Source organism: Panicum virgatum, chromosome 6K (genome assembly GCF_016808335.1).
Source record: "Panicum virgatum strain AP13 chromosome 6K, P.virgatum_v5, whole genome shotgun sequence".
NCBI lineage: Eukaryota > Viridiplantae > Streptophyta > Magnoliopsida > Poales > Poaceae > Panicum > Panicum virgatum.
The window spans coordinates 45322711-45394799 of NC_053141.1; the positions used below are offsets into that span (position 1 = coordinate 45322711).

At 49.4% G+C, this 72089-nt stretch overlaps 3 long non-coding RNA genes across 5 annotated transcripts; all 3 read left to right on the forward strand.

Annotated features, from left to right (window-relative positions):
* The first annotated feature begins 20080 nt into the window (after nucleotides 1-20080).
* On the forward strand, nucleotides 20081-21894 carry LOC120712990. Its single transcript, XR_005691127.1, has 3 exons — nucleotides 20081-20151; nucleotides 21174-21249; nucleotides 21376-21894. It is a non-coding gene; the product is annotated as an uncharacterized LOC120712990 (long non-coding RNA).
* A 20912-nt stretch (nucleotides 21895-42806) lies between these two features.
* On the forward strand, nucleotides 42807-43642 carry LOC120712991. 3 transcript variants are annotated; one of them, XR_005691129.1, is made up of 4 exons: nucleotides 42807-42846; nucleotides 42964-43094; nucleotides 43218-43424; nucleotides 43519-43642. It is a non-coding gene; the product is annotated as an uncharacterized LOC120712991 (long non-coding RNA). The 3 variants fall into 3 exon arrangements; XR_005691128.1 differs by having other exon boundaries at nucleotides 43218-43351; XR_005691130.1 differs by having other exon boundaries at nucleotides 42808-42846; nucleotides 42969-43094; nucleotides 43218-43351.
* A 2-nt stretch (nucleotides 43643-43644) lies between these two features.
* LOC120712993 lies at nucleotides 43645-44455 on the forward strand. The gene is made up of 4 exons (XR_005691131.1): nucleotides 43645-43708; nucleotides 43851-44009; nucleotides 44132-44205; nucleotides 44312-44455. It is a non-coding gene; the product is annotated as an uncharacterized LOC120712993 (long non-coding RNA).
* Nucleotides 44456-72089: the final 27634 nt, after the last annotated feature.

The window sequence follows — 72089 nt, forward strand, 5'->3', positions numbered from 1 at the left end:
ATATGTAAAGAGGGCATACCAGTAAACTGAGGGGCAACAATATCAAGTGTCATTTTGAGAAATGGAAGGAAGCTGCTTTCCTCGTTTTCTGAGACCAAGTCTCTAACTGAACAACGACCCTTGTTTGGCATTCAGCATTCAGGTCCTCAATGCAAAGATGCCATCACCTATTGCTTGTTAAAATAGTGTTGCAATCGAGCAAAATTCACACCAGCCTGTAAATCCTGTTCAGTTATTTCATTTCAGATGTTGTAATCAGGACAGCCGATTACCTCTTGAATCACCAAATATCATTGCTGAATCAGCCAGTCCACAGTCAATTTGTCCAATGGAAACATGAGGTGGTGCTAGGCATCAGTATCAAGCTCAGTATTCTGTAGAAGCAAGGATCAGTATGAGGTTGTGCCAGCGGTGTCCTCACCTGATTCATGCAAACAGGGTCTTTTGTAGCCAAAATCAATTACGGGTTGTCCAGCAATTTTCCAAATCCTATAGTGATTGTGTGTTAATAACTGTTATAAGGTTCAGAAAATGGACACTGAAATTACGCCCTTGCTACAAAAAGAACCAGATCAAGTTGGTGAATGTGCAAAGCTTAAGGGAATGGTGCGACAATCTTTAGCCTCACAGTATCCCTCTGATCAAATACAGATTTAAAAATTTTGTGCTAAAAGTGTTCTTTTTCCTAGTGTCACTGTGCACTGTACTGATATTCAGACAGCCACCAATGTGCCAGAGGAGGACGCCTTCACGGCAGCGCGGTTCGGGGCGAGCGCCAGGTCGGCCAGTGCCGCCAGCACGTGCACCGGCCAGAGGAGGACGTGCTTGTTTCCCGTCCTCATGAGTTGCCACAGCAGCTTCGCATGTTCAGGGCAAGGCCCAGACCCCACAGGCAGCAGGGGCAAGGACAGGGTTTCAAAAACCGGACGGAACCGCCGGTTTCTGGATTTTTTTCCGTTTCCGGTCTGGTTCGGGACGGTAAACCGGGTCCGATTTTTTATATTTTATGTTTCTAAATCCAAAAATACAAAAGTCATTTTTTGTGCTACTGTTCCGGTTTTGAACAGTAGCACTGGTTTTTGAAACCCTGGGCAAGGAGGTGGTGGCGTCGAGGGCGAGGACGCCGCCGCTCTTGGGGTCGGAGGCATGTCGTAGCCTCGCGCCGCGGAGGGGGCCCGGAGTTGGCGCCGGCAACGGACATCCTTCTTGGCGAACGGCGATCGGAAGCGCGTTCCTGCCCGTGGAGCACGGCAGCGGGCGAGGATACTGATGCGGCCAAAGCGCGGCTGCGGAGCACTCTAAAGGAAGCGCCGGAGCCGATGGCCCTGATGGACGGGCGGCGGCACTAGCAAGACAACGATCTCCGGCCTATCTCCATGTCAAGCTTCCTGTCCCTGTGATACATGGGCGGCGGCGATTCTTGCCGGCTCCGCTTCCGCCGCGGCGCACGAGAGCTCAGTCAGTCGTGGAGGGGACCCGCAGGAGAACAGTCGCGATGGGACGGGGAAGACGGAGAGGGCCTCTGTGCCTTTCAACTATTCGCGACGATCTCGGCCGTAGAAGCCCGATCCAACGTCCGATATAGGCCCAGGGGTGGACGGTATTTCATTTACCGTCCACCCTGGACGGTAGATGAAATACCGACCGGAGCCTGGCTGGACGACACCGTCGCCGGCAGCCACCGCCGACTCTCCCATGAACAAGATGGTCCGCAACATGTTCCAGGCTTCCAGATTCCCAAGGAGAGGATCCCGGCCATCGACTGACTGATGTCCTCGTCGACGTGGTGGTCGCCGTCACGGCGGCGAGGTTTGACGCCAAAACACGGGCGGCGACGGCGTGGTTCAGCGCTTGACGGCGGAGCTACGTGCTCGCGCCCAGATGGATGGGCTCGATTTCAGCTCCTCGCCGGCGTGAGGCCGTACTTCCTAGGCTGCGCGCAAGCACGACCAGCGTCGCCGTGGGCAACGAGGTCTTTACGCGGCCGGGCGCCGGTGCAGCTCGATATGGACGCGTACGTGCGCGTGTCCACTCCGTCGCCGTGCTCGCCACCTCGTTCCTGCCGGCGGCTAGGACGGCGAGGTCGACCCGGCGGTCCCGTGTTCGGTTGGCCAAAGACCAGTCCAGTCCGTCCAATCAACGGTTGCCCAGACCAGAGCACGGGGGCTGAAGCAGCGAAGGCGTTCCCCGTGCCCTCAGCCGACGAGCCCGCGGGGGTGCGACCTAGGCCTCCGTCCTCCCCTCGGCCATGGCGCCGGTGGCATCCAGCTCCCGCACGGCCTCGCCTGCCTCACAAGTGACAAGGTCGTCGCCCGATCTGGACCACAGGAAACCAATCCAACAGCTAATAGGTACTAGGGGTGGACGGTATTTCGATTACCGTCCTCCCCGGGTCGTTGCGTGGACGCCGCCGTGGTTCGCCGGAGAGCCGCCGCGCGGCCCGGGATTCATCCACCTACCTCTCGGCGAGCACCCTGACGGCGTACAACGCCGGCTCGGCAGGCCGCCATCGGTGATGTGCTCGATCAGGCACGCCGAGTCCTCGGCGCCGTCTGGCAGGACCAGTGCGCCACTGGGCATGGCATGCGCCCTGATGCCCGCGCGCACCCGCCGCGGACGAGCCAGGCCCGCGCCGGCGCCGGCGCCCATGTGGAAGCGGAACTGCCACACGCGTTCGCGTAGAGCAAGCTTGCCGTTTGCGGCTGGCCAGGACTAGGCCGACCTGCGCCGGCGTCGCGCGCTCGACGCTGGGGCGGACTGGCTCGTTGCTTGTCCTGAGTACGGCTGAAATCCAGATAGACGCCACCTCTCTTTAGCTTTGTGCGGTTGGGACCTGAATCACTCTTCCGACCCGATCAGGATCCTCTTAACTGTTCCATTTGTAGCTGAGTTCGTTAGCTAGGACTCAGAAGTCACAGAACAGCCCTGACCCTGATGCATCTCAAACTTCAGATCTCCTCCTGTCTAAACGAGTAGTCCAACATCCTAACTAGTTCAATAAACACTTGATTCCAATATAGCGAGACAAAATTACAGAGCTTGAAGTAGCATCACTGCTGTGAGCCTGTGACAATGACACAGCCGCATCAGCCTCTTGTGTGCTAAATCTGAGGAATCGACAACTGAAACAGACAGAACAGTGTATTTGTTGTCTTATTATGCGGGATCAGACTCACATTCAGACATCATCAGTGCAGTAACAGTTTGAATCTGAAGTTGCAACTTGCAAGGATGGGTCGTTTGAGCAACAGTTACAAACCGCACAATGTTTACTAGGATTAGCATGCGCAGATCACAAACACGATCTTCCATTAGGGACTTAATACAATCATCAACCTACCATAAATTCTTTTCCCTGTACTGCTAAAGCATGGCCGGGAAACTATGATGCTCTGCTGGTGTCCTACAGGCAGCACCTCAAAAGAAGTAGAACCCCAACTCCCGGTGAGAGCGAATTTTAGGTTGAGGTTAAAAAAATCTCCTTGCCTATCTACACGCCAAAGCACATGGAAATAGGTCCCGGCTCACCCCGGCCCGCTCTCACACGGGTTACGGTACGGGTTACGGTGCCCCTTGTAAGGGTGGGGCAGGAGTTAGGGAGGTTTTCTTGACCTACGTGAGAGGTTTTTTTCTTACATTAATGCCCGGGGGGCGGCTTGCCCCTCGCAGATCGAGTTTTTTTTTAAAAAAAGAAGCAGAACACCACTGCATCCCGTGGGCATCGCAGCACTAGGAATCCTATTGTCTTGAAATTGCTCATGATCAATTCACTGATTCGAGACCGAGCGTTAGCTCGGGTGGTTGGCTCCCTAGGTGCAGGTGCGGAAGCCAACCCGCCCGCGTTCGAGCGCCTGCTAGAGTGTGCGGTGCTCACGGGGGATTTTCCCCAGAGAGGGTACCGGGTGCGTGGGTGTGTGTGTGGGGTGGGGTGGGGTGTGTGTGCGCGTGTGTGCATTCCGGTAGGGGTGGGGTCGGATTTCCCGGCAGCCCATCTGCGTTGAGCGTGCGATCAGCTCGGACGTCCGACTGAGTTCTTATATGATTCCTTGGTGCTCCTGGGTGCTTTCAAAAAAAAAATCACTGATTCTCCTCGCCTCCTCCTCAAAGTTGCGGTCCGTTGGCCATTGCCATGTCTGGTGAAGCCTGCGCTGGCGGCGGCGACAAGGTACAATCATGGTTCACCAAACCGGTGGGGCTCGGTCCGGTTTGACCGGTTACCGGCTAAACCGGTCCGGCCCGGTTTCGGTTTGGATCGGTATCAAACTAGCCCAAATTCAAAATTCAAATTTGAATTAAAAAAATAAAAAAATTCCCAAAAAAATTCCTAAAATTACTTCAAGGTGCGACGAATCTAATGGTGTCAAATTTTATCAAAAATTCGTTTATTTAGTATAGTTTGCGGGAATTTGAAGTTAAACAAAGAAAAGCGTGCATACAAAAATATACAAATACAATATAACAGTAGTATAAAAGAGGGTTGGAGGGTTCATTTAGGCTAAAATATGTTATACAAATATTTATTTAGTATACTTTGCGGGCATTTGAATTTAAACCAAAAAAAGAAGAAAAAAATTGAATTTGGCCGGTTACCAGTCAAACCGACCGGTAAACCGGTCAAATCGATCGGTAAGCCGGTCGGAACCGGTTGAATATGCGATTTTGAATTTGACCGGTTTCCGGTCAAAACAGTCTGGTAAATCGCTACCGGACCGCGTCGGTTTGACCGGACCGGTCGGTTTATTTAACCCCTGCTACAATACGAGCCGGCGGCCCCTACGGTCTGCGGACGCTTGCCCAGACCAGAGCATGGGAGGGCTGTCCGCCAAGGAAGCGGCGATGGCGTTCCCCGCGGCCTCGGCCGACGAGCCCGCAGAGTGCTCCACCCTTTCCAGAGACTGACGCCATGGCGCTGGCGAGGAATCCAGCTCCTGCCCGGGCGCGCCTGCATGACAAAAACGAAGACGACTGATGACCGAGTCAACGATCGATCTGGACCACACGAGGCCGATCCAACGGCTGACGGGTACCAGGGGTGGACACCCCGGACGGTATTCCGAGCACCGTCCTCCCCGTCCCCGGGTCGCCGCGGGGACGCCACCTTGGCTCGCCGGAGAGCCGCCGCGCGCCCGGGATTCGTTCGCCTCCCTCTCCGCGAGCACCCTGAGGTCGTCCTCGGCGCCGTTCGCCTGTCCGACGCGACGTCGTCGTAGAGATGAACTTCCTCGACGCGACGCGGCGCTGCTGGGTTTGGGCGGCTGCCGGCCGGCGCTGGACCCGGAGCCTGCGCAGGGTGCTCTCGCTGCGCGACAGGCGGCAGAAGCGGGTCGTTTTGCCGGCGTGCGCGGAGGCAATGAGCAGGGAGGACCTGGAGAGGCCGGCGGTGCCTTACCGCGGCGCGGTGCGTGCTCCGATCCGAGGCCGCCTCGGATATTTGGAGATCGCCGGATATTTGGACCGGATGCCGGTGAGCAGCGTCACAACGTGAAGGTGCAGCGGATTGGAGGTCATCGCCTCATCGGTGGGGGCGGCGGCGCCCGTGTTGGACTCGGGACGCGCAGCAATCACTGGGTTGCAGTTGCAGGGTCGGCGTCATCCTCCGTTCGAGTTCTTTGGGAAAAAAAAATCATGCAATGTTTGCTTGAAAGCTTAAATCAATTCGTCCCAGATACGAAAGAGTTTCATTGTAACTACTTGAATATAATTTCTTTTTAAATATGTTTACACTTTGAAACCCTTGATCAATACAAAAATAAATAGGCAAAGGGAAGTACAAAGCTAGTATATGTGTAAACTGAAAAAACGAGCTCCCACATAAGCTCATCCTGAATCCTGATCTATTGCGTCGTGGAGCGCCGGCTGTCGTGAAGAAGGCACCGGTGATATCCTTGGCCGAGGCGCGTCCCACATGGACTTCTTGTCAAACATGGCCGGCAACTCGTCCACGACCGTCACCGTGCCGTCCTCGAAGCTGTACCTGCACACGCCATGGACGACCTCCTCGCTTCCCGTCGTCGCCCACCTCGGATCCCTGCCACGAAGTAGGCGCACCCGCCGGCCACCTCCGCACCAGCGAACTCCCCAGCGTCGACGGCGAAGCTTCTCTCCCAGCCGAGGCACAGGCAGAGGCGCGCTCGGTGGTGCCGCGGCCGCGCTCCCCTCTCCACCCACCGGGGAGGAGCCGCCCCGTCGTCGTCGTCGTCGTCCGCTTCCAGCGCGTGGACGGACACCAAAGCCTCCGCCGGCGGGTCCGCATCCATGAGACGGACCTGCAGGGCCTCCGGCCTCCCCTCCGCCATGGCGCTAGCAGGGCACCCATCCGGCTCCTGCCCGGCCGGCTGCCCGCCTGGCCCTGCAGGACAAGGACGGGGACGACCGAGTCGTCGCTCGATCTGGGCCACACGAGACGAATCCAACGGCTGGTGGTTACCAGGGGTGGACGGTATTTGGGCGGTATTCCGAGCACCGTCCTCCCCGGGTCGCCGCGGGGACGCCGCCTTGGCTCGCCGGAGAGCCGCCGCGCGCCCGGGATTCGTTCGCCTCCCCCTCCGAGATCACCCTGATGCCGTACATCTCCGGCGCGGCTGGCCGGTATCGTCGGCGATGTGGCCGACTGGGTACGCCGCGTTCTCGGCGCCGTCCGCCTGTCTGACATGACCAGCGCGCCGCGCCGCGGGCGTGCGTCCTGATGCGGTATTGCGGTGGGATGTTCGCCCGCGCGCGCACTCGCCGCGGGTCGGGCATGCCGGCGCCGGCGCGCCCAGGTGGAACCACCCCGCCCTGCAGGGCCAGCTCGCCGTCGCCGCGCTGTCCAGGGCCAGGCCGACATCGCGCGCTCGACGCTGGCGCGGACGAGCTCGTAGTCGTAGCTGTGTCCTCTAGCGTGTGGGGGAATAGGAATGTGGCCTTCTCCATATCGGAAACGGACTGGCCTTTCTTCAATAGCTCACATGTGGACCATACAGAAGTCTCCTCACATCCCGTGTCGGACTCGAATCTCGATCGGGGCCAAATTTTCCGTCTACAAAGGCACACCAACAGGCCGGGGTCCTCCAGCCGACCAATCGACGGACAACGGTAGTGTCCGGCGACAGCAAGAGGTTGCCATCGATCATGGGCTCCACCGCCGACGAAAACAGCAGCGCGCTCTCGCCAGCGGCGCGCCAGAGGAAGCCTGCCGCCGGCGCCCCCGTCAGGTGCGGCGGCGTGACGTTCACGGTGACGGAGGGAAACGAGGTGGCGGAGGTGGCGAGGGGCGGCGCGGTGCGCGTGCTGGAGAGCGAGAGCTTCCTCGACGCGGGCACCGCACGCGGCACCACTTCGTGGACGTGCAGGGGGAGGCCGAGGCCATGCTGTTCCTGGTGTCCGTGCGCGAGGACCAGCTCCGCATCGTCGCCATCCGGAGGGTTTCTTAATTCTTAGGGCTTAGTTACGTAGCTGCCTGCTGGTTTGGCGCAAGACCCCACTACACCAAAACGTGTGGAAAGACACGTGTCATGCTCTAATGGCACCGACCCTCAAATCGAACCTGTATGTAATTCGGCTAACGACGCGATAAATGTTCTGCGTCTTTTGGTTGAATCTCATCGTAATGGAACAATATAGGGTATAATCATCATTTTTTTGAGGGGTCAACCGGGGGGGGGGGGGGATCCCCCACCTGGTTTTATTCATTTTTCAGTTGGCCCTAAAAGGCCTGATAAGAGAAAGTTTTTTTTACATCCTTTTTAGGTTTATATTGCCAAAGAAAAAAGATTACACCATTGATCACTAGGGGGCGATCCGTGATCGGAAGCCTGCAGCTCCAGGTTCTTGCCGCCGACCTGCGCGCATGCAGAGTCTGACGAAGGCCCATTGTCTCACCTCGGAAAACAAATCCATTCCTTCTTTTCCACAGCTGCCAGCAACATAGCAATGTAAAAGTGTCGAAGTGGTTCGCTGGCACACTCTCTGGCCGCGGCATGCGGTGTGCATCGGCTACCGTCAGCTCAGGGGCGAGCTCATAGCCCAGGGATCACCAGAAGGATGTGTAAGGATCGGGTGCTCTAGGCTAAGGGGGGAGGGGGTGAATTAGGCACTAATAAAAATTTAGACCTATGGCTCCAACTAGTTTGCACAAAATTTAAACTAAAACATGCTATCTAGATGTGCAACTAGGTTGTTCTAGTGTGAAACTATTCTATAAAAGTAAAGACACATAAATTGCTAGTATGAAATGCGGAAGCTTAAAGAGCGGGATAGGAGATAGCAAACTCTTGACGCGTGTGTTTATCCCGTTGTTCGGTTAGCCACAAAGGCACACCTACATCCACATTGTTGTAGCACTCACTAAGAGTATTGGTACTCGGCCACCAAGTCTCTTCCGTGAACACAATCACGGTCAGCTTGGCCCCGGGTTCCACTAAGGAGCTTCTCCACAAAGGATGGGGTCTCCACGTCCGCCGCACAAAGTGTCGTCGCCGCTCCACACCAAGTCGGAGGGTCGATGACGTTGCCGGTGAGCTTCACGCTCCAAGGTGCCGGCGCACCAAGCTCTTATTTTGGTTCACTATAGAACCACAGCACAAAGGCTCAAGGCCTTGCAATCACACTCACTAAGAGCTAATCCTTTACACAACACTCTCAAAGTGTGCTAAAGGCTAAGGATATGATCTTGATGCTTTTGTATGGCTTGGAGATGTTCTTGGGTGTGTGTGGGATGTCCAGCAACTCCAGCAATCTTCAAATGGCCGGGGTGAGGCATATATATAGGCCACCAAGTCTTGTAGCCGTTGCTCCAACGGTCAGCAGAAAATCTGCGTATCACCGGAAGAACCGATGCCTCTGGCAGGGGTAGTGTCGGTTCATCCGGTCACTCATAACCCGAAGTAGCCGTTGAACTCCTGACAGCTGACACAGTGACCACCGGTTGAACCGATGCTTTGTTCCGATGCATCACCGGTTCATCCGGTGCTCAAGGATCTTCTCCTGGGCGCTGACGTCATTGCACCGACGCAATGCTCCGATGCACCGTCGGTTGAACCGGTGCTGAAGAATCTTCTCCTGGGCTCTTGACATCGTCTCTGGAACATAGGACGCCCAATGCACCGATGCCCCTTTTTGACCCGTCGGTTCATCCGGTGCCCATAAGCTGACTTGGCTTTGATTCCCTTCTGCCATGGCGTCGGTTCTTCCGACAACCATCGGATGCACCGATGCTTCATGCGTCGGTTCTTCCGGTGCTCTAGACCGAAGAGCTTTCAGGGCGCTGCCCTGAGACCCGCGAGGGGCGGCTCCCCCTCGACCCCCGTCCGCCTATCTTTTCTTTCTCTTTGTCATCACTTGAACCTAAAAGCCTGAGAATGGTCATCTTAACAATCATATTAGTCCAAGTGTTGTCATTCGATCACCAAAATCACTTGAAATGGCATAAATGGTGCCATATTCCTTACAGGATGAAGCAAATTCACAGTGGAAGAGTAGGTGCGAAGCAATTTCAGGTTCAGTGCCACACAAGTCGCAGGTGTCATCTCCCAAAATATGGCGGCGGTGCAGGTTAACCTTGCATTGGATTCGGTCATTCTGGAGCAGCCAAGCAAAGAATTGGACACTGGGCGGTGCGCAGCTCTTCCAGAAGTTTGTGGTGACACTCCCAGACGGGTCATGCATCGACTTGATCAGAGCATACAAGGCAGACGTTTGGAGATTCCCGTCCACACCAGAGAATGGAGAAAGCCTCTTGTCGTCATGATGTGCAAGTGTAACTGCAGAAAGGATTCCGCCCAAAAGAGTCAGTTCATCAGTCGCCTCCAGCGTGAGTCTGTTCACGAGCCATGGTTGCAGGCCACAGCCAACCACGTCCGAGACGGTTTGTTTGTCAGAGGTGCAGTGACTTAACAGTGCCTGGAACCGCTCAGAGAAGCTCTCATCACCACACCAGACATCATACCAGAATGAGGTGGATCGGCCGTCCCCAATCGCAACCATTGTTATTGCCTGATAAAGCGGAAGCAGCTCTCTCAGGGCAGCCCAGTGCACACCACCTATATCACCTTCCATTGTTGCAAGACAGACGTTCTGGCGTACCCAACGAGCCCAGGAGGTGAGCTCTCCCACATAAAGCTTGTGCAGCAATTTTAGCAGTAGACACGTATTCTGCACAGCTAGGTCCTTGATCCCAAGCCCAACCTGTTCGCGCAGGCGGCGAACATTATCCCAAGCAATAAGGCTGCTTGACCCGCTAGCACAATCAGTACCGGTCCAGAGGAAGCTCCTACATCGCTTATCAATTTTGGTTATCACCCCCGGCGGCAATGGCACATCACACATGATGTATGAGAGTTGTCCACCCAGCACAGAGTTGATGAGGACCGTCCTGCCCATTGGACTCAGAAGTGAAGTTTGCCATCCAGCTAGGTACCGACCAGCCTTGCTAATGTAAGGATCAAAGGCAGACAATCTCAGCTTGTCGCAGGATAGAGGCAAGCCTAGATAGCTTTGCAGAAACCCATCTTGCTTGCAACCAAGTTCAGAAATGCACTGCGGTATCACAGGCTGCTCCATGTGCATGGGGACAGCCGTGCTCTTGTGGTAGTTGATATGGAGACCAGTTGCAGCTGAGAACTGGTCAAGCACATTCTTCAGGTTCCGCACATCAGGGAGTTCACCTCTCATCAGAATGAGAGTGTCGTCAGCATATTGCAACACGGGACAAGTGGAGGATAGGTCGAGGGGGTTGCGAACAGAGCCATCACGCCGGATGAGCACCTGCAACAAATCTGCCACAAGGAGAAACAGGTACGGGGACATTGTATCCCCTTGCCGGAGCCCCCGGTTGCATGTGATCCACGGACCGGGGCATCCATTCACTAACACAGCAGTGCGTGATGTTTGTAGTAGACTCCGCACCCAGGAGCACCAGCGAGCGTCAAAGCCGCGAACCTCCATGATCTCAGAGAGACAGTTCCAGTTGACAGTATCAAAAGCTTTTGCGAAGTCGAGCTTAAGAACCAATGTGGGCACTTTCCGCTTGTGGCACACCTGCAGCAGCTCCGCGGCATAAACAAAATTCTCAGCGATCGTCCGGCCTTTGAGGAAACCAGTCTGGTCTAGGTCAATCAGCCCCGTGATTTCCCGCTGCAGGCGTGTTGTGAGGATCTTCGCTCCAATCTTGACACTGCAATTCTGCAAACAGATTGGCCTGAATGCATCCACAGTAACTGCTCCGGGTTTCTTGGGAAGCAGGACCATGTAGGAGCGGTTTACTCGGCCAAGATCAATTGTCCCCGCATAAAAACCCCAAAGGAACTGCATCACTCCCCCTTTGATCGTTGCCCAAGCAGCCTTGTAGAAGCTTGGCCCGAAGCCGTCAGGCCCAGGCGCACTGCAGCTGTTCATGGAGTGGACAGCATGGAGAGCTTCCGCTTCAGTGAACGGTTCAGATAAGCGGGAACTTGCCAATCGGTGCCCGGCATAAATGGTCCAGAGGTCGAAGCTGAAATTGTTGTGCCCAGGATCCCCAAGTGTCTTTTTGTAGTGAGTTGTAAGAGCAGCGATCTTCCCCTCGTGAGCAGTGAGTTGAACACCGTCCACCTCAACAATTTTGATTGCATTCCGGTGCATGCGCTGGGTAGCATGGGCATGAAAGAACTGAGTGTTTGAGTCCCCCTCCCGCAGTGCTTTTTGCTTCCCTCTTTGCTTCCAATAAGCAGCCCGTTCCTTCACAGCCTGGTTTAGCTTGTCATGACACATGGTGCGTGCGCAGATCTGCTTCCTGTGGGGACAAGCAACGAGATTCTTCCAGAAAGTCGAACAGCATTATGAGAAACTTGTAATTGGGAATGAGAGAGGGTGGCGCCCGCATACGCTTAGCCCAAACCTTTGCCGCGGTACGGGTCGTCTTGAGGCAAGCAGCAAGGCTGCCAGCAGCATCCGCATGAGCTGGAGCGTCGAGCCATGCAGGGAGCACCTCAGGGAGGAAGGAGGGGTTTCATAGCCAGGAATTTTCGAAACGGAAGAGGTTTGTTTTGGGGATGGTGCTGGCTATGGAAAGAAGCAGGGGCGCGTGGTCGGACGTGGGACGAACTAGGGAGGTGAGGGTGGTGTTGGGGTAGGCGCTGCACTGAGTGGTGTTGACAAAAGCACGGTCAAGGCGTGCCATGACCGGGGAGGAGCGTTTGTTGCTCCAGGTGTAGAGGCGATCCAGGAGCGGGAGTTCCACGACCCCAAGGCTGTCGAGTGTATCATTGAAAAGGGTGCATAGAGTGGGATTGAGGTTTCCGGTGTTTTTCTCAGAAGCACAGCGAATAAGGTTGAAATCCCCGACTAAGATCCAAGGGCCAGAGATGAGAGGCTGCAATTCGAGCAGGTCCTCAAGGAAGTGCTTGGAGTCACAATGATCCGAGGGAGCATAGACGTTGGTCACAGTGAGCAGGTGTTCGGAGGCAATGGAAACAAGCGTGGTGGTCAGGGTGTGATGCCTGGATATGAAGCCCTCAAGAGCGAAGGCGTCAGCATTCTAGGCGGAGAGGATACCGCCGTGAGTGCCAGCAGCACGAACAAACTGCAAGGAGCGCGCAAATCGTGGGGGGAGGAAACTGTGTGCTTGAAATTGATCAATGTGGTGCAGCTTGGTCTCTTGGAGACAGATCACGGCAGGGGCTGCAGAAACTAGAGCATCTTTAACAATTGCACACTTGTCCGGGTCGCCTAACCCACGCACATTCTACGACACAACATTGAAATTTTTAAAGCGGTTACACATAGAGAAAGCACAGACACCAGCAGCATCCACTCCCAAGGGGAAACCAAGGATGCTGGACACCCAACCGACAGACTAAACCAAAGCTGAGGTCACAAGGCGAAATGGCACCGAGACGACCACAGGTAAACAAAGACACAACGACAAGATGACAACACTGAGAAACAAGACGAACTAAACAGCGAAGGACACAACGAACAACAACACTGATAGGAACCGGACGGACAGCAACAAGGCAGCCGCCGTCACGGTGAGGCGGAAAGAGTCTGCGCATCACGCAGGCGGCCCAGGCACCGATGGCTTCACGCCAAGTCCGGCAGAGGACACCATCTTGCGGAGGTCAGCCGCTCCAATTGGCAGCTTGGAGCGGGTGAGCAGGTTCCTCTTCTCCACAGCCTGCTTGAGCTTGCTAGAGCAAGGCGCGAGCGCATTCTTGAGAGCTTTGAGCTGACAAGCTTTGTCCGCGACAGGCACGAACTTACCATCAGCTTTCTCGGCCAGACGGCTGCTCCGACGCTTGGGTTTGGGAGCGCTCAGCTGCAGGCCAACACGGGGGCGACGCCCGCAGCGCACCGTGGGCCTGGAGCACACAGGAGAGCCAGCAGGGGAGGGTGGCGGCGCGGTTTGGGCCATCTGAGCAGAGCCGATGGGAGGGCGAGGCGGGGTCTGCAGGGCGCGCTTTGTAGCAGACAGGATAGCAGCAAGCTGAAGCAGGCTAGCAGCAGGGTTGAACCGCGCCGGCATGCCAATAAGGCCACCCGACAGGTTAGCAGCAGGAGGCAGCCCGTGGGCAGGAGCAGCAGCATCAGCGTTGTGGGCTGGCGGGGTGTTTGTGTGGGGGGGGGGTGGCAAGTCAGGCGCAGCATCTGGGCCCAAGAACAAAGGCCCAGCAGGGTGGTTGGGTGGGATGAAGGGGTTTGGTGGGCGCTTTTTTTATTTTTATATTAAAAAAACAAAATTTTAAAAATATATGCCGAATAGGGAAATTTTCAAAAATGGGTACCTGTCGCCCCCCTAATGGGCGACAGAGTGCCTGTCGCCCATCCAGTGGGCGACAGGACCTAAACGTAAAAAAAATTTCATTTAGGTCCTGGCGCCCAGGGCGCATTAAACTATGAACTTGTAAAATTGATATAAAATCATAGAAAAATAAAAAAAATAAAAACTCAACTGTTCTGGATTCTATGAAATAAGATTTACAACTTTTGTTACATAAAGTTTTTCATTTGAACAATGTATATTGCTCTATTTTAAATACCAGTTTAATGCACTTTTATTTAAATCTCAAGATCCATCCTTTGGATGCATGTCATCTTTGGCCAGAGTGTTTCATATGGTGAGCATAGGCTTGTACAAAATTGGTAGCCCCAGAAAATATTTCTAAAATAAGTTTTTAAATTAGATCTTGAAATATGTCTAGTTTAAATGGGTTATTTATCCATGCTGCTATACTAAGTATTAGAAGCCATAACTTTTACAGTACCATTATTTTGTTTCCTAAGAGCTATAAAAAAGTTTAGTAAATTTTAGATAAGTACAACTAGAACAAATGAATTATTTCAGATTTTTCTAGGTAAAAGAACTATTTTTCTTGATTTAGATACATTGATCAAATGAAAAACTTTATGTAACAAAAGTTGTAGATATTATTTCATAGAATCCAGAACAGTTGAGTTTGTATTTTTACGATTTTTCTAAGATTTTATATCGATTTTACAAGTTCACTGTTTAATGCGCCCTGGGCGCCAGGACCTAAATGTAATTTTTTTTATATTTAGGTAATGTCGCCACTGGATGGGCGATAGGCACCCTGTCGCCCATTAGGGGGGCGACAGGCACCCATTTTTGAAAATTTCCCTATTCGACATATATTTTTGAAATTTTGTTTTTTTTAAATATAAAAATGAAAAAAGGCGTTTGGTGGTGGGGGCTCAAAGAAGGGGATGAGGCCTCCAAGCTGGTTGAGCTGCAGGTGGCGTGGCCAAACACGGATAGGCAGGATCTGTGCTATGCTCCCTCCCAGGTTTCCATCATCAGCATCAACCCACAGCTCGAACGGGATGTCCAAGCGGCTGTGAACGGCAACGACTAAGCACAGCGGGGAGAAATCATACCCAGTGAGGTAGTCCGGGTCAATCTCCACCACCGTTCCGAAGCCGGCCATGCTGCGCCTAATGTGCGCCGGCTGCCAGTGCTCGGCCGGGTAGTCGACGACCGCAAAGTAGGCCAGCCACTCGGGCTCCCTGAAGAACCTGTTGGAGGTTTCTTCTGGGCGCTCGAGCTCCAGGGTAGCACCATCATGCATGATGGGGCTCATCCCACGCACCAGATCCTGATCCGCCGCCGTAGCAAAGAGCAACAGCATGACCCCCTGGAGGACGGAAGGAGCTCCACTCGAACCATGGGGGCCACCGCGGCCAGGGCAGCACGGAGGAACAGGGCAACGCTGGTGCTCACCTCGGAGGGCGCGACGTAGGCGAACGCAAGACGCGCAGCCATGTCCTCGTCCCCCCGGGGGAGCCAAACCTCCAGCGAGTGCACACGCCCATCCCAGTAGGCGGGATCCTCCGGGTCGGTGTCGATGTCGCCGCTCTCCACCGTCTCCTCATCATCAGAGGCAGAGCCTGCCTCAGATGGCAACCGGGGTTCGCTTGCAGGGGCCCCGCGCAGACGAGGGCCCTGCAACATGGACCGTCGAGGCAGGTGAGGGAGGCGAGTGGCGGCCGGGGGACGGTGGGGGGGGCGAGGCAGGGAAGGACGATGGCTCCATCGGCTCCTTCCCACGACGCGAGACCACGTGGAGATCCACGGATCTAGGGTAGTCCGTGGCCGGGGGCATGTTGCCTGCGTCCCCAGTTGCAGCCTCAGCCCGGTCCCCAGCAGCTGGGCGGCGCAGAAGAGAAGTGCCAGCCCGGAGCGTCTCGACCGCGTTCGCCAGGCTGCGTGGCAGCTCGAAGTCCGGCTCATCGGAGCTGGAGGAGGCGATCATCCCCAGGGGATCGAAAGCGATGGTGGCAGCACAGGAGTGGGCAAGAGTGGGCGGCGGCGGAGCGGTGGGAGGTGGCGGAGCGGCGGAGTTGGGGCGGGGCGAGAAGGGCACGGCATGGACAGGCGCGCGTTTGCCGGGTTTGGGGATGGTTGGCGCAGGATTGCGGCGGCGGGGAACGGCGTCAGAACCCTGGCGAGCAGCATCTTGCACTCGCGGGCGCGGTGGCCACAATCGCTGCAGTTGCGGCAGCGAACGGGGTCGCGGCAGGCGCTCACCAGATGGTCCGCCGCAAGGCAGCGGAAGCAGGTCGCGATGGAGGTGATGGGGATGGGGTGTTTGGTTAGGGTTTTCGGAGTCTTTGCTAGGGTGAGGAAGGCGGCCATGTAAGGCATGTTAGAGGGGGCTGGTGGTTGGGGTGCATTCAGTGCTGGGATGTGACTATGGCAGCTGGCCACCACCCCAGGGGCACGTTCCACCATGTCGCCATGGGCCGGGCACGTTTCCCGTCGAGGGGACAAGACCTCACGGCAGGGGGGGTACTAGGAGGATCCATGGAGATCGCCGAGAGTGAAGGCCCTGTTTGGTTATTCCCTAGAATGGACTAGCACGTACTTTGACTGCTAATTACGGTTTCAAACAAAGCCAGTTTACAAAACCAACTTCAGAACCACCGCGCTAGGAATCCTGAAGAATCTAATGAGGCCTTTGACCGCGCGATCAGGCGATAGTACTGCAGCATCACTGTATCAAATCATTGATTAATTACCGTCATTAGATTCGTCGCAAAAAGTTACACCCATCTCTGAAAAGGTTTTGCAAATAGACTTCATTTAGGCCACCATGTATGCGAGATTCTCTTCTCGGGAAACATGCGTGCTAGAAGAGAGGGAAAACCAAACATGGCCAATGCAAAGGCACAGGAGTTAGCACAGCAGAGCCTTGAGCCACGGGCCGCAGAAAGGAACTGTTCCTCACAGTGTCATTAACAACACTCTTGCCTGGTTGTTGAGAATTCAAGTCAAGCCCTTCATTGGGCGCCACCCCGTCGGCTCCAACCCGTTTAGCAGCTTGAGCAGCAGCAGCAATGGAGGCGTGGAGATGAAGAAACGAGGAGCCAAGACACAACGTACCCCGGACAACAAGGACGTTAGCAATGTTTAGGCAAGAGACCGAGAACTGGAACACCCTAGGACGTAAACGAACCACACGCAGGCGACCCGGACTAGCCGTGAGCAAGTAGTTAAGCATGTTCGTGACAAAGGCAAGGTTATAGCGAGCATCCCTCGAGCCCGGAGTGGCCCAGAGAGGGAGGGGGTGAGGAAAGCGAGGGGGCAATGGCACCTGGGATGACAGCGGCGTGGAAATCGCGGAGTAGGCGATCCTCTAAGATGCTCCCAGGATGGCTCGAAGCTCCAACCTTCAGCGGCGCGCCGTCGTAGTGCCGGCCATCAAGACGAGACCGAGCTCGCGGCGCTGGCTGCGGGTTGGCGAGGGGGGGCGGTGGGGTGAGGTGGTGGTGGTGGTGGCGGGGGCGGTGGCGGCGGCGGGGGTGGTGGGGGTTTGGCCGGTGTCGGCAGCGAGCCGGTCGCGGGGTGCGGCCGCGTCGCCCCTGTCGCCAGCAGAGCGCTTGCCAGGAACGAGCGTCATCGCTTTTTCGACACTGGAGTTGAATTCTGTGTATTCATAATCATCTTTTTTTTTATGTTTTTTGAAATACATATGATCCATATTATTCAAAGACTATTGCTGCTAAAAAAAAGACAATTACCCGTGCTGAGAGTTACCGTCCTCCCCGGGTCGTCGCGGGGACGCCGCCGTGGCTCGCCGGAGAGCCGCCGCGCGCCCGGGATTCGGCCGCCTCCCTCCCCGCGAGCACCCTGAGGTCGTCCTCAGGCCGTCTGCCTGTCCGACATGACCAGCGCGCCGCGCGCCCAAATGGATGCTGCCGACGACGCGCCTGTCCGGCCGGTGCTGCGGCACCAACCGGGGGCACGGCGTGCTCCTGCGATGCCCGCCCAGGACTAGCATGGCGATGCTCGCCGAGGATGTCGTGATTCGACGAGGTGCGCCTCCACTCTCCATGTCCGGCGCTTCCTTCTCGCTGGCACTGGAAGCATCTGGACATGCTCCGCCTTCGCCGGCGATCCTTGGTGCAGGCTGGCAGCTGCCTGCTTTCTCGGCCGCGCCGTCGCGGGGGACAGGACGCGTGCAGCCCGTCGCGAGAGGAAGACGAAGAGGACGTTCGCTGCCTGCAGGTATCCTTGTCGATCTCGACCCCACGACTTTGATCCGACGGCTGAAAGAGGCCAAAGGGGTGGACGGTATTTCATTTACCGTCCACCCCCTGGATGGTAAATTGAATCCCGTCCGGTCCCTGGCTCAGGCCGCCGGCGCCATTGACGGCAGCCACGGCGTCATGACCCCCACCGCCTACTCTCCTATGCTCTAGACGGTTCGAGGACGTGTTCCAGAGCGCCAGGGAGGAGGCCGCCGCCGCCATCGGCCTTCTTCGTCACGGACAGGAAGGCGCCATAGAGACGAACTTCCTCGACATGCCGGCGACCGGCGCTGGACTGGAGCCTGGAGTGGTCTCGCTGCCCGAAAGGCGGCAGAAGTGGGTCGTGTTGCCGGAGTGCGCGGAGGCAGTGAGCCTGGAGGACCTGGAGAGGCCGGCGGCGCCTTACCGCGGCGCGGTGCGTGCTCCGAGGCCGGCACGCGAGCAGAGCGCGGCAACAGGTGCGCGAGAACTTGGAGATCGTCGTGGATATTTTTGGACCGGACGCCAGGGAGCAGCGTTTACAACGTGAAGATGCAGCGGACTGGAGTCTGGAGGTCATAGGTGGGGGTGGGGGTGGCGGCGACGGAGGCCGCGCCCATGTTGGGCTCTGGCCGCGGAGCAATCACTGGGTTGCAGTTGCAGGGGCGGCGTCATCCTCCCTTCGAGTTCTTTGAAAAAAAAATTCAGGCAATGTTTACTTGAAAGCTGAAATCATTTCGTCCAAATACGAAGGAGTTTCATTATTTTAATTTGAATATAATTTCTTCTAAATATGTTTACACTTTGAAACCCTCGATCAATTACAAAAATACATAGGCAAAGGGACGTACAAAGCTAGTAGTATGTGCAAACTAAAAAAACAAGCTCAAGTGCACAGCCTAAGTACACGGCCTCTGAATGGCTGAGAACATCCAGAACCAGTAATATGGTCTTCGGCAACAGGAGGCCCAAGTACACAGCCCATCTTTCGGCCTATGGATGGCAACGGGCACACTACCCGCGGGTAGAGGATGTTCAAACCCGCACCCGTCAGGTCATTCTCAGACCCGCACCCGCGCCCGCGACCCGCCACGGGTAACGAACTGCGCCCGCGCCCGTGACCCGCGGGTGCCGTATACCCGCGGGCACGCCCGCCTGCTCGCCAAGATCTGCTGGGAGCAAATCCGGCGAGGGGCAAATCGCAGGCGGATTGCACGGGCTTCAGGAGGTGGGAGGCGGCGAGCCGGCGACCGCTCGAGCTCCGGTGCGAGCAGCGCGGCGGCCCCTCGGGCTCCAGGCGGGGCACCGCGGCCAGCCGCAGGCGGAAGGCCGCGGATTGGCGGGAGCTCGAGCTCCAGGTGCGGCACGGTGGACGGCCCCTCGGGCTCCAGGCGAGGCGCGACGGCGGCGGGAGGCTGCGGGTCGATGGCCGCTCGAGCTCCGGGCGAGGCGCGGCGGCCGACGGGAGGTCACGGACGGCGGCCGCTAGGTCTCCTAGCGGGCGGCCCCTCGGGCTCCAAGCGGGGTGCGGCGATGGCGGGAGGCCACGGCGCGACGGCCGCCGGGAGGCCGCGACGAGGTGGCCCCTCGGGCTCTAGCGGTCGGCCGCCGCTCCGGCTCCAAGATTTGGGCGGCCGCCAGTCGGGCCTCTTGGGTGGGGTGGCGGCGGCTGTGAAAGAGAGACAGGTAGGGGAACGGGGATGGAAGGAATGAATGGAAACGCTAGAACAAATTATATAGTTGTATACGGGGTCCACGTGTCAGTTGATTTTGTGGGTTCGCGGGTAGGCGGGCATGAGTACAGCCTTTTTAAACCCGCAAAATTTTACCCGTCGGGTTCAAATGCAAACCCGTACCCGTACCCATGGGTACAAATTCAAACCCGGATCCTCGCCCTAGCGGGTTTTTACCCGCGGGCATGCGGGTAATTTGTACCGTTGCCATCCATATTTCGGCCTGCCTGCTGGAATGATGCTCCGGATTTGCCCCCACAGTCCATCTATTGCCTGAGCCTTTCGACTTCCTTGTGAACAATTCCTTCCTCCAGTCCAAGCGCTTCGTCCCTACACAGCGAGCCGGCCGACCGGGGCACGGAGCTCGACCACCCAAGGTCGAGATGTCTGCTGCCGCTTCGAGCCCGAGGCCTTCCTCCAGATGGGACTTCGAATGGTGACTCCTGTTTGCTCCTCTTTCCTCTCTCTTTTGCCAGTTGAGTGGCGACGTCCTATCGTTGTGGCCGTGGCACGAGTAGCCAATCATTAGTATGTTCGTGTGCTTCGTTAGCTTTCCCCTCCAGCATTCAGCGGCAACGCTCTCTCGTCTAGCTGATGGCCTCGGTGCTACACTGGTACATTGCTCACGGCGCATCGTGCCACTGCCACCTAGTGCTATTTCCATATGCATACTATTTGTTCGACGGATTGCCTTTATAAAGCAAGCATTGTTTTTTTGGCATAACGTTTCTGCCTAAACCCTAAACTGCGTCTAAGTGTAAAGAAAGCGTGTTGTTAGTGTACTAAATCAAATTCTTTTTGCACAAAAAACTTGAAGGCTTGAAGCCCAGTACCAGAAGCATCATCTAATCATGGCACATATTGGGTTCTATGACAAAGGAACATGTATATAAGTATATCGAATCACTTGAGGTCAACCGGTGATAGTTTGGATTCATGATATTCAAATCTTCAGCAATCAATCACGGTGCTAATGAAACAGAACATAAACCAATGTATACAACATTTATTTGGGACCTAATGATGGTGCACTTGGCTTTTTTCCGATTCCTGGTCAAGCTGGAATGCATTATTTCTTTCACAATACAAGCTGCCAAATATTGGATGTTCCTTTTGGAAGATCCGGTGAAATATTGATTTAGTTGTTCCACTTTATGTTTTGAACTCATGTGTTTTAATTTTTATGAATAAATTGCTGAAATCATGTGGCAGTTGGTTGTCAATCGCTCTAGTTTGGCAAGCTCAGTCTAGCAAGAAATCTGTTACTTTCATGCCTTCACTACTGTTGCGCGTAAAATTGCAATGATTTGATGTAAATGCTATCCTTCTAGCTCCCTTTATGTTTTTTTAATTTAATTTTATTTTTTGAAAGGAGCCCCCTTGGAGTTTTGCTTGCGCTGTTAAGAATTCCTGGGCAGAGTGCAGAACTGACCTTTCATTTTTTTGGTTTTTTTGCAGTAACTTCGAGGTTGATTATGGGTTTGAGGAACAGGCATCCATTGTCTATAAAACATTAGCCGCCGTTGACAAGGAGGTAAATAAGCTCGACAACTTGTTGACAGAAAGTCATCTATCTGCCTTCATGAACTCACCGATTTCTTTTCCATTTGTTACATCTTAGTTCTCTGTTTTGCCTACAACGTTTAGCTTTGTATTGCAGTTACAACCTGACAAGGTCAAGAGAGAGGACTGTTTCTGACGGCAAGATTTTCGTGTTAGTGTATTTCCATTCTGAAATTTGTAACAGCTATCTCTGCATCGCTGCATGATGTTTTAATATTGAACTCTGAATGATTTAGACACTTTGAAGCGGTAGAGGCCCAGTTTCTGCGAGCATCGTTTGGCGCATTTGTAGATCTTATGGTGCTCATGACCAAGCTTGTCGAGGAATATGGCGTGGCCGACTCTTCATGAACAACCATGTGATGCAGAACTCGCCAGCATTCAGATTCTATTTCTGTGATTTGCTCTGTAAGGCATAACGTACGACGAATGCTGATACCAAAAGCCTATGACGCTGAAGCCCTACTTGTAATGCTGCATACTGATAGATATGAAGATCCAACATTATACTGTAAAAAGCATATGCAAAGTTCACCTGAAATCCATGTAGCATAATGCAAAACCATAACCATGCACTTGCACAGACTCATGCAAATATATGTGCTGTGAAATTTATACAAAGTTCACACGGAATCAGTGTGCTCCTCGGCTCCTCGCCCTGCCAAGCAGGCGCAGCCGCCGGACACTTCCGCAGGCGAACTCCGGCGAGGTAGCCCATCAGGCAGGGCACGGGCACGTACGGCTACTTCGTCCCGGTTGGTCTCGTTCTCGTTGAGCCGCAGGATGTTCACCGGCCGAGAAAGGTGGAAGACGACAGCGTGGTGGATTTGGGAGGACGAGTTGGCTCCCCGCTTTTGTTCTGCTACCGCAGGGTGGCCGGTGTGGCGGAACCACCCAAAACTACTGGGCCCGGGTGCACTGATCTTTATTGCTAAGCAACTCTGACCCAAATTGGCACTCACCGGTAGTTCCTCGAGTGAAGCCTCGATAAAAGCCACGCTATTCCAGGATCAGCAGACAACACTCACACGAAGGTGAGCCCAGAGATTACAACACAGAACATTTCATACATCTCAGAGTAATTGCAGCGGAAAAGAAATTTATTACAAACCATGTTCCGAGTAGTGAAGTACTACAGAGTTCCATCTACTCAATTATTCAAGTCTCATTGTTCAGCAGAAGCATTAAAAGATAACTAGCGAAATAACGTGACGCATCGATAAAGCCCGTACGGATGCGTCACTCAGCGGGAGGGTGATTAGCACCAGCTGAAGGGCCATCCCACTCAACAGACCAACCCGGAGGCAAGGTACACGGCCAAGTAAGACTTGCAAACAGATCCTCAAAGTTAGTACCTGAAAACAATGCCACAAGCAAGGCTGAGTATACTAATACTCAGCAAGACTGACCCGTCACCGGATATAACATGGTCCGATAACTAGACATGTAAGGCTTTTGGTTGGTGGGGTTTGTTTTGCCAAAAACACCACTAAATGTTGATCCTTATTTTCGTATTTTATTTTGCCATATTCCAGTGGGATTAACCATTCTAAGTTTGCATCTAACTCTACACAAACATGGTAGAACAACCATTTAATCAACCAGCAGTATTATCATCATTAGGTTCCACTTGTTACTCTATGTGACCGAAATCATTAAGCAATCTCATGCCGTGAGAGGCGGACGATTACGAATCGAATTTCAACCTGGCCAGGGAAACCTAGACCACACGCATGGGGATCGACTTCGCTCCCGCCCACGCTACTCTTCCCCTTTCTTTCCAGTCCGTGGATCCGGAACACCCTCCCCGACTACAGAGTCCGACCACTCTGCACCCGTACGTCGCGACAAAAATATAAACCCTACTTCTATCAGGAGGGTGCGAGATCGTTCCACTCGCCGGTCCAATCAGGTACTTAAGCTTACCAATTACCATATTTCTCGGTATGTGGCTAGTACTTTCAAACGCTTAACGAAATGAGCCACACACCGCGACCTTAGCCATTTTTGACTACACCAGCGGGGTATCACCACTACACAACCCCGCCCGTTGTCCTTATATTTCAGCAGGAATTAAAGCAAGTACAAAACCTATTTGCTCGCGAGAGGCAGGAAACCACTCGACTTCTACCGTACCTATTTAGCATGGCAACTAGTCGATAAAAAGATCCGGTAGCATACATATGTTCTTAGGGATCATGCATCTAAGGTTTTCGATCAACTCCTAGAAAACTTAAATGCAGAAAACAAAATATTACGAAACATTAATAAATAGATAGCTGAAAGATAATTCGGAAAATATTGGGATTATGCTCCGGGGCTTGCCTTCGTGGGCACTGTCAGGCAGAAAAGCTTCTGGGGCTTGGCCCAGGTCTTGAGACAAGTTAGCACAATTCAGATTGACCTCCTGATCCACACGAGAGTCCGCGGGCACCAGCTCGTAGTCACCGTCCGCGAGATTAACCGTCTCTATATGCAATGCAAGATTATGAGTTACTCATGGATAACGATTTCTTTCCTTCACGATAAAGTTGTGTTTCAACAAGTTAAATTTAGTGATGATTGCACTTTTTATTTCATGGGCAGTCGTTTATAGAGTAGTCAACATAACTACGTTTCTTCATGAATGAGTGGGGGTTTTGGTTTCCATTTTTAATTTCAACACATCGCATGCTTTCATTATTTCTTAACAACACATCTACTAAAGAGCTAGTGATGAAACACTAAAGTAACTCAGATCCAAACTTGAACATTCATGGTAGAAATTCAGCATCTATCATAGAGCACAAACTATAACTATTCATGCAAAAGGATTACTCTAGTTGCTTCATCTTTTTATACAGAATGTTCAACATGGGTTCTAGTGCTACAAATTTTATGGGAGCAACTTCAAAGCATATAATCAGCACTGAAATTTTTCCAGATTTTATACGCTTATACAGCAGAGGTGATAAAAAGAATAAAAACAGCAAGCCATTAACAAAGATTAATTCTACAGAAAGTTTTACTAAGGATTTGGTTCTAAAATTTTTACCAGAGACTACTAATGAGCTAAACATACTCCAGAAAAATTGTCAAGATTTAACTCAGGATGATAAATTAGTTATGCAGTTAACTTAGCATGAGTTAGCATAAATTTCTTAAGGTGAATTTGATCAGAACTGCATATGAACTTTTTATTACAGATAGAACATACTCTAAACAAGATAATGCCCAAAAATCATGATCAGAAACATTGTAGATTACTCAGAACAAAAATAGTAAATCTAGCCCTAAGATGCTAAACATGATTATTCAGCAAAGCAAAACGCAGTAACTGTAGCTCAAAATTTTTAAACAGGAACACAGGTCTAAAAAGAGACTCCAGAAATAAATATAGATTTTTCTGAGCATAAGAACTATATATGAAGAATTAAGTTGATAAAACAAGCATAAATCATGGTATATAGCAATTGAACTCTAATAAATCTGAAATTTAGGAATTATCAGGGATTTAGTGGCACACGCATTCAGTAAAAATTTCAGAGCAAGTTCATGTGCATATTTTCCAGAATTAAATCGAGAAAGTTAACAACAGATTAGAGAATCTTGATTGTTCCAATATGATAACTGTATTGGTTGGGTGCTGTATTTTTACTGTGACCTTAAAATTCCATTAGTGATAGCATATCCAAAAATCAAGGTCATTTGATGAGCAGAACTTCATGAACATGCATAAGGTGGTTTTCTTATTTTTTTTCCCGATTAAAATTGGTTGGGTTTCTGCAGATGTGAATGTTACAAAATTTGTAGATTTTGTCACAAGGATTCCAAATCAGTTGAGTTTACATTTTTCTGATTTTTCTGTGATTTGTTTCATATTTTAGAAATTCACTGATATACACTGAAATACTTGCAGAAACACCCTTGAACGAAAAAAGAATTTACAACCGGGTCCTTCGCGGCCTTCTCCGCCGTGGCATCTTGCCGGTGGTGTTCTGCGATGCAGGGCTTACCGGGGCTGCCACGGGGAGGCGCGTGGGAGAGGAGGGATCGAGGAACACCTACTCTGGTCGACGTTCGAGTGTTTGGTGCACGGGTTCGAGCTCGTCGGCGTCAATGGCGGGGTGGTTGTTCGGTCCGCCGGCGCTGGAGGTGAAGGAGAGCTCGGGGTAGGGGAACAAGGCGCGCACGAGCACCGCGTGAGCTTGTGGATGCTTCTGGGGTAGCTGTCATACTCGATTTCCCTCGGAGCTGGCCGGTCCGTGGTGAGCCTGAGCTCGCCGGCGGCGGCGCAAAAGGGGAACGGCGTCGGGAGTAGGTTTGGGTTCGATTCCGCGTGCGTGGAGCTTAACTAGGAGGTGGCGAAGCTACTGCGGTGGTCGGAGGGGGCAATGTAGGGCTGGGTTAGCCGGTCCGCGCGAGCTGGATCTCGGCGGCCGTGGCGGAGTGGCGGGAGGAGGAAGAAGGAGGAGAAGGCGCGCAATGGCGGGGCTCTGGGGGTTCTTATAGGCCAAGAAGCTCCTGGGCGAGGGGAGTAGCGACTGGGGGCGGTCGATTTGGCCCTGGGCGAGTCGACGGCGAGCGGGCGGAGGAGGCAGCGGTGCTGCGCCGGCCGGGGTGTCGTGGCGGTTCGGGGAGGGGTCTGGGACGCGTGTGCGCGCGAGGAGGTGCCAAGGGGCGGACCAGGTGGCGCTGAGAGGTTTCCCCGGGTCCATTTGGCCGCGGGCGCGCGGTGGACGAAGTCCACCGGCGGCGTACGGCGGGCGGCGGGAAAACAGAGCACCAGGAGAGAGAGAGGTGAAGGTGAGGGCCTAATTGGGATTTCTAAAATTCCAGGGACCTTTTGGTAAACAAAAATTTTCTCCTACTTGGAGGGCTCAAATGGAAAAGTGTTGAATACCACTTTTGCATAACTTTTCAAGATCTACAACTTTCGTGTTATGCAATTTTTCATTTGAAACTCACATTTTGAACTATTGGTACAGTTGCATATTTGCACAAAAGGACTTTAGTTTTATTCAGTTTTTGACTTGATTTTGGCTGAAGTTCAATTGAGCACATGTCAATTGAAACACCTCTCATGAGCCAACTAAAATTTTGTGCACATTTTTGAATTAAATTTTGAGTAGCTTTTCACTTCTTTTTTTTTCCTTTAATTTCCTTTGTATGATTTGTCTTTTATTTGACCCTTTCTCTTTGAATTAACTTCTCAAATTTTTCTTTTAACTTTAACTAAGGTACATTGATTGTATTTAAATGTACTGACACATGAGGTGTCACAACCTACCCCCCTTAAAAGAATCTCGTCCCGAGATTGGATGATTGAATTGAGGTAGGGAAAATGATATACCTGAGGTGGAGCTAAGAAAACCCGGATAATGTTGATTAAGATAATCTTCCGTCTCCCAGGTGGCTTCTTCTTCAGTGTGATGAGACCACTGAATTTTATACATTTTGACCACCTTTCGACGAGTACCTCTCTCTTTTTGATCTAGAATTTTGAGTGGATATTCGGAATAAGAGAGATCGGGCTCCACTAAAATTTCTTGTTGATCGATAATTTCCGTAGGAACTCGAACACACTTCTTGAGTTGAGATATGTGGAAAACATTATGGACGGCCGCGAGTCAGGAAGGAAGTCGCAAACGATAAGCCACGGGTCCACATTCTTCAATGATTTCATATGGCCCGACATAGCGAGGTGCTAGCTTACCCCTGACTCTGAAATGTTGAACGCCTCGAGTTGGGGACACTCGTAAATAGACGTGGTTACCAACCATGAACTTCAAAGGATCCCTTCTTTTATCGAAATAACCCTTTTGCCGAGACCGGGCTGCTCGGAGATTTGCTTGTACTATTTTTACTTTCTCTTCAACCTCGACCACTAATTCAGGTCCAAAGATTTGACGTTCTCCAGTCTGGGACCAACTCAAAGGGGTTCGACACCGTCGACCATACAAGACCTCAAATGGTGCCATCTTCAGACTAGCCTGATAGCTGTTGTTATAAGAAAACTCAGCCAAGGATAAACATTTGTCCCAGTTCTTGTCATAATGGATGACACATGCTCGAAGCATATCCTCAAGAATTTGATTCACCCTTTCGGTCTGTCCGTCAGTCTGTGGATGGTAAGCTGAGCTTCGAATTAATTTAGTTTCGAGAGCCTCTTGGAGTTGCTCCCAAAACCTTGCCACAAACTGAGGACCACGATCCGATATAATGGTTTTGGGTATACCGTGTAGGCAGACAATCCGATCAATATAAATTTCAGCATATTTCTTGGCTCGATATTCAGTACGCACTGGAATAAAATGAGCGGTCTTTGTGAGCCTATCAACAATGACCCATATGGAATCATGATGCTGAGAAGTATTTGGTAAGCCCACTATGAAGTCCATGCTAATATCTTCCCATTTCCAAGACGGAATTGGCAGCGGTTGGAGAGTTCCAGCAACCTTCAAGTGACTAGCTTTCACTCTCTGACAGGTGTCACACTCTGCGACATATTTGGCAATCTCTCTCTTCATGCGAGTCCACCAAAAATTTTGTTTTAGATCTTGGTACATCTTGGTGCTACCCGGATGAATAGAGAATTTAGAGAGATGTGCTTCGTCCAGGATTTGTTTCCGCAGCTCATGATTCTTGGGAACGACTAGGCGATCCTCGAACCACAAAATTCCTTTATGGTCCACTCGGAAACACTTGTATTTATGTTCACCTTCTGCTACTTGCTGCTTGATGATACCAACACTTTTGTCATGTAATTGTGCCATGATGACCTTGTCATAAAATGTCGGTTCCACTGAAATATGATTCAAAGAGCCCTGAGGGATGATTTCCAATTTCAGCTTTTGCATTTCAGCACACAATGTGTCATTATACGACTCCACTGAAAGGCAATTGCAGTGAACCTTGCGACTGAGTGCATCGGCTACAACATTAGCCTTGCCCGGATGATAATGAACTTCCAGGTCATAATCTTTGATTAATTCCAGCCATCTTCGTTGCCTCATATTCAGCTCACTTTGAGTGAAAATGTATTTGAGACTCTTATGGTCGGTATAGATATTGCAATGAGTGCCCATAAGATAATGTCTCCAAAGCTTGAGAGCATGAATAACCGCGGCTAGCTCAAGATCATGAGTGGGATAATTTAGCTCGTGTGGCCGAAGAGCGCGGGAAGCATAGGCTATAACCCGATTGTCTTGCATTAGAACACAACCAAGACCAGTACCTGAAGCATCACAATAAACGTCGTAGGGTTTATTATTGTCAGGTTGAGCCAAGACTGGTGCAGTAGTTAGATGTGCTCTCAATGTATGGAATGCTTCATCGCACTTCGCATTCCATTTAAACTTGACATCCTTCCTTAGTAGCTCTGTCATGGGCTTAGCAATTCTGGAGAAGTCCGGAATAAATCTGCGGTAATACCCCGCTAAGCCGAGAAAACTGCGGATCTGATGAACTGAAGTAGGAGGTTTCCAGTCCATCACTTCTTGCACTTTGCTGGGATCAACTGACATGCCTTCACTAGAAATAGTGTGACCCAGAAATTTGACTGTGTCTAGCCAGAACTCACACTTGGAGAATTTTGCATACAGCTTATGATCTCTGAGACGTTGAAGAACAATGCGCAGATGTTGCTCATGTTCTGCCTCATTCTTGGAATAGATCAGAATGTCGTCAATAAAAACTACGACAAACTTGTCAAGTTCCGGCATGAATACCGAGTTCATGAGATACATAAAATAAGCTGGCGCATTGGTGAGACCGAAAGACATAACCAAGTACTCATAGAGACCATATCTGGTTGAGAAGGCGGTCTTGGGAATATCACAAGGCCGGATTTTAATTTGATGATACCCCGAACGAAGATCAATCTTGGAGAAAATCTTTGCTCCAGCCAACTGATCAAACAGTACATCAATGCGGGGAAGTGGATATTTATTTTTGATGGTCACCGCATTGAGAGGCCGGTAGTCAACACACAACCTCAGACTGTCATCCTTCTTCTTTACGAACAATGCTGGACAACCCCAAGGTGAAGCACTTGGGCGAATATAACCCTTGTCCAAAAGTTCTTGCAGCTGGATCTTTAATTCAGCTAATTCTTTAGGCGGCATTCGGTACGGCCTTTTTGAAATGGGTGCTGTACCAGGCTGAAGTTCAATGACAAATTCGATATCCCGGTCTGGCGGCATACCAGGTAAATCGTCCGGAAACACATCTGCATATTCACGGACTACCGGAATATCTTCGAGACGAATATCTTTCATGGTATAGGCACAAGAGTTGTTGCATTGGTGATGAGGTAAATATAGAACCGAATGACCATGAGTGGGAGAATTTATTTCAACGGCTCGGGAAGAGATATCTAACATTACCCCATGTCTTTTCATCCAATCCATCCCCAGAATAATGTCCATACCTTCTAGTGGCAACAAGATTAAAGTGGTAGGAACAGTTTTACTACCCAAACTAAGTGGCGCATTATGAACGATTTGGTTTGATGCGACTTTACCACCCAGAGTAGATATCATGAATGACCCTTTCGTGTGACAGAAATCTAACCCAACCCTTGCTCCAAACTTAGAACTAATGAAGCTATGAGATGCACCAGAATCGAATAAGATAACAGTGGGGTGTTGGTTTATAGAGAATGTACCCGACATGATTGGTGCTCCTTCAGGGAGCTCAGCAAGGTTGGTGAAGTTAAGTCGGCCCTGCCTGACTTGAATGGTTTGCCTCTTGCCCTTGTTCTGATCATTTCTGCAAGAAGCCTGCCATTGAGTTTGTCCCGCCTGGGGGCACATCTTGGCAAAGTGATCCGGACTCCCGCATCTGAAACAGCGGTTATTATTATCGGGGCGAGCGGCTGGCTGAGCATTCGGCCTAGGGTCGTTCTACTGCTGCTGTCACACCCGGTTTTAAGGACAAAACCGAATGCATAGCTATATGTATGCCAGGATCAAGTTTCATACATATAGAGACATCATAAGTGAATAATCAGTAATAGTATCACGAAAAAGAGAAATACAACAAATAAAAGACTATCAGAGTTATACAGCTTATCCTGCAAACGAAGGCTTCAAACTTCACAGGCAATCGGCTGGGGGTTGCGTACGCCTAGAACTCAGCATCATCTTCAAAAATCTTTATACACCTTCTCCTTCTGAGCAGCAGTAAGCAAGGGTGAGTACACTTATGGTTGGTACTCAGCAAGGCCACGAGAAATAACCAGAAAATGATTTATATCCATCTTTAAATTTATTAATCATGTGAGGGTCCAAGCCGCTCTTGACCGTGAGCACGGCTAACCGGTTAGTTTTAACTCTGCAGAGGTTGTACACTTTCACCACAATTCGCGTAAAAGTTCCGAAGAACTTTGAACCCAACCACGCATATGTGCTGATCAGGCACAATACCACACTTCCGAGGTGTGATTGCATAGGGACGCTACGAGGCCTTTACAAAGATTCCCTAACACATGACAATCCGCTAAGGTTTCAAGCCAAAGCGGTCATAACACTGTCCTAATGAGGTGGTACCTTGCCAAAGGACCATTAAACAATACCAATTGCCCCAAGAGGACCGAGCTATATCCCGTCGATGCAACCCCTCTTGCCCTTTCGGTAAGATTGTCACAAGCTAGAGTCTCTAATTAATCAGCCAAGACTAGAGCCATATAGTATTGTGGTTGTACTGTTTTCTTGGGTGGTTTTCCATGTTCCAATTAAATCATATCATCTTGTAAATAAAGCATAGACAGAAAGATGGTTAGGGTCACTTGCCTTTTTCCAATGAAAAACTACTCTTACTGCTCTTCAGCTTTTACTCGCTTGCAACTCTTGATCTTCGATCTTCGAACAATGATCCTTCTACTCGGAACAATCATCGGGCAAACATACAAAGCAACAAGAAGATACATCTAAGAACAATACACCAAACAAAAGAAAAGCTTTAAAAAGAACGTACAGAAAGATAGGGCTCGTTGGTAAGGTTACGAGAGCTCAAGAAACGCGGAAAACGGAACTAAAACTGCGATTCTATGGGATAAACGATGCTTCAGGGATTTAGTCGCGATTAAATAAAAGGTTAAGGACTAACAGAAAAGATTCGTAAGACACAACAAAGTGTGCTCACAGAGGATAAAAATGTTATAAAGCTATTGCACAGGTCACAAGGATCACGTGAGCGCAAGAATCGCTGAAAACGGAGTTAAAACAAAGAAGTTATGGCCAAAACTGGGTTCTAGGGGCTCATCTGTGAAGAAACAGAGCTTCCAGGGGCTAGATCTGAAGAAACCAGGGACTAAAACCTAATTTACTATAGACTTCAGGGACTAGCACGTAAAAAGGCCGGCCGCGGGCTAAAAAGGACTGTGGGTTCTATTTTCAAAAAGGTCAGGGGCTTGGGCGAAAGATTTTTGGACCTAACTCTAATTATTTTTAGGGTCAGTTGGATCCATGCCACTCCAATTTCTTGAAATTGGATCTCATGTTGAAAATCATGCCATTGAGTGGCATGATTTTCAACATGACACCCAATTTCACGGAGTTGTGGTGGCATGAATCGAATTTTCCCTTTTATATAGGGCTGGACCGCGGGTCGAAACTAGCAAAGCTTGGGGTCTCTTTTGCAAACTGTGCATGGTTGACCGGTATTGGGTCATTTGACTCCGGTTAGATCTAATCTGGATCGTCGGATTCAGATCCGACGGCTCTGAGCGGATCGGGCGGTGCGGCGGCGGCGCTGGCGACGGCTGGCAGCAGCGCACGGCGGTGAGCGGCGGCGGGGTCGCCGGCGTCAGCCGAAAACGGCCTCCAGGGCACGGATTCGAGCGCGGGTTGGCCTGGGAGTGAGAGCGCGCGACGGGGAACTCAGCTACGGATCCTGGGAGGCGGTTTGGAGACCGTGCATAGGAGCGCGGCGGCGAGAGGCGGCTCGGGTGGTCGGAGCTCGCTCCGATGAGCTATCTGCGCACAAACGAAGGGGGAAACAGAGGGAAAAGGGGTTGGCGAGCATCCTCACCACGATGCGAAGCTCCTGCGGGGGTCAAACTCGACGAGGAAGCGGCGGAGCGGCGGATCGGTGGCGGCACCGAGTTCTCGGGCTCCAATGGCGGCAGCTAGGGTTTCGCGGGATTAAAGCGGCGCGGGTCAGAGGGGGGGGGTCCAAGGGAGGTCGCGGCGCTTAAATAGGGGCGGCTGGGGTTGCCTTGGCGTGCGGGCCAAGCGGCAGGGCGGCGCGGGGCGTGCGGCGGCCGGACTCCGCGGGAGCCGTTCGTCGCGGGGGAGACGACCCCGACAGGCGGGCCCCGCCTGTCGGTGGGCTGCGGGAGGGGCGGCGTCGGGTTGGGCCGGGACGAAGAGATGGGCCGGCGGCGTTGGTTTCCTGGGCCGCGGGAGAAAAAAAGAAAAGAAAAGAGGGAGAAAGGGAGCTGGGCCGGGCTGAGATCTTGGGCCGAAAAAGGTTTTTTTGCAAGAGATTCAAACAAATTCAATTTGAATTCAAATTTGAAGAATTCAAATTCAAATTGAACCACAACATTAAAACAATGCAAGGGTAGCATGAGTGCAACACGCAAACAATTTCATTTAAATTTTTTTAAAAAAAAATTCAAACAAACTTTATTTATTTTTACTAAATTCCCTGTGAACAAAAGAAAATGTTGCAAAATTTTAAAACTATGAGAAAATTATTTATTTATTTTTAATTTTAATCACTTCCTGAAATCCAAAAATTTCAGGGTCTGCCGGGTCAGGTGCAGGGAACAACCCGAACGCGGTCAGAACCACCTCCAGAGGGTGCGAAGAACAGAGTTCTCTGAAGCTGCATGCTCTCTGAAGTCTGAACCGAGGAACAGGCAGATTGGATACATGATTAGTACAAATATAACATGATGAATGGACTCAATCGAGCCATTCCGTCCAAACTGCCATGATGTTGTTCCATCTACCAAATACTTCGGCGAAGTGTATTAGTGAATTGCTCATCGAATTGGCTTAGCATGAGCCGAGAAGAAAGCATCATCATCTTGCTCAATCTACTGCTGCACACCTGCACTACTGCCATGACTCTCATCCCGTCTTCGCCACAAGAAGCTGATCAAGGTGTAGCTCTTCTTATACCTTATTACTGATCTTTGAATTAAATCCACCTGTTATAAGGTGTAGCTCTTCTTATACCTTACTACTTCGTCCCGGTTGGTCTCGTTCTCGTTGAGCCTACGGATGTTCCCCGACCGAGAGAGGTGGAAGACAACAGCGCTGTGGATTTGGGAGGACGACGAGGCTCCCTGGCCATTCAGAACTGGTTGGCGGTATTGATCGAGGGGCGGTGGCATGGGTCATCGTGGAAGACTCCGATGGATTAGAAAACTAGTCAATTTTAGGTATATTTTAATTTTAAATATTACTAGCAATTTCATGGCATAAAAGAGTGATAATGTGTGAATAAAATATGTGATTATGTTTATGTTATTCTCACTAATAAGCATGAACAAAATGTTAAACCAAAATAGATTTAGAATGTACCCCAAGGCGGGACCAGTGCCGGAGGCACCGGTTGCGCCGTTACCAGCTGGAATAGACATTCTATTCGACTGGCCTTGCCTGATGTAGCCGAACGACGTCGATGCAGGAAGAGGTTCGCAGTGCAGTCCCACGAACGGTCACCAGGAAGTAGACGAAGTAGTCGTTCACGCCGGGATGTAGACGAAGTAGTCGTTCAGGGAGGGAGCGGTCGCGTCAAAGTGCTCCCCAAAAACCTGATTGCCCGCGCCCCGTGCAGGACCTTCAGTGAGCAGAGGTTCTGGAGGCCTGCTCTCGCTATAGCTGTGCGCGCAATGCTACCGATGGGAATGGCAGAAAGCAGCAGAGGGAGAAGGGAGAAGTCTCCTAAACAGGAATACCTGAAGCAAGAGTGCTTGTGGTGTGAGTATGAGTGGAGGACCTGGTTTATATAGGCGTGGAGGTGCCTCAGATTCAACGAACCTGGACGTCATAATGAGCTTTAATGAGCAGCAATTACTGGTGCAATTGAGTCACAAGAATCTCATTAACCACAAAGGTTTTATTCTGTGTCATCATTCACCTGTTAATGCTAATGTTTTTTTGTCTCTGTTTTAATGCTTTCAACAACAAAACATTCTCTCATCTCAGTGCATCAAGTCGCACCGCACCGCATCTGCACGTCACGTCATGTCCGGCCGTGCCACGCACCGCTCGTACGGCTGGCCTCACCGCGCCTCACCACACCACGCCACGCCCACGCCCTCGGCCTCGGCTTCACAAGTGGTATATACGAGGTCCACCCTTTAAGTCGGTTGAGATCCTCCTCAAATCCCGGTACGGAATTAAGCAATTGATTCCCTAGCATTTAATGGTGGGCTTTAAATTCTTTTATTACATTGATTAGAATAAATGGGCCAAGCCCATAATTCCAAAAAATTCAAGCCACACTAGAAATGCTCTCATTCCCTCATTGATATACCAGTATTTGACAGAGACTGTTAAGTTGAACTTACATCTAGGACAAAGGCTACACTTATTCACAACTGTACAATGGACTATACCTTGAATTGCCAGTCTTGTGCAAACAAATTTGACCAGAGCCCTACACTGGTACTAGACTGCATAAGCATCCCCGCGGTTTGGAGCTTATAAGTCATACTCCATGCCCTTCATGAGTTTCTAGAGACTACCCAGTTCTCATAGACTATGACCAGTAGTCAGACTCATATAGGTGTGTTCCTTTCAGATGTTTTGTAGGACAACATCTTTGTTTCAAAAAAACAACTCATTTGTTTTTTTAAAAAAACCACCTGGAACACATTAAGATATAGACCAACCTACCATACAGATTAGAAGAGATATGCACCTTATACACGGAATGAGCTTTTTTCACAAAGGTTTTCTTCTCTCAGTCAGACTTTAGTTTGTTTCACCATCATACTTCACGGGATCTCCGATCACATAGGACATGTTTACACTATAGAATGACTCATGTGGGTCTCAAGCCCAATTCCATAGATCCATTGTCTATCACATTCTGTGAAAGAACCTTTGTAAATTGATCTGCTAGATTTTTAGCCGTCTGAACATAGTCCAAGGCTATAACACCGGAGTTTCTCAATTTTCTGACAGATTTCAACCACCTTTTCATATGTCTAAATGACTTCATGTTATCCTTTAAACTGTTTACCTTGACAATCACCGTTTGATTGTCACAGTTCATTAGAATTGCCGGTATCGGTTTTTCAACTATCGACAAGTCCATAAGGAGCTCACGAAGCCACTCAGCCTCAACAGTGGCGGTATCTAATGCTGTGAGTTCTGCTTCCATAGTTGACCTTGTTAAGATGGTCTGCTTGCAAAACTTCCAGGAAACAGCTCCACCACTAAGTGTAAACACATATCCACTTGTAGCCTTTATCTCATCAGCATCAGAAATCCAGTTTGAATCACTATACCCTTCTAGTACCCTTGGGTACCCGGTGTAGTGAATTCCATAGTTCATTGTCTCCTTTAGATAGCGCATTACTCTTGAAAGTGCATCTTGGCCCCTAGTGTGTTTTGATGGATTGATTGACACCACGATTAAAGGGCTAACTATCTAGTTGAGTATATCAGCAGGAATTGATTATCACAATTGTAATCTATGTGATGAAATGAATCAAGATTCAAGACACATGCTCATATGACAAGATGAATGACATGTTCTAGTATGAGAATATTAACAAGCAACAGCTACCATGGAAATTGGGATATGTATCAACGATAATGAATTTATTAGTATATCCAAATGAAGCTTGTTGACGTAAGTGGAATTCAAAATGACAAGCCAAGGTATTGTGAATGAGACAAAGGTGTATGCTTAGGCATAGTATCACAATTAGAGAAACTTGTCATAAGGAATGTATGAGATAGTTGATGATCAAGCTAGCATGAAAGAAATGATGTTCATTGTAATGGCAAAATCAATGTGAGTTCAAGAGGGCTCTTGAGGATAAATGGATGGGATCGAAAGGCGTGTTTCTAGAGGCTATGTAAGTAAAGACTTGTCATGAGCAAAGAAACCGATAATGATCAAGTCCAAGAATTCTAAGAGACATGGAGAATTTCATATTGACAAGTGTCATTTATTAGAGAAGAAAAATTGCTTGTGGATCAAAATAGATTTCATTGTAAGTTAAAAGTGATACAAGCATACATGAAGCTATATGTGATGCAAGGATGAAGAGTTGGAATTCGGGAATGGGTTTCTAGGTACTAAGCTTGGAGAAGGGCAATTGTGGTTGTGCCGAGAAACCAATGCTAGGGTGACGGAACGTTCTTTGGGTTCAACTTGAAGAATCTTGGTCATGTGTGGTGTTTATGTTGGAAAGTATCAATCTTTCTAGAATCTTATTGTGAAGACGGTGACTTGAACTAGAGGTGGATTTCATTTCAAAGATAAAGGTTCAAGGTCACTAGCTCAAGGAAGATGTGCTCAAAGTAAAGAAGCCAAGTTGGATGCACACCTCAGATTGTGATTGATCAACACACGGCATAGGATGAAAAAGAGAAGCTCAAGAAGTTGAAATGTAATTTATCTTTGATCTTGAGTTTAGATATGACGTACTATCAAGAGGGATGCATCACAATGGTCTTTGGTTTAGTCTCAGTGCTCAAGTAACCCATATGAGTTGAGAGAGACACAAAAGCCTCACGTACACATTTTAACATTGCTGCCAGGGCAAATCCGGAAGTTCCGGATTTGTAATCCGGAAGTTCCGGATTTGGCACACGTGGCACTAATGGCTAGTAGGTTTGAAAACCCGGAGGTTCCGGGTTGTAGAATCCGGAAGTTCCGGATTCTAACTGTCACATAACTGCTAGTTTTGTTGGGACCAGCTATTTATACCCCTTAGCCCCCTCTTTGATGGGCTGCTATTCCAGGCTCTATTCTGTTCATTGCTGGTCGTCCCAAGAAGCTTGGTAGCCATAGTTGAGCTCTCCCCAACCTCTCTTTGTGAGATTGTGTGATTAGTGTATATCCTTGAGTTGGGTTGAGAGAGTGATTGCTTGAGAGCACTAGAGAGCACAGCAAACCTTGAGCACTTGAGATTAGCCGTGATTTGTGTGATTCGCATTTGTTACTCTTGGAGGTGAAGCCTCCTAGATGGCTAGGCGTCACCGGCTAGCTCCCAAGGATTGTGGTGAGCAGCGGCAAGTTTGTTGCAGCACCGATCTTGTGCCACGAGGGCGCATGGTCATATAGTGGAAGGAGGAGATAGCTTGACCTTGCGGTCGATATAAGCTTCCTCAACGGAGACTAGGATTCACACGTGGGTGCACGGGGTGAATCTGAACTTCGGTAAAACAAATCTTTGTGTTCATTGCATTTACATTTATTTGAGGATTTGAGGAGCTCTCCATTAGACACTTGTGTCTTGGAGATATTGTTGTTTCGTATGTGCAGGATCTGCGTGAATCTGCTCAAGGAACTTCTCTGAGCAGACTCTACAATTGGGGTTTGAATTTACATTCATTTATTAGCACTACTCTTATTGTGTTCACTCTGTTCTGAATGAACTCGGAAGTTCCGGATTGACAAACCCGGAAGTTCCGAGTTCACCTACTGTCTAGTCCAAATCCGGAAGTTCTGGATTTGAAACCTGGAAGTTCCGAGTTTGGTAGACAGTGAATTTTATCCGCTGCGTTTGAGTGAAAATTTGTAGGTTCGCCTATTCACCCCCCTCTAGGCGACATCACAGTCCTTTCAACTCTTTCAAGAGCCTTCCAATGATCATCTCACGAGTTTGAAACAAACTGGTTCAGTTTGCTTACAGCAAACGAGATGTCAGGTCTTGTAGCACTAGCTAAATACATCAATGAACCAATGATATGAGAATATCTCAGCTGATCTCGCATCATATGGTGTTGAGACAGGTTTATAGTCGCTATAACCAAAGCGACTTAACACCTTCTCCACTTAGTGAGACTGTGTAAGAATCACCCCGTGATTACTCTCTTTTACCAGCTTTATATTAAGGATAACATCAGTGAGTCTGGCCTTATACTTTTCAATAGTACCATCTGGCCTAAGCTTTTTCTTGAACAACCACTTACATCCAACAGGTTTACATCCATAAGGACATTCAACGACCTCCCAGGTTCCATTAGACATAATAGAATTCATCCCACTCCTCACTGGTTCCTTCCAATAGTCAGCATCAGGAGATGAATATGCTTCTTCAATGGTTCTGGGTGTATCATCCATGAGGTATACAATGAAATCATCACCAAAAGACTTTACAGTCCTTTGTCTCTTGCTCTTTTTAGGAGCATCATTGTTATCCTCCTCAGAATTTTCCACAAGTGTAGGTTCATTGTGTTCTATCGGCTCAGCAGAGCTATCATCCTCGATGAACTCTTACCTAGATGAACTTGTTCCATCTCTCATGGGAAAAATGTTTTTAAAAAAATGTAGCATCTCTGGACTCCATTATAGTACCAACATGCATGTCAGGTACTCCAAATTTTACTATTAAAAATCTATACCCAACGCTGTGAATAACATAATCTAGAAAGACACAATCCACAGTTTTATATCCAAACTTACATTTTTTGGTTATTGGCACACTTATTTTTACCAAACAACCCCATGTATGTAGGTATGAAAGTGTTGGCTTTTTCTTCTCCCATTCCTCGAATGGTGTTATCTCTTTATTCTTTGTAGGGACACGGTTTAGAACATGACATGCAGTCAATATAGTCTCACCCCACCATTCCTTGGAAAGTCCCGCTGTATCTGACATGGCGTTAACCAAATCCATTAGAGTGCGGTTCTTTCTTTCGGCAACCCCATTTGACTGAGGTGAATAGGGAGGCGTCCTCTTATGAATAATGTCATGTTCCTCGCAGAATAAAGTGAATAAATTTGAGAAGTACTCGCCACCACGATCTGACCTAACTCTTTTGATCTTTTTCTGAAGTTGGTTTTCTACTTCAGCTTTATAGATTTTAAAGTAGTGTAAAGTTTCATCTTTTGACTTCAACAAATAGATGTAATAAAATCTAGTGAAGTCATCGATCAAAGTCATGAAATATCTTTTACCACCTTTTGTCAACACTCCACTAATTTCGCACAAATCGGAATGAATTAATTCTAAGGGTGCCAAGCTGCTTGCCTCAGCGGCCTTATGAGGTTTGCGAGTTTGTTTTGATTCAACACATACATAGCACTTAGAATTTTTGACAAAAATAAACTTTGGAATTAAACTCAAATTAGCTAAGCGTATCATACAACCAAAATTAACGTGACAAAGCCTCGAATGCCAAACATTTGTTTCATCAACGTTAATAATATTGTAAGCAATTTTATTACAGACATCTGTAAAAGAAAGACGGAACAAGCCTCCGCTTTCATAACTTTTTCCAACAAAAGTACCAAACTTAGACAAGATATATTTATTGGACTCAAAGACTAATTTAAACCATCTCTACACAGTAGAGAGCCACTGACTAGATTTTTTATTATGGTGGGGACATGCTGCACGTTCTTCAGCTGCACGGTCTTCCCCGAAGTAAACTTCAAATTTACCGTACCAACACCAAGAACACATGCATGCGATCTGTTCTCCATCAGCAAGGAGGAAGTCCTGCCATCCTGGTAAGAAGAAAACAAAGAAGCATCAGCACAAACATGAATATTAGCACCAGTGTCAACCCACCACTCGTGTGAACAAAAAACTGAAAGAACTGTAGGTAATAAATTACCGTATCCCGATGTTCCTCTAGGCTCTCTAATGACCATGTTGGCGGAGTCGTTGCCTTTGCGGTTTGGACACTTTGCAGCAAAGTGTTCCGTACTAGCGCACACATAGCAAGCTCCCTTCTTCTTCTTCTTGAAGGTGGTTGTCTGCTTAGTCTTTGGTTGGCTCTGCGGTGGTTTTTTTTTGTTCTTGTGGGAGTTGTTCTTCTGAACAAGAATGGCGCTAAAAGCAGCAACAACTCCTTTCCCACGTATGTCCTTTGCTCACGCCTTTTCCTCAACATCAAGAGTCCCAATGAGTCTATCTATGGTGAACTCCTGTCTCTTGTGTTTTAGAGAAGTAGCAAAGTCCCTCCAAGAAGGTGGCAGCTTAGAGATAATACCTCCGGCCACAAACTTATCGGGTAACACACATGGGGACTCTTTGCTGCAATTTTTTGGATCTTTTGCCAGAGTATGTATTTCATGAGCCTGTTCTACTACAGAACGGTCTTCGACTATCCTATAGTCAAGAAACTGCTCCATCACATACAACTCACTGCCGGCATCAGACACTTCATATTGAGCCTCAAGAGCATCCTACAATTCTTTGCCAGTTGGCAGTAGGACATAAAAATCCACTAGGTTTTCAGGGAGAACACTAATGATGCAATCTCAAAAGAGGGTATCAGCCTCATCGAACGCACTCCCTTCCTCTGGAGTGAACTGTTCAGGATTAGCCTCTTTTACATGCATCACTCTCAGCACTGTCAACCATAGTATAAGCCGCTCTTGCCAACGTTTGTAATTGGAACCATCAAAAGGTGGCAAAGCTAGATACCGAAAGCCTATTAACAAGTTCAGGTTTTTGGATTGTTAGAAAACTAGGTAATTTTTGATATATTTTAATTCCAAATATTACTAGCAATTTCATGACATAAAAGAGTGATAATGTGTGAACAAAATATGTACTTGTGTTCATGTTATTCTCACTAATAAGCATGAATAAAATGTTAAACCAGAATAGGTTTAGAATGTACCCCAAGTCGGGACCAGTGCCGGAGGCACCGGTTGCGTCGTTACCGGCTGGAATAGACATTCTATTCGACTGGCCTTACCTGATGTAGCCGAACGACGTCGATGCAGGAAGAGATTCGCAGTGCAGTCCCACGAACGGTCACCAGGAAGTAGATGAAGTAGTCGTTCACGCCAGACGAAGTAGTCGTTTAGGGAGCGAGCAATCGCGTCAAGACGCTCCCCAAAAACCTGATTGCCCGCGCCCCGTGCAGAACCTTCAGCGAGAAGAGGTTCCGGAGGCCTCATCTTGCTAGAGCTGTGCGCGCAACGCTAGCGATGGAAATGGCAGAAAGCAGCAGAGGGAGAAGGGAGAGGTCTCCTAATCAGGAGTACCTGAAGCAAGAGTGCTTGAGGTGTGAGGATGAGTGGAGGAGGGCCTGATTTATATAGGCGTGGAGATACCTCAGATTCAACAAACCTGAACGTCATAATGGGCTTTGATGAGTAGCAATTACTAGTGCAATTGAGTAACCGCAAATGTTTTATTATGTGTCATCATTTACCTGTTAATGTCAATATTTTATTGTCTCTGTTTTAATGCTTTCAACAGCAAAATGTTCTCTCATCTCACGTCGCACTGCACGTCCGGCTTGGCGAGGCGAGCGAGCGCGCGCGTGTGGTTCACCGACCTCCTCAAACCGACTTCACAAGTGGTGTACACGAGATCCACCCTTTAAGTTAGTTGAGATCCTCCTCAAATCCCGATACGAAATTAAGCAATTGATTCCCTATCATTTAATGGTGGGCTTTAAATTCTTTTATTGTATTGATTAGAATAAATGTGTCAAATCCATAATTCCAACACGGCCGGACGGTGAGGATACTGGTGCGGCCATTGTGCGGCGTCTGAGCACTCTAAAGGAAGAGCCGGAGCCGATGGCGGGCGCGGTACCAGCAAAACAATGTTCACGTCGTTGAACTGCGCCAATGTCCACGCCGCGGCCGCCGCTCGCTGGCACAGAGTAGAAAACTCTTCCTTCCCCTGGCATACACGGGCGTCGATTCTCGCCGGCGCCAGCGCCACCGCGGCGCAGAGAGGGAGGAGAATCGCATGAGAAGCATCGCGCGGGGGACGGGGGAAGGCGGAGAGGGCCTCGGTGCCTTTCAGCTATTCCTCACGATCTCAGCTGTAGAAGCCCGATCCAATATGGGCCCAGGGGGTGGACGGTATTTCATTCACCGTCCACCCCGGACGGTAGACGAAATACCGACCGCCCCTCGAGCCCGGCTGGACGGCACCGTCGCCGGCGGCCACGCCGCCGAGGCCTACACAGCCGGCTCTCCCACGAACGATATGGCCCGCAAGGTGTTCCAGGATTCCAGATTCCTAGGAGAATCTCTTGGCCATCGATTGATGTACCTTCGTCGACGTGGTGGTCGCCGTCGCGGCGGCGAGGTTTGACGGCCAAAACACGGGCGGCGACGGCGTGGTTCAGCGCTTGCCGGTGGATCCATGAGCACCGCCGGAGCGCCACCTTCGGTGTGCTTATGGTGGCCGCCCGGCGCGCTGCACGCTGCGCGGCGACTGGCCGGCGGTGGCCGCCCAGCGCGCTGCACGCTGCGCGAGGACTTCCTCTGGAAATCAGCTCGTTCCAAATAAGAACAGGTTGTAGCGACGCAAAGTACTCAAGCTTTGCTTGTTCTCCCTCTCATTGCGTCGTGAAGCGCCCGGCTGTCTCACCACTGATGCGCCGCCTGCGAACTCCCATGCGTCAGTACTCAATTGCCGCAAGCTGTGGCCACACGCCAGTATGACTGGACGCGAAAGCAGGTATGCTCCAATGGGTATGGGTTCATGGTTTCTTTCAAGTTATCTTATTTACTTACCAAATCACCAGAATTTCTAGCTCGTTTTCTTCTGCTGGCGATAAATTTTATTGGAGTTAAGCTCAGTTTTGGAGCTGGCTGGATACTTGCTGGTCTGTAAGGTGTAAGCTGACCCATGGAAGCACGCATTGGTTTATTGAACAATTATATAGTTACTCTGTGACCTTTTACGGTTCCTGTTGCTTATGTGCTGTAAGTTCTAAAACTCCAAAGATCATTTCAATTAATTGTTTCTTTTGGGCAGCATTCCTATGCTTGGAAAAGTCAGATATTGCATTGTTCTGCTCTACACTCACTGTTGCCTATAATGTGCAGTGCAGTGCAGTGCAGTTGGGCACAGAACGCGACACATCGATATTGCTGGTTTAGTTAAGACTCTAAGTTGCTGCTGGACATGCTAGAAATTGAGGTTCTGTTTGTGCATGGTGTTTATTGCAGAGAATACGGAGGTAGGGTGGTGTATCTCGTAGATATTCAAAAATTGTGTCCTATTACGGGCTCACAACTCCGCCATATAAAGTGGTGTGTACTGTGAGCTTTGTAAACATATTTGGGTGCTGTCATTATGTGTGTCAAAATTTTAACATTTGGGTTGCTTTTGTTGTTTGATGTTCAGGATGCTCTGGAACCTTATATGAGCAGGAGAACAGTTGCACTTCATTGGGGTAAACACCATCGGGATTATGTGGAGGGCTTAAATAAGCAGCTTGCTAGCAGCCCCCTGTATGGATACACTCTGGTAGGACCTGATAAAAGAAGCACACAACAATGGCAATCCATTACCAGAATATAATAATGCAGCACAGGTATATTTATTGAAATTTGTTAACATATCCCATTTGCTCCATGTCACTTGTTTTCTTTTCGGGGGCAAAAAAACTGCATGTCATGCTTTCACCAATAGAGGAGAGTTTTTAGAGCTTCAACCTTGTGTCTTCTGACATGCAGGTCTGGAATGAACCATCACTTCTTCTGGGAATCAATGCAACCAGAAGGTGGCGGCTTACCATCAGATAGAAAAGGATTTTGGCCCGTTTACTAATTTCAGGGAAGACTTTATTTCCTAAGCCTTACAACTATTGGGGTCTGGTTGGGTTTGGCTTGTCTGTAAGTTTCCTTCCATTATCTTTCATGTAAAGGCAGTATGGATTAACTTGCTGATTTTCTGGTGTGCTATTTCTAAAGCTAATTTCTAAGTTAGGTTATAATCTGCTGAATGTTTGTTGCAGTGAGGAGAAATGAGAGAAAGCTTTCAGTAGTTCATACACGAAATGCCATCTCCCCTCTTGCTTTTGGCGATATTGTATGTTTACTAGACTGCTTTTTCCCTTGGATGTATACGTTGAAATATTTAGAGTAACATTTTCAGTACATACTTTGCAATGACATCCCATATTCTCTTCTTGCAGCCAATTGCCAGCCTAGACTTATGGGAGGTAAGGACATTGACTCCAAGTTTTTAGATCCTACTTTGTGCCATATACTGACATTTGTCCTTTTCTGTTCACCTCTCTTTTTGTGTACTTGTTCGGCAAATTAGTTCTAAAAAATTTAGCAGAAAACATCTGTGGTTCTTCCTTTGCAACTTTGCAGGATGATAAGCTAATATATATTACAAAGTTTATGGACCATCTCATCTCTTGGGACACTGTCACTCTGCGCATGATGCGTGCTGAGTCTTTTGTGAACCATGGTGAGCCAAATATCCCAGTGGCATAAGGTACAAATACACCATGGTTATCAGGTAAGGATTCAGGACTTTGGAGCAGCCTGGTAATTGTGCAGCTTAATCATGTAACTGGACACATGAAATGAGGGTGTCATTAGTTTCTGCAGTGACGGAAACACTCAACCCAGAACATCCATAGATTATGTAATGCTCTTTCTCATGGAACAACAAGGCTTCATTCAAACATTTGTCTTTTTTTCTACTTTTAATTAAGGTTTGGTGGTGAGTCATCACAGGGCATAAGCTGCTACTGAACTGAGAACTTGGCAGTCTGAGGCTGTCCTTCTCACATGAGAAACACCAGATTGATATTTATTGACAAGGAACACTTCTATAAAGCACCCTGCTTTGTCATAATAAAACAATAAAACGCCCTACCTTAAGGTAGTTGATGGCTTGATGCGATGTTCTTGCGTCCACTGTATGTCACCATAAATTATTCAGGATACAGCTAGCCTACTTGAGGATTGCGGATGGTCCATTTATTTTCCCTTATGTCACCTCATATAAAAGAAACTACTGTATTTAATATCCCCTATCAAGTTGTTTGGTGTTCAGCTGTTTAAAAGTTTGATCCCTTTGTTTTGATCCACTAAACAGGTATCCTGCGAAGATGTCAGTTCAAATCCTGTAGGAGGAAGCAGAGAGTTGGAAAAGTTGCATAAGAGTTGGTTATCTCCCTATTGCCATATCACGATGAACTTAAAGATAAGCTTCTGGGTTTTCACCATTGCCCTTGGGCAGTTGGGCCTTGGCTGCTGCTACAAGGAAGTCAGCGTCCAATTTCAAGACATGCAACAAAGCAGCCTTACACACTTGGGAGCATGTAGATTATGGTGTTGGGCTATGGCCAACTTGGGCTTTGAAGCAATGGCACATTCTCTAGGTGGCTATTCTTCGGAACGAGCGCCCAGACTGCTGTTTAAATAGATTCAGCTCTAAGTTGTCAGGACTTAATTGTGACAGCGTTTTGTTGTAGCAGAATGGAACTATGTTCTTGTTTTACTGGTTGAGGAATAGTTTTGGATTGTAAGGAAATCTTTGTGTGTGTTAAACACTGCAAGTGTGAATTTTAGCAGAATGAAGTTGACTTTGTGGATTGGAATTTTTTATTATCCTTGCTGCTTCGCACGAGACAGTAAACATTGCAAAACTACAGAAATTTTAACAACACAGTAAAGATTCTGTTGGAAATTCCTAACAAATGGGAAATTTTAACAACATAGTAAGCCAATACAGAAAGAAATGTATCAAAACCATTGACATTCTCGACAAATTCGGTGCTAATAAAGTGTAATTGAGATTATCCAGCTGACAAAAGCATCTATACTCTTTCCCAGTTGCTCTGTTTCCCTGATGTTAACATTCAGATTGCTCGTCCGGTACCAAACCAATTGGTGGATGCTGTGTTATGTTCTCACATTGATCATAAAAGGCGAGGTCCACTGTTCAAGCTTAGTAGCCTTTCACCAGATTCTCAAATGATGCCTTTGTTAAGTTGCGGAACTACTTTTGACACTTGAAAGCAGATACACCGGGGGGGGGGACGATGAGTCCCCACCTGAATCAACTTCCATAGATGCCGGAGAACCGGTGATGGAGAGTGCCGTGCATGGCGCGTTTACATTGCCTTGGTAGGCTGTTCGTGGAGTAAAGTACAACAGAACTTGGGGTAAGTTACATGAAAAAAAAAACATTTCTCCAGTAGTCGAAATCGCAGTGCAGAGCAGCCGGTAAGCGCCAGCGCCACAGTTCAGTCGCTTCACGGCAAGCGGTGAGCAGCCGGTGGAGGTTCGGAGGCATGCCTCGGAAGACCACGTCATGGCAATGATTCCAGAGATGCCAGCAACAAAGGAGAATCATAGTATGCAGCGACTGAGTGGGAGCACCGGCTTGCGCTTCAATTCGCCAAAGGTCATCGACGGGTAGGATGTGGGCTGGGTTCCAGCCAATGTGACGCCAGAAGCATTGGGCAAAAGGGCAGCCTGTTATCAGGTGGTCGGCGATTTCAGTGGAGCGGGTACAGAGCTCACAAGTGTCAGTATCCAGGACGTGTTTCTTCTTCAAGTTGTGGCTGCATTGGATGCGGTTTTGGAGGAGAAGCCAGGCAAATAACTTGACCTTTGGTGGAGTGTGGTTTTGCCAAACAAAGTTGTAGGAATCACAGACGTTCGGCGAGGAGGTTGCGAGTTTGTAAATCTTGTTGGTGACCAAACGGTTGTCTGAAGATTGCAGGCTGCTCCGGCGAACATCCTCACCATCCTCTGGCTCCCAATCATTCATGGCTAGTTGGACAGTAGCGAGCTCGGAACGCGCCTGGCAGTTGAGCCGTGGCACAAGGTACTGGAGGATCCCGTGGTTAACAGTGTCGCGGACAGAAGCACCGTATTTGGCCACATGACTGTATAGCACAGGGAACCTGGAACATAGGGGCTCCGCACCAAGCCATCGATCTTCCCAGAACGCAGTTGTTGCGCCACATTTGACTGAGACTGAAGTTAGTTGGCGGTAAGCGGGGAGCAGAGTGTGGAGGCCATCCCAGTGAGCGCCTTCAACCTCTCCCTGTAGGGTGTGAAGGTCCACGCGTTGGCGCACCCATGCAGCCCACGAAGAGTCACCTGGATGATGGAGGTGGTGTAGGAGCTTCAAGAGTAGGCAAGCATTTTGTATCGAGATCTGCTTCACACCGAGCCCACCGTCTTGTTTGGGGAGACAAACTTTGTCCCAAGCCACAAGGCATTGCGCACCAGTTGCAGTAGCCTGTCCAGACCAGAGGAAAGCTCTCCTGCGTTTATCAAGAGCTTCAATTGTGCCGGCAGGGAGAAGCAGGGCAGACATGAGGTGTGCTGGCATGCCGTCGAGAACCGAGTTGATTAGGACCAGGCGGCCAGCATGGTTGAGCAGCAGGGCCTTCCAGCCGGAAAGCTGTCGATCAACTTTGGCGATCAGTGGGGCAAAAGCTTGCAGGTTCAGTTTCACATTGGAGAGAGGGAGGCCCAGATACACTTGCGGGAAGGTGGCTTGTTTTCACTGCAAAACTTTCATCAGCCGGCGCAGCTTTGATTCTGGAACATGCATGGGGACTGCTGTGCTCTTGTGGTAGTTGATTTTCAGGCCGGTAGCATCTAAGAAGGAATCAAGTATACTCCTTAGGTTGATGACATCTTCAGATGTCCCACGAATCAGGATGAGCGTATCGTCAGCATACTGGAGGACTGGGCATGGGGCATCGATCAGCGGGTGCCAGACAGAGCCACAATCTTTGATCAAGCATTGCATCAAGTCAGCGACGAGTATGAAGAGGTAGGGCGACAATGCATCGCCCTGCCTAAGCCCACGCTTGCAGTTGATCCATGGCCCCGGGGAGCCGTTGACGAGGACGGCTGAGCGCGACGTTTGGAGGATCTCCAGCATCTAGTGTAGCCAGAGTGGGGGGAATCCTCTTGCTTGCATGATCTTCATCAGACTGCACCAATTGACCGAGTCGAAAGCTTTGGCAAAATCTAGCTTGAGCACAATAGTTGGTCGGCGACGGCGGTGGCAACACTGAATAAGCTCGGTGGCGTAGATGAAGTTTTCTAAAATGGACCGTCCACGGATGAAACCTGTTTGGTCCGTATCAACCAGAGCCTGAATTTGATGTTGAAGCCGAGTAGTTAGGATCTTGGTGAGTATCTTGACAGGGCAGTTCTGTAGAGATATTGGGCGGAAGTCTCCAGGGGCCGTGGCGCCCTCTTTCTTTGGCAGGAGCACAATGTGAGCCCGATTGATGCTCTCCAGTTGAGTGGTGCCATCATGGAAAGCCTCCAGGAACCTCATGATGTCGGATTTCACCGTGCAAGCAGCTTTGTAGAAACCTGGGCCCAAGCCATCAGGACCCGAGGCGCTGTTTGGATTCATAGCAGCAACAGCAGTCTTGGCTTCCTCTTCGGTGAAAGGGGCAATCAGGGGCGGACCAAGAGCAGCAGGTCGACTGGCATATATTTGTCCGATATCAAAACTCCAGGAAGCATCATTCGTTTCGCCCAGCAAATGGGTGTAATGAGCCGTCAGGGCGGCCATTTTGGCTGCTTGTGTGACATGCCTCGCGCCGTCCATGTCAATGACTTGGATGTTGTTCCTGCGCATCCGCTGGGAGGCGCGTGCATGAAAGAAGCTGGTGTTGGCATCTCCCTCTTTGATTGCCCTGAATTTACCCCGCTGCTTCCAGTGAGCGGCACGCTGCTGAACAAACAAGGAGAGGCGATCTTGACATAGAGAGCGAAGCAGCCGCTCGCCTGCACACATTGAACGGTTTTCTTCCAGTAGATCGATTAGCAGAATGAGAAAACAACAGTTATGGTAGATGGAGGGGGGTTTGTGTTGTTTTTTCCAAACCTTCGCTACCTGCCGAAAATCTTTGGCCCGGGCAACCAGGCTGCAAGCGGCATCGTTCCTTGGTTGAGAAGATGACCAGGCCGGCAAGGTTGTGGCAAGGAAGAGAGGGTGTTTAAGCCAGGCATTCTCGAAGCGAGATATATTTGGTTTGGGGATGTCAGTGGAGAGTGTAGAAAGAAGCGGCACGTGATCAGACATGGAGCGGATGCGTGAGGTCAACATGCTATTGGGGAACATGGAGCTGAACTCAGTGTTGAAGAGAGCATGATCCAGGCGGGCGAGGGTGGGGATTTGGCGCTTGTTGCTCCATGTGAACAGGCGATCTAGGAGCGGGAGCTCAAGCAGGGCCAGGGAGTTGATGCAGGCGTTGAAGGAGTCAGCAAGTGTTTGGCTGAAGAGGGTGTTGTTCTTGTCGGAAGTAGCTCGCAACAGATTGAAGTCGCCGATGAGGAGCCAGGCTCCGGTTACATTTGAAGATAGATCACGGAGTTCATGAAGGAAAGCATCTGTGAATGCGTGGTCAGCAGGGGCGTAGACATTGGTTAGGGAAAAGGATAGTTCTGAGGAGGTGGAGGTGAGGGAGATGGTGAGGGAGTACTGGCGGGCGATGTAGCTCTGTTGTTTGAAGAGGTTGGCGTTCCACGCAGTGATGAGACCACCGCGCGAGCCGACTGCAGGGATGGCCATGTGAGCGTCGAGGTAGCTGGGGAGGAAAGGTGGATGACGCAGGGGAGGGAGGTCGCGAATTTTAGTCTCTTGTAGACAAACGATGTGAGGAGAGGAGAAGGAGATTGCATCTCGAATGTCAATGCATTTGGGGGAGGAACCAAGGCCACGGACATTCCAGCAGAAAATCAGATAATTAAGGCGTTTAACATTCATTGAAAGAGAGATTACAACATGACAAAGAGAAGAAACAGGGGTGGGTACAGACTGAAGGAAAAAAAGAGACAACAACAGACACGGACACAGACTTATGCCAGGGACACCTCAAGCTAGGGGAACAGCAACTGATAACTCGCGGCCGGCCCATCCGGCACGCAGGGGAGGCGAGGATGACGTCGTTCATGGGGGTGGCACAGCTCCACCGACCGCGGCGATAGCAGACTGGTCAGCGCAGCTCAGTCCAGCCGCCTTGGCGAGACGGCGGAGGTCGAGAGCGCTGAGGGGGTTCTTGTGTTTGAGGATCTTGCGGCCGGTCACGTGCTTCTGCAGAGCTGGGGAGCAGGCGGCAAGGCACTCACGGAGAGCCTTGCGTTGCACGGCTTTACTGGTGACATCGACGAACAAACCTTTGTCAAGGTTTGCCAGGCGAGAGCTGTTGCGAGTGGGTAGGGCAGTGGTCGAGGAGCGCGGGCGGCGACCACGGCCGCGGCGTTTCAGGGCAGACACGGGAGAGGGGGCGGCGGGTGTAGCAGGGGAGGGTGGCGGCGGCGGTGGGGTGTGGTCGGGCGAAGGTGGGTGCCATGGCAGAGCGAGAGGGGTGGGGAGTGGTGGGCTGTGGATGGCGGCGAGGCGTGCAGGCGGGGTAGGAGGGTGATACCGTGAGTGAATAACGGTAGTGAATGTTAGATGGTGAAACAAGGTGGACAGATACAGAGTGAACGATCAGCCAGCTGAAGTTTCAGGCCATGTAACTGAAACTGAACTCTGAAACTGAATCGGATTCTACCAATGCGTAGATGCATCCCTTCTCCTCATGGCCCCTCTGCACATGGTCCGTGCATGGTGCGCCGCCGCCGCATCACCACGGCGTGCTTCCTCGACGTCATTCGAGCGCCGTGTGGAGGCGCACGCGTTCAAGACGAGGCATGGGAGGAAGCTACTGCCCGGCGGCGGCGGCGCTCGCGAGGGGATGCCCGCGCCCGGCGCCAGCGGCCTGCCCACGGCGTGGAATCGAACGGTGTCACTGGCGGCGCCGCGCAGGTGCCGGTGCCGGCGTGGTGCTCGCGGATGCCGCTGGCAGCGCTTCGTCGAAGGGGACGGTGGCAGGCAGCACCCGCGCCAGGCAAAGCAGAGAGGGCCTCGCTCCCTTTCCGCCCCGATCTCGGCCGCACATACTCGATCCAACGTTCGTGAGAGGCCAGGGGTAGATGGTATTTCTTTTACCGTCCAGGGCTGGACGGTAAATGAAATACCGTCCACCCTGCGGCCCGACCCGGCCGCGCCATAGGCAACAGGGCCGCCCCGCGCCACCGTCCAGGTCTCCGCCGCCCTGTTTCCGAGTCCAGAATTGTTGGCGACGTGTTCCAGCTTGCCACAGACAAGGTGCCGTCGTCGGCTGTCTTCATCGTATCGATCACTGGGTCGGTGGCGGACTAGGTTCGCTGAGGGCGCGCCGGCGCGGCGGCTGGACGGCCATGCCCAGCGTGGTGGCGTGCGGTGGATCTTGAGAGCGCGGCGGCACGGCACGGCAGGAATAGAGCCACGCCTCCACGGAGAACACGGCATCGCTGTCTGTCGACGAACCAAGCTCGGTGCCTCCTCTCCGCCCACGGATGAGGTCCAGCCGTCCAGGCCGTAGACGGCGGCGGCGCAGCCAGAGCGTCTCCGCCGGCGAGGTACCTAACCTGCCTGCTATCGATGATCGATCACACTTCGTGCAAGCTGCGGCCGCGCGATTGACCGGCAAGCTTGTTGTTGTTGGATTCAATTAGTCGTTCGCGTCGCCGTTATTTGTTCAGGCCGCGGACGCTTTGCTGGATTCAGAATTCTGATGAACATGTGCTGAACTACTGGCTCTCGATCAGAACCCCTGCAGTTCCCTAGCTCTGAAATCCGGTAGCCAAACTGACTGCACGGCTGAACAAAACGGCGAAAGGAGAAGGGTGTCGTCTAGCTCACCAGGCGTAGAGGCAGCCCTTCTCCTCGCGGCGCTTCTGGCAGTGGTCGTAGTAGGACATGTTCTGCGGCGGCGGCGCGTTGTACATTCTCGCTCGCTTCTTGCCGTCGTCCTCCTCTCTGCGGCCGCAGGCGAACCACTAGCTAGCTAACCGATCTCTCTTCTGCTGCTGCTACTTCTACTTGGGCTCTCTTCTACCTTGTGCAGAGCAATGGATGCAGATGGGCTCGTATTTATAGAACAAACGAAGGAGAGGGCACAATTTGTCAATGCCAAGGGTCTCACCTAGGAAGCACCCTTGCATCGATCACATGTACTAGACCAGAAAAAAAACGGAAAATGGTGGAGGTGGTTTAATTTCTGCATGCATCCATGACTTTTTTTTTTCTTTGGAGCAGGATGCATCCATGACTTAGTTTCCTTCGCATCCAAGGTTTGTACCCCACGGCCATTGGAACCAGATCCTCTAACATAGTTGAAACTACCTCTTTTTTTGAGACGAAAGAAGAAATATATTAGATCATAGCCGAGTACATCATCATCATGTTACAAGCACGCTGGAATACAACCTGATCATCTAAAAGTCTTGTATAGTCTAAAAACTCAACTCCAGACCTATATGACGCTTCGTATAGAAGGCTGCACAGGCAAACACTCAGCGTGTACAGGCAAACACTCGGCAACAAACTCGAGAACAGAAGCCCAACGAATGGCGGCCAACACTCCTGCAGGCGAAGTGGAGAAACTTCTTCTTTCTTGTGTCTTCCGTCTTCTTCTTTCTGCCACCGAAGAAAAAGAAAGACTGATCTGCATATTCTCCCTAGTCCTTCATTGTGGTTAGATCTAACCACAACAAAACGGAGAAGAGACCCGAGAAAATTATTCCATGACGGCGGCATCATCTCCACCTTGATGTCACCACCCGGAAAACCAAATCTCCATGTCGTTAAATCGATAAAGTTGTTGACGTCGGTGTCGCCCTCATCTTCAACAGATCCGCCATGGAGAAGACGAATCCACCCTGCCCCCTTGCCGTCACCGGAGAGGAGGAGGAGGAAATAAATATCCAATACCAAAAGATTTGGCATGGAGAGACTCTAAACCTAGAAGATTTTAACTTTAGATGACTTGATCTACTGGAGAAACTAGAAAAAAACGATGGATCCCCACTCCCTTCGGCCTCCGGCGAGACGCCGAAGGGGAAGGGAGGGGGACCAAGCGGTGTTGGAGGCGGGAGACGCCGGCGCCGGCGCTAGGGCTCCGAGCGTGGGGAGAGGCGGGGGCTGATGCGTCGCGGCTTTTTAGTTGAAACTACCTCCGAGGGACGTAAAACACACATCTCCGTTCATTTCACATCCGACGGCAACATCCATGAAGAGTAGAATCTGTGGCATGGCCCAATAGGTGAGGTTCAGAGTACTTGGTTTGGCTCATTTGCAGACCTCTCGCCCCATCGCCATGGCTGTCAGCTGCCTGCGCCGGCGCCGGTGCTGGTGGAGCAGATCCCCTAGAAAGACCCCCTTCATCGTCGCTCTCATCCTCCCCATCTCTCGTCCCTTCTTCCTCCCCCCAAAGCCCAAGCAGCAGCCCCGCTAGCTCAAGCATGGAGGTCGAGGTTGACGATGATGGCTTCCACAACTCTTGTATTGAGGCCATCGTCGTCGACTTCATTCGTGGTCGCGCTCAGCCCTGGTGACCGCTGCTGCCGAGTACGCTTCAAACCAGAATTTCAGAAGTGTCTGCATCCAAACAAAGACTTTCAGATAGAAAGATAAATTTTCATCAATTCTTTGGTGCTTTGATGCTTGTGTTGGTGTACAATCACACATTACAATTCCAATTCACATCAGTTACAGACCGAATTTAACATGCAGTCACATGATTCACTTAAATGCACTATAAATTCACATCAATTACAATATCCAATGTGGCATTCGGCATGAGTTACAGCTGGTTTCTGTTGGTGATATGCCCAAGAGCCCATCATCACAATACAGTTTAAAGCCCCAAGAGGATATTGATCCAAGAGGAATTAGGGTTACTAATGGGCCTATGAGATAGAAGCCCATTAGTACGCCCTATATATACGAGGGAGGGGCTAGGGGGGCGACGACCAGAGAGCTGCGCCACCTCCTAGCCGCCGCCCCTCCCTCTCTCTCTCGGCCGCCGCCCATGCCATGCGTGCGGTGCTAGCACACCGACGCCCGGCGTTTCATCCCCGTACGTGTGGACTCCGTGGAGGCGCTGCGGCGACTGCTGCGCTGATCGGCTACTGGGATCAAGTAAGAGGAGCTCGGTTCGTGGGACGTGATCGACTACTTCCTCTACATCGACGCGCGACTTCTTCCGCTGCGCTGCGCGTCTAGTGGTAACGATCTATGATCTTCTACTCGCAAGTATCTTAGGTATATGCGGTAGTGATGCTAGCGTAGCCTACCCGATTCCCTTCAGTGGTACCAGAGCCATCTTGCGTAGTTTTTGGTCTGGATCATTTGCATATATGTGATATGTTGTTGTAGTAGATTGGATCTATTACTTTTGCACGGTTTGATTAGATCAATTGGTCATAAGGGGTTAAAACTGGAGCGAATTGATTGCGCGGCATGTGGCAAAAGATTAGTTTGTGTTCTTTCTCTGTTATGCATACGACATGTCCCTACCGGCTGGAATCACCATCGGGACTAACTGTGTGCATAAGTCAGCAGATTGGACCAACAGATCGAGGTCATGTGCAGATGCAGTCTTCTCAAGTGCAAAGTTTGCACGGTCAATGTGATTGACCTAGTGAAAATTGAGGCATTATGAATGGCTCGGATTTGAGGTGATGCGATCACTCTGATGAGATTTTCATAGGGTATACTATGGTAGAACACGTCGTACGCCTAACTTGTTTTTGCAGTGTGTGATGTGAATGGTATGGCCTCAATGTCATGTGATGATCTATGTGATGATTTGTGCGGCCTGCGTGTCGCAAGTTAACACAACCGGGTTGAGGTTGCACCATTATTGTATAACGACCTGCGTGTCGACTTGTGATGTTTGAATCCTCATGTAATTATTTCACTAGCTATTAGATGTAGTAGCTTAGTATCTTTTCATTGAGGCTTCAATCATGATGGCGATGATGATCACCACAAGACAAGACGGATGGCAATGGAGGTCACCTTGGAGCCATGGCGATGGAGCCCATTGTGATGCAAGAGGCCATACTATTCACAATATAATATGATTATATGCTTGTGATGTTTATTTTCCTGTCATACTATTCTTTCATGCTTTTACATATGGTGGATGCTTTAATCATGATAGAATAGCTTCCCTCAGAAAAGGTTGAGTTTTGATGCCTTTTACCAATAGCTGCACCTATAAATTTTGATCGTTGTGTGGTAGGTTTACCAAAGTAGAGTACCCTCAACTATCACTTTTGTATAGGGTGGATGTCAGACATTCACAAGTATAGTATTGGTTTACTCAGCAAAGCTATCAAAACAGTTTTGGGCTTTAAGGCATAGGGTTGGGGCCGGGGCATTGGATGCCACCCAAAAAACAAGAGTCGCATAGAGATGTGATTAGTAATTTGTTACTTACCTGTATCACTACTTTTCTAGCCGTGATGCTAAAGCTCACTAGAATTTTAGTGATTATGGATCTTGAACCACTATATGTCATTAGAGGGAAGATGACTTTGATATAGTAGGTTGTCTTTTGTTAAATCAGTTAATGAAAGTCTTTACATAAACTTAGTGCTGAAATCTTGCTTTACTTTAATGTTGTAGATCATGTCTGCCAGTAACAATTCCGCTTTCAATTTGCGTTCTGTTCTTGAGAAAGAAAAGTTGAATGGAACAAACTTTATTGATGGTACCGCAACCTGAGAATTGTTCTCAGGCAAGAGAAAAAGGAGTATCTTCTTGAGCAGCCATATCCTGATGATCTCCCTGACAATGCAACTGCTGCTGATCGTAGAGCTTATGAGAAGCACTGCAATGACTCACTTGATGTCAGCTGTCTGATGCTCGCCACCATGTCCCCTGATCTGCAGAAGCAGTATGAGCATGCGGATGCTCATACCATGATCGAGGGGCTGCGTGGGATGTTTCAGAACCAAGCCAGGACTGAGAGGTTCAATATCTCAAAGTCCTTGTTTGCGTGCAAGCTGGCAGAAGGTAGCCCAGTCAGTCCTCATGTGATCAAAATGATTGGTTACATTGAGACTTTGGACAGACTTGATTCTGAACTTCACCAAGACTTGGCTACTGATGTTATTCTCCAGTCGCTCCCGGCGAGCTATGAGCCTTTTATCATGAACTTTCAGATGAATGGCTTGGATAAAACATTGAGTGAGTTGCATGGGATGCTAAAGACAGCAGAGGAGAGTATTAAGAAGAATCCCAATCATGTGATGATGATTCAGAAGGGGAACAAAAAGAGGAAGCGTTGGACGCCTCCTAATCCCAAAGGTAAAGGCAAGGAAAAGAGTTCCGGTGGTGAGTCCTCAGGCTCTAAGCTAAAGCCAGCACCTAAGGCCAAATCTGGCCCTACTTCTGAAGATGAATGCTTCCACTGTCATGAAAAGGGACATTGGTCTAGGAACTGCAAGAAGTACTTGGAAGAAAAGAAGAAGAAGAAGGGAAGTGAGACTTCCACTTCAGGTATAAATGTTATAGAAATAAATATTGTATTATCTTCTAGTGAATCATGGGTATTTGATACTGGATCGATGATTCACACTTGTAAATCGTTGCAGGGTCTAAGTGAGACTAGAAGATTTGCAAGAGGCGAGTTGGACGTTCGTGTCAGCAATGGCGCAAAGGTTGCGGTGTTGGCGGTCGGCACCTACCACTTGTCTCTACCCTCCGGATTAGTTTTGGAATTAAATAATTGTTATTGCATTCCTGCTTTGAGCAAGAATATTATTTCTTCTTCATGTTTGGAAGAAGTTAGTGATTTTAAGATTGTAATAGAGAACAAACGTTGTTCTATCTTTTGCAATGGTATTTTTTATGCTCATTGTCCATTGGTGAATGGATTATATGTTCTTGATCTTGAGGATAAATCTGTCTGTAACATTAATACTAAGAGGCTTAGACCAAATGATTTGAATCCCACTTTTATTTGGCATTGTCGCTTAGGTCATATAAATAAGAAACGCATTGAACAACTCCATAAAGATGGATTGTTAAGCTCATTTGATTTTAAATCATTTGACACATGTGAGTCTTGTTTGCTTGGAAAGATGACCAAAGCGCCTTTCACTGGTCATAGTGAGAGGGCGAGTGACTTGTTGGGACTTGTACATACCGATGTATGTGGACCAATGAGCTCAATAGCCAGAGGTGGTTTTCAGTACTTCATTACTTTCACTGATGACTTTAGTAGATATGGCTATATCTACTTAATGAGGCACAAGTCTGAATCGTTTGAAAAGTTCAAAGAATTTCAGAATGAAGTACAAAATCAATTAGGCAAGACAATTAAATTTCTACGATCTGATCGTGGAGAAGAATATTTGAGCCTTGAATTTGGTGATCATTTGAAGCAATGTGGAATTATTCCGCAGCTAACTCCGCCCGGAACACCTCAATGGAATGGGGTATCCGAACGGAGGAACCGAACCTTGTTGGACATTGTTAGGTCCATGATGAGCCAAGCTGATCTTCCATTGTCATTTTGGGGTTACGCTCTTGAAACTGCTGCGTTCACACTGAATAGGGTTCCAAGTAAGTCTGTTGAGAAGACACCATATGAGATATGGACTGGGAAGTGTCCCGGATTATCTTTTCTCAAAGTTTGGGGATGTGAGGCTTATGTCAAACGTTTGATGTCAGATAAGCTCACTCCAAAGTCAGACAAATATTTCTTTGTGGGGTATCCTAGGGAAATCAAAGGATATTATTTTTACAATAAGGTGGAAGGCAAAGTGTTTGTCGCTCGCAATGGTGTTTTCTTAGAAAAGGAGTTTCTCTCAAAAGGATTTAGTGGGAGCAAGGTGCAACTCGAAGAAATTCAGGAAACACCCGAAACTGTTTCAGCACCCACTGAAGATCCACGGGATGTGCAAGATGTTGCACAACCCGTAGTTGAGGCACCAGCCCCACGAAGGTCTATAAGGGCACATCGCGCTACTGACAAGCTCAACCTCCTTATTACGGAGGAGCGCCACGTATTATTGATGGAAAATGATGAGCCCTTGACCTACAAAGAAGCAATGATGGGACTCGACTCCGACAAATGGCTTGAAGCCATGGAATCCGAGTTAAAATCCATGCATGATAATCAAGTTTGGAACTTGGTCGATCAGATTGACAGTATAAGACCTGTCGACTGTAAGTGGATTTTTAAGAAAAAATTAGACATGGATGGAAATGTTCACATCTATAAGGCACGATTGGTGGCGAAAGGTTTCCGACAAATTCAAGGTGTTGACTATGAGGAAACCTTTTCGCCCGTCGTAATGCTAAAGTCTGTTCGGATTCTCCTAGCAATTGCCGCATATTATGACTATGAGATATGGCAAATGGATGTCAAAACTGCTTTCCTTAATGGACATCTAAGTGAGGATGTGTATATGACACAGCCTGAAGGTTTTGTCGATCCTAAAAATGCTGGGAAAATATGTAAGCTTCATAGGTCCATCTATGGATTGAAGCAAGCATCTCGGAGTTGGAATATTCGTTTTGATGAAGTAGTCAAAGGGTTTGGCTTCATCAAGAATGAAGATGAGCCTTGTGTTTACAAAAAGGCTAGTGGGAGCGCACTTGTGTTTCTGGTCCTATATGTGGATGACATATTACTGATCGGAAATGATATTCCAATGCTTGAAGCCGTTAAAACCTCATTGAAAAAGAGTTTTTCGATGAAGGATTTAGGAGAGGCGGCTTATATTCTGGGTATTAGGATCTATAGAGATAGATCAAAAAAGCTAATTGGATTAAGCCAAGACACGTACATTGACAAGATATTGAATCGGTTCAATATGCAAGATTCCAAGAAAGGTTTCTTGCCAATGTCACATGGCATTACTCTAAGCAAAAGTCAGTGTGCTACGACACTTGATGAGCAAAAGAGGATGAGTACGATTCCTTATGCTTCAGCCATAGGGTCGATCATGTATGCTATGCTTTGCACGCGCCCAGATGTTTCCTTTGCTCTAAGTGTTACGAGCAGGTATCAGTCAGATTTCGGTGAACCTCACTGGACAATTGTAAAGAGTATCCTTAAGTACTTGAGAAGAACTAAGGATATGTTCCTAATATTTGGAGGCGAAGATGAGCTCCTTGTAAAGGGTTACACCGATGCTAGTTTTCAAACAGACAAAGATGACTCCAAATCGCAATCCGGTTTTGTTTTCTGCCTCAATAGTGGGGCAGTGAGCTGGAAGAGTTCCAAGCAAGATACGGTGGCTGATTCGACGACAGAGGCCGAGTATATTGCAGCTTCCGAAGCTGCAAAAGAAGCTGTTTGGATCAGAAAGTTTGTTTCTGACTTGGGTGTTGTTCCTAGTGCGTCCAGTCCAGTGGACCTCTATTGTGATAATAGTGGTGCCGTTGCACTAGCAAAGGAGCCTAGAACAACTAAGAAGTCCAGACATATACTGCGGAAGTATCACCTCATCCGTAACTTTGTTGAGAGAGGTGATGTGAAGGTTTGCAAGGTGCACACGGATTCAAACGTTGCTGATCCGTTGACGAAGCCTCTCCCACAACCAAAGCATGAGGCGCACATGAGATCTATGGGTATTAGATACTTACATCAGTGATTCTAGTGTGCGTGGGAGATTTTTGTGTCATGAGTATGTTTATGTAATGATAAATAATTGTTATTTGTTCCATGGATGATTATTTTTACATTGATTATCAAGTATGTGACTTGTTCGTGAAACTCTTTGTTGACAATGATATGATTCTAAATTATCCCTAGTTTATGTCGTTGTGTGGGACAACAACGACGTTGAGACTAGCACATGCATTAATTGATGATCATGTTTCACGGATCATGGATATGGAGATATCGGATTAATGATGTGGACACATGTTGGTGAACATGGTGTTGGATTGACCCACTCCAAGACAATATTGGGATTGTTATTTTGTATGTGCCATCAGTTGTTCTTGAGTGTTATACCTACTGGATCCTTAGACCTGAGATCGCCATTGTTTCTCACTGTGTGTAATGGTGCATCTTGGGGCTGCTAAACGCTACTCCGTGACTGGGTAGTTACAAAAGCAGCTTACAGGTGTGTCATGAAACATGGAATGGGATGTGAGCGGATCAAGATGGAATTTGCCCCTCCTAGATAACGTGAGAGATATCTCTGGGCCCCTCGAGATAGTTGGATTTGAAAGTGCATGGACATGCCAAAGTGATTAAAGAGTTAATCATGATGACTAAAGGTTAGTTATGAATAGAATCCACTATTAGATCGAGAGAATGGTCGAGCTATCACAAAGGTGGCACGCATCTCGCTTTGAGCTTGACTAGTATCATGTGGCAAAGGGATCGGTGTATGAGTATATCTATGGTTCGGCCGATATGATCTTTATGTGTATTTGTGAGTCACTATGCCCTGCTAGGTGCCGCTATTGACTTGTGATTCGGAAATGATTTTCGATCACGACCACCTACACATGAACCTAACGGGTCACACACTTAAGGGGTTTGGAATGTTGGAAAGCTTGCCTGTATGATTGTCTCTAGTGCAAGTGGGAGATTGTTGGTGATATGCCCAAGAGCCCATCATCACAATACGGTTTAAAGGCCCAAGAGGATATTGATCCAAGAGGGATTAGGGTTACTAATGGGCCTATGAGATAGAAGCCCATTAGTACGCCCTATATATACGAGGGAGGGGCTAGGGGGGCGACGACCAGAGAGCTGCGCCACCTCCTAGCCGCCGCCCCTCCCTCTCTCTCTCGGCCGCCGCCCATGCCGTGCATGCGGTGCTAGCACACCGACACCCGGCGTTTCATCCCCGTACGTGTGGACTCCGTGGAGGCGCTGCTGCGACTGCTGCACTGATCGGCTGCTGGGATCAAGTAAGAGGAGCTCGGTTCGTGGGACGTGATCGACTACTTCCTCTACATCGACGCGCGACTTCTTCCGCTGCGCTGCGCGTCTAGTGGTAACGATCTATGATCTTCTACTCGCAAGTATCTTGGGTATATGCTGTAGTGATGCTAGCGTAGCCTACCCGATTCCCTTCAGTTTCTGCACAACTCAATTGAACAACACAATTACGCCAAGCAGCAGAGCAATGCAGTCCATCGAGACGGCTCGATGGGCGCGGTCTCTCACCAGCGCTTGCTCCTCGTCCTCCATGGCTCGGCGGCGGCGCGGACTCACTGGCCCCGCGACCTCCGTGGCTCGACGGGTGCGGCCTCCACAGCGCTCGTTCCTCGTCCTCCATGGCTCAGCGGTGGCGCAGACTCACTGGCTCCGCGGCTCGACGGGTGCAGCCTCGGCAGCGCTCGTTCCTCGTCCTCCATGGCTCGGCGGCGGCACGGACTCACTAGCTCCGCGGCCTCCGCGGCTCGATGGGTGCGGCCTCCATGGCTCGACGGGTGCGGCCTCAGCAGTGCTCACTCCTCGTCCTCCATGGCTCGGCGGCGTCGCTCTTGATTTAGGAGAGAACCCAAGCAGGGGTGCGACCCGACAGCATAGGCCTTGGCTTCTTCCTTGCCGACTGGGGCAAATGACATCCTCGCGCTTGCCGTCGGATGTGAAAGGAACGGAGATGTGCGTTTTATGTCCCTCGGATGTAGTTTCAGCTATGTTAGAGGATCTGGTTCCCGGCCATTTATTCAACTAATTAATAAGAAATCCTTTGGAGATACTTCCTCCGTCCCATGAAAAGTACAATTCTAGGTTTGAAATAAAAATCCACGAATAGTGCAATTCTAGAAATTGGATCTCAGTTACCTGCCTAATTAAGGGGTTAGATTTGATTTGAATGCTGAAACTAACTCCATAGGGCAAACAAATGAGGGCATAAGAGTATTTTTCACATCAACACTAATATGGAGGGAGTATGCGTCATGGGATTTTTCTACGGTCGAATATATACTACTAGTCCAGCAAGAAAATCCAGAACAACACCCAAAGTAAATCAAGTTAGCAAAGAAATAAATTTATTCAATGGAAGTTTATTCAGGTGGGGATTGTCATCCCCCTAGTGAGTTCTCAAAAAAAACAAAGAAAGAGATGCACTGCATGTATATATAGTCCATGTTTTTCAGCTCACATTTTCACCTAACGTGACCCTATATTATTTTTCATCTTATGATGTCATTAATTTGCTCCGTTTCTGTTAAAAGACCATGCATGGGCCCTTTTGTGCCGGGAGGATCCTCTGCAGTACTGCTCTCTGCAGTTGAGTCACTGGCGCGTGGATCCGGCCCCACACATCAGTGAGGGGGCAATACTGTAGAGGAGTTGCTCCCCTTTTGTGAAGGTTGGGTTTCAGTATCGTTGAATCCTCGGTGGTATTTCTTTGGCCTGAAGATCTTCCTGATCAGGTCTGCATTCGTCGTATGCAGTCTCCAGCTTTCAGTTCACATTCTATTTTCACCTAACCTTGTATGCTCATCAAGTCATGATGTCTCTGCTATACCTCTGTCCTTGTCAAGATAATGGGAGACTCTGTAAGAGTCTTTTTACAATACTTGGAAACACTTCGCAACGCTTCCCAACACCTATGCAAAATAACTATTTTGGTTGATTTAATTCATCGAAGGGCAGTATGGTCATTTTACATTAAAAAAAACCCAACCCCCACCCCCGCGCGCCCTGTATGCGCGGTCGCCGCTCGATCCCCTGGGACTCCATCGTTTTTTTCTTTTTTTGGACCAAAAAAAAGGTTAATAATAATATAATAAATAAGATATCGTGGCTAAGGACTGGCATAGTGGTATGGTCACTTTTCATGGAAGAGCCACTTCCTGTGTTCGAGTCTCTCCAGTGTCATCTATTTATTTTCATTTTTTTTGCAATAGTGATTGATCAACTAATAAAAATAATCCTCCATATATTTATTTCTTTATGTGCAATATATATTTTTATTTCTTGTTATGCAATAGTGATTGTTCAACTAATACAAATAGCATGGATGAGCGCCGCCGCCGGAATACCGGATCACCAGTTCGCCACGGTGTGCTTCCACGACGCCATTGGTGCGGCGAGTGGAGAGGCGCAGGTTCGAAACGAGGCAGGGGAGGAAGCTACTGCTCGGCGGCGCGCGCGAGGTGACGACCGCCCCTGGCGCCGCGGGCCTGCCCAAGGCGTGGAAGCGAAATGACGTCTCCGGTGTTGATCGTGCAGGTGCCATTGCCCGCCGGCGCGCTGCTCGCGGATGCTGGCAGCAGCAGCGTCCGCCGCCACGCCGCGTCGTCCCTCGTTGCGGCAGCCGGTGCAGCGGCTCGACGCCGGCACGGGTGCCAACTGCAGCGAGCTACATCCAAGCGGACGGCGCCAGGCAAGGCGGAGAGAGCCTGCTCCCTTTCCACTCCGATCTCGGCCGCATTTACTCGATCCAACGCTCGGGAGCGGGCCCAGGAGTGGACGGTATTTCATCTACCGTCCACCCCTGGACGGTAGTCGAAGTACCGTCCACCCCGGGGGTCTCGACCGGGCCGCCCCGCGGCGCCGTCTAGGTTCGGTCGTCGATTAGTTCCATCACATAGACGCGGCGGACGCCGGCGGCGAACGCCGCTCGATCTACGGGCGGCTGCTCTGGCAGCTGGGTGTGTGTACTAGTGGACGCACATTCGACGGCCGGGCTGCAGGAGTGGCGGCCTGGGCCTCAAGAGGGCGGCAGCATGGCACACGGCAGCGTGACGCGCGGCGAGGCCGGCGGCGCGCGGCTACCGGTGCTTGGTGACGCGCGCGAGAGGACTTTGGGGAGGGGTACGGCCGGGCCGGAGCAGTGTCTGTTGCGCAACCAGAGCACGGCGGGGAGCTCTGTCGATGAGGAAGGAACAAGCTAGCTCGGTGCTGCGTCCGTGCTCTTCAGATATGGAATAGTTGACTGAAGAATGGACAACGTGTTTCTAAATCGAAACATATGATTCTAAATCGAAACTACAGCAAATTGTTGTCCAGACGGTAACTTGGCAAGTTCAGAAGTAGTGAGTTGTTGCTTCAGAAATGCAATACTGCAAATTGACAACTTGAGAGACCGGGATGTTCAGAGTTTCAGGTATGGTTAAGACTGAGGATGACAGTATGTTTGAAAACTTTAGGATCAAAATGCCGCGTTTCCATGAGGTGGTTGCAGCGGCTTGGAACGGCACTTCTCTGCATCATGAGCCATTCCATAAGCTCCAAGCAATGGCCAAGGCCCTTCGTGTTTGGAGCAAGCAGCTCATCCCCGACGCCAAACTCCAATTGCACATGGCCCTTGAAATGATCCTAAGATTGGATGAGGCGCAGGAGTACAGACAGCTTTCGCCGGAGGAGCAAACCTTGCGTAAAAGTCTCAAGCTAAGAGTACAGGGGCTGACGGTCATCGAGCGCGCCCGTCGAAGTCAAGCAGCCCGACTGAGCGATTTAAAATTGGGGGACGCCAACACGAAATTTTTCCACCGCAGAATTCCACCGCAGAATCAATGCGCGCAAGAGAAAGAACTTCATCCAGCGACTCAAGAAAAGAGACGCAGGGTGGGTAACTACACATGAGGAAAAAGCTGCTGAGATTCAGTCCCACTTCGTGGAGACAATGCAACGCCCACCAGCCCGGCATACTGACTTCAATTGGGACCTCATAGGTATTCAACAACATGACCTGAGGGTGCTAGATGATCCTTTCAGTGAACAAGAAATCAAGTACGCCATCGACCAAATGCCGGGGCACAAAGCGCCGGGGCCGGACGGCTTCACTGGTGCCTTTCTAAAAGCTTGTTGGGGCATCATCAAGAATGATATTTTGGAAGCAGCTAATGCTTTTCATTGCCTCAGGTCATCTAGTCTGCAGCTAATTAACTCGGCCAACATAATTCTCATCCCCAAAAAAGATGGCGCCGACACAGTAGGAGACTTCCGGCCAATAAGTCTAATCCACTCCTTTGTCAAAGTCATAACTAAAGATCTTGCGCTGAGGCTACAGAAATACATGCCCTCCATCGTGTCGCAGTGCCAAAGTGCATTTATCAAAACAAGAAGCATGCATGACAATTTCATGGCGGTGAGGACAGCAGCACGGCGGTATCACAGGAACAAGACCCCCGCTTTATTCCTTAAACTCGACATCACTAAAGCATTCGACTCGGTTAGATGGGAGTATCTTCTTAATCTTCTCCAGCGACCAGGTTTCCCGCAGCGCTGGAGAGATTGGATTGCGGCACTACTATCCACCTCCACCTCACGTGTTTTCCTTAACGGGGTGCCCAATCCGCCGATTCGCCATGGGAGAGGTCTACGGCAAGGCGACCCCTTATCGCCGCTGCTATTTGTCCTTGCAATTGACCCGTTGCAGAGAATTCTGGATTTGGCAACTGAGATGGGTGCTCTTACCAAACTGAGAGGTAAAGGCCCGCACTTACCAAACTGAGAGGTAAAGGCCCGCACTTGCGAATCTCCATGTATGCAGATGATGCTGCCCTCTTCGTCGCTCCGTCTCAGGAGGAGGTCCGCACATTGGCCAGTATTCTCAGCTCCTTTGGTGAAGTGACAAGGCTCAAAATAAATTTCAGAAAATCAACTGTCATCCCCATCCAATGCCAAGGTATTGATCTCAGTTCAGTACTCAACGGCCTCGCGGTGAAAAGATCAAGTTTCCCGATTAGATATCTTGGGCTGCCGTTGTCAATGACAAGACTGAAAAATGCCGATTTCCAACCTGTGGTGGACAAAATGACAAGCAAGCTGAATGCGTGGAATGGTCGCAATGTGACTATGGCAAGGCGGCTCACACTTGTGAAGTCGGTTCTGACCTCACAGGTAATACATCTACTTTCGGCCCTGCGTTTGCCAAAAGGAATCCTCAAGCTGATTGACAACAAGCGGAAGCAATTCCTGTGGGCGGGCAATGAGGTTCTGACAGGAGGAAAATGCAAAGTTAATTGGATTAGAGCGGCAAGATCAAAGAAAGGGGGAGGTCTGGGTATCCTTCACTTGGGCAAGTTCTCAAGAGCCTTGAGACTGCGTTGGCTCTGGAAGCTATGTAAGAAGGAAAATGGCCAATGGCTGGACTCTGAAACACCATGCACGAACAAAGACAAACATTTTTTGCGGCAGCAACGACTATCACGGTGGGCAACGGTGACAGCATCCCCTTCTGGGATAGTGCATGGCTTCAGGGCCGTAGACCGAGGGACATTGCACCAACAGTATATAACATCTCAAGAAGAAAGAACAGAAGTCTACGAGCTGCACTTTTGAACAGCAACTGGGTGCGTGACCTTGATTTACATAATGCACATTTCTCAACGGTTCATTTTAGTTAATATTGCGAGCTCTGGCTTCAAGTTAGCCAAATAAGACTTCACCAAGATACCAGACAACATTACTTGGAAATTCACTGCAGATGGTACTTTCAAGACTAAGTCGGCGTGTGAGGCCCAATTCATAGGATCGTTGTAACACCCCTGTGTTAATTGTGCTCGCTAATCCTGTGTTTAATTGCTAATCATGGCTTAAACATGTCATTAGCGTTAATCGTGTTCGCATGGCAAACATCATTTTAGCCGTGTTCGGTTACGTTTTTCTCCTTGATCTGAGCCCCAAATCAATTTTCGCCCAAAACGAAAGTTGTAGCTCTTATTTTGCTCTACAACCTTTATTTTGTCCAAAATTAGAGTGCCAATATGAAATTTCAAGTTTTGGACAGTCAAAAACAGCTCAAATACATTTGAAATGGTCACTGTGCCTCCCATGTTTTGCCAGTATCCCGCCGATCTTGACGTCGGAGTCACCACGCGTCGCGTCGGCGAACCCGTCGCCGCTTAAGCGCCCCCGCTGCCGAGTCGGACGCCAAGTCCAGTTTTGCCTACTCGTTCCCCTTCCTCGCGCCGCACGGAGTATGCTGCGGAGCTGAGCAACCCTAGCCCCGCCGCTCGCCGCGCCGGCCGATTCCGGCCACCCCTTGCTGCCGTGTTTCGATTCCCCGCGCCCCAAGTTGCCCGACTTCACCACGCACCTCCTCCGCCCCTTTCCCGAGCTGACCGACCCCTCTTCCCGGCCAAATCGGCCCTGCGCCGCCGCGTCCGCCATTAACCCAACCTTGAAGCTCCGCCCCTCTCGTCGACGACCCTCCTCCGCCCTTCCGCAGTCCGATTGAAGGTCATAGTGAGCTTCCTCGTATCTTACTCCATCTCCCCGACCCCTTCCCCTTTGAGTTTGTAAGCCACAGTCGCCGGGAACACGCCCCGCCGCCGTGCGCCGCCGCTTACCGCTGCCTGCTCGTCGCCCGCCGCCTGGAGCATGCTCTCGTGTTGCTGCTGCGCGCACGGGGGACGCCCACCCTTACTGGACCCATTCCAGCCCTTCCCGGCCGCTGCCCCGCTCCACGCCGGCGGGGAAAGGGGCGCCGCCGCCTCTGCCCCGTGTGCGCCGCCACCAGGCCATGCGCGCCCCTATGCCCGCCTCCACGCGCGCACTGCTTGGCCGCCGGCCGCCCTGGCCGCGGCTCGGCCAAGCAGCGCCGCCGGCCGGCCATCGCCGGCGAGGGGAGCGCCGCCGCGAGCCGCCTGGCCATGCGCCGGCAGTGGCGCGGCGAAAACAGGGGAGGGGGAGGAGCTGGGAGCTGGGCCGGCGCCCACTTACATGTGGGGCCCGGCTGTCAGCCCCCTCCTTTAATGATTTCTGTATTGTTTATTTTGGCTGAAATCTTGCAAATTTCGTAGAAAATCCTAGAAAATGCTAAAAAGGCAAAACCAGTTGCAATAGCTTCGTAATTTCATATTCTATCTGTTAGACTCTTGTAATGGGTAGTTCACACCCTTTTGCTAGGTGGTTTTGCTTAGGCTTGTTTAATCGCCGCTGAGGTTTAGAACACTTATTATCTACCTCAGAGTTGAGCTTGATTTGAGCAAGGGCAACTCCAGTCTTCTTGAGGGAGACACTTCAGGCTAAAAGGAATTAGCAACCCAAACCCCATCTCAGCACTACACCATTCCTTGGACCGTAGTTTTGAGAGTGCTGTTTATCGGTCATGCCTATGCTTCCAGTTGCGGGTGTTGCATTTCATTGCATCATTTCATGAGTCTCATGCATGGCATATTTTATTCGTATAGACGCTGAAACCGAAGTCGCCTATGAGCTGATTGCCGAGCCGGTCCAGGAGCCTTCCGCAGGAGAACCGCAGCCAGGCAAGGCAAGCCCCGGAGCATAACCCCTACTTTCAGTATTCAATGTTATTATTTAAATATTGTGCATTAAGTTTTCTAGGAGTTGAATGAAACCCTAGTATGCATGTCTCTCCCTAGGTACCTATGAGTCTCTACTAGTGTACATGTCGTTAGTACTGCAATGCTTAATCAGGATTCGGTAGAAGTCGAGTGATTCCTGTCACTCACGAGATATAGGTCCTTGTCACTTATGAAAGGGTTACTAGAGAATGAATCATTGGGAAAGAAAGGAAAAATGGAGACCGGGCGGAGATAAATTTGGTTATGGATATGGAAGGTATGGAAAGTGAGTCTCCTCCTGTGTCGATTGAGGACCGTACCGTTGTGGCACTACTGATCGAGGATTGAATAGTACTAACCACATGCCGGAAGTAGGAGGTAGTCGAAACCGGTAAGCTGTGTACCGCTTTACAACGATACTTTGAATCCCTACCTGCTACGCTGGGCGTGGGAGTTGGCGGGTGTTGGATGGATGCCACCTTCGGGTTCTTTGGGAGTTCGCCGTGAGGGGCCCAACACCTGGGTTTTAGCAGGCGCGATTCAGATGTCGTGGTAATGATGGAAACAGTTGATGCGTGTGGCCCGACGGGGTTTACATGTGTTGTGTTGGTTAGGTCTACCTTGCAAGGTTAAATCGAATCGATTCGCCGTGACTCGCGGATATGAGAACTTGGATCTCTCTGTCACATCGTAGTAAATGATGGAATTGGAAATGGAAAGTGGAGAATATGAAGTATGGCTGTGGTACTCTGAAAAGATAATGTGATCAACCATGCGTGCTCTAGATGTTCATGCAAATCTAGTTGGTATTTGTATAATAAACTTGAGCTAAAATACTGAAAGTAAGGATCCACTAATAGTCTCCAGAGCCAAACAACTTTGCATGTCTAGGAGTCGGCTAAGTATATACCATAGTCGGGTAAGACTTGCTGAGTATTAGTATACTCAGGGTTATTGTTGTAACCCCTTTGAGCAGGTTGTGTCTCTGCTGACTTCGAGGAGGTCTGTGCGTCCTGGGTTGGACAACCACTTCCTCTTGGGTGGACTGTCGAATGGGTCCCGTCTTCTCCGTGAAGGTCGGGCAGATCGGCATCACATCGGTGGGCAGGATGTGGAGTTCACCTTGTATCGTCGTCGTGGTTACCGAATTGTATTTAGAACTCGGTTTTTAAACTTCCGCTGTGTATTTAAACTCTGTCGTTTGTTTTCAAACCTTTTATGTAAGACTCGTGTTGTAAATTAATTTGAGGTTTTCTGTATGCTTGTATCACATGTGCTCGTCTTCGTACGGGTCTACTAGTGCAATTGTGATCCTGGAGTACAGTAGTTTAATCGGGATTTACCCGACAGCCTGTCAGATTACACCGTTTTAAGTGCACTATAACTTGATTAAGTATTAAGATGATGGTTAGTGCATTTAAACCGGTTTAATTTAGACGGTGCTGCTACAGCCGTCCTCCACCAGCTTTGTAGATTTCATCTGGAAGATTTGGGCGCCGCCGAAATGCAAAATGTTTAGTTGGCTGGCCATTCAAAATAGGATATGGATTGCCGATCATCTAGCAACAAGGGGATGGCCACATAACAGTAGCTGTGTTTTATGCCGTGCAACACAAGAGATGGGGATCCATCTCTTTGCAGATTGCCGCTTTGCGAAGAGAATTTGGGACGCCATTGGCAGCTGGGCTAGAGTTGAGGGACTAAGATCGACAATTGGGCAGCATTTTCATTCTGGTGGACCATGCTAGCGCGGCTGCCATCGAACGATGCAAAAGTTTTACGCAGCCCCATCATGTTGGTGATTTGGGAGATTTGGCTGGAACACAATGCAAGAATTTTCAGGCACAAGGAAGCGTCATGTCCGATGGTGATCTCAAGGATTAAGGACCAAGCGAGTAACTGGATGGCGGCGGGCGCCAAACACTTGACTGCGCTCTTGGTTTAACGGGAGTCTGCTTTGTTTTTGTTTCTCCTGTTTTAGCCGGCCGGTTTTCTTCCTTTTGCGAAGACATGTGCTCGAGCTTGTACAGTGCTAACTCTTTTGTTCTTGCCCGTCGGGCACCCTTCTTTTTAATATAGCGGGCAGCTCTCCCGGTTCGTTTCAAAAAAAATATATGTTTGAAAGGAGAGTGAATTCCAACTAAATATTTTCAAGATATGGTAGTAAATCGAAATCGCCGCCATCAGATCATTGTTCAGATCACTAATTTCTTAGCAAGTTCAGAGGGAGTAGTTGCTTCAGAAATGCAGTTCAGCAGCAAGTTCAGGAGGATTAAAATCTGTTGATGCTGCTCAAAAAATAAATGCCTGGCATTGCTGTCCTATTCTAGTCTCAGCCTGCTCCTGCCTGACCATCAAGGTCCTCACTTCGCACATTCACGGACTGACAGTTTTGTTTAATCAAATAAATTTGACGGGGTTTTGGAATGTTTTATTTTTACATGAGAAGGGGTTTTGGAATGATCATCTGAAGTGCAAGGTGCATATATATTTTGATGCCTGCCCTGCCATGCCCCATGCTATTGTTTTCCGGGAAAATAGTCGTACATGCAGAAAAATTCAAAGGAATTTGCTATGGTTTAAAAGGAATCATTTTCAAGATTCAAGTATGGATACCCATCGCCCGGTCTCTTCGCTCACGACGCATCCAATCTACTGTGTATATCATGCAAAAAGTATTTTTTTTGCAAACACAGGCCTGGTTTAAATGCAAAATTCAAAATTTAAAAACTATCATATCGAATGTGTGCGGCACATGCATGGAATATTAAATCTAGACGAAATAAAAAACTAATTGCATAGTTTGCTTATAAATTATGAGACAAATCTAATGAGCCTAATTAGATCATAATTAGACAATAAAATGCTACAGTAAACCTACAGTAAACATGTGTTAATGACGGATTTATTAGTCTTAATAAATTTGTCTCATAGTTACAAGAGTTCTGTAACTAATTTTGTGATTAGTTTATGTTTAATACTTCAACTATGAAAAATTTACTTTCAAAAACTTTACACAAAGCCACTAAACAAGGCCTGGTATGCAACACTGGATGAGACTCGAGTGGAGATATGATCTGACACGTCGACGACGCAAGGCTGCTGAACTGAGATGCAGAAATAGATAATGCCTGCAGGATGAGTAGGACCATGCTAGTATCCAATCAAGGAATATCTTGGGCCCATCTTGCATTGTCACTGAATGTGCAGAAAGCAAAGCAGATTATATTGGGGATATAGGCCGATACACTTTCTTTATATTTAGTCAAAATATATATTTTTTTAATATCACGGAAAAGAAATGAAGATACAGAAGCCTCGAATTTTGGAAAGGAAATCACCAGTCGAAACCATTATTCATTCGTTGATCCATTGGTGAGTGGACGCAGTAGCATGCAGGAAGAGTGTCCATCAGTGTCAGCTAGGCTAGCAAGAACATGCATGACCTTTTGGCCTCTAGCAGCTAGTAGCTTGGTGCAGCGTCACTCGCCGCAAACAGTAGAGCATGGCCGTGTGAGCCCCGCCGACCCAGCAAGTGAAGGCCCAAGGCGTTCGTCAAGGCCCACAAGACCCAGCACTCGTGTGAACGGCCCGGAATGGTTGGTATAGGCGCTTGGCGGTTTTTTTTATTTTTTTATTTTTTATTTTCGTTTTTTATAAAAATATATTTTCGATTTGTAAATTTAAGGGAATATACCCCGGCCGCCCCGCGGGGCGGCAGGGGGCATTTCTGAAAAAAATAGTTAACTACAGCAAGGATCGCCGATCTTGCACGCGCACTCGGGCATGGCCCATGTAAGAGAGGATAAATACACTACTTGATGTGAGGAGAGGGTATGATGTAACAAACTAAGAACTTGCTCCAAGCAAGCTGTCCTCTGCCTGATGGATACGATTCT